At 48.7% G+C, this 72,089-nt stretch overlaps 1 protein-coding gene across 1 annotated transcript; it reads left to right on the top strand.

Moving 5' to 3' along the window:
- The first annotated feature begins 49,221 nt into the window (after nucleotides 1-49,221).
- On the top strand, nucleotides 49,222-49,860 carry LOC135374540 (uncharacterized). The gene has a single exon (XM_064607478.1). The coding sequence runs from the start codon at nucleotides 49,222-49,224 to the stop codon at nucleotides 49,858-49,860; it is 639 nt and encodes a 212-aa protein (XP_064463548.1).
- Nucleotides 49,861-72,089: the final 22,229 nt, after the last annotated feature.

Here is a 72,089-nt window from a genome sequence, read left to right as displayed (position 1 = left end):
TCTATACCTTTAGAGGTATAGATCGCCTGCTCAATAACTTAGCCCTTCTTAGGTATTATTTTATACCTCGGTTACAGGTATAAAAATAGTCCTCAACAAAGGGCCATATGCCATACCTTTAGGGGTATAGCTCTATACCCCTGTGAAGGTCTGCACGAGTACCATTATGGTGTTACATCACACCTAGGCATAGGTATTTTTAGAGGAAGGAACTAGAAAAATCACCTTTGGAGGGAAGAAAAGTTTTTGACATACACACACACACACACACGTACTACAAACACACGCAAACGCATGGATGGCACGCACGCAAACGCATATGGTTGTGAAGTAGGACGAAAACCTCGTGCACATTACTCGGCATCTAAAAAAAAAATTGAAAAATGTGGAGTTGAAATCTAAAGAAATTTTTCAAGGAGCAAGACGTTCTGCGCAGTCATCATGTGTGTATCACGATGTATCGTGAGACAGACATTTACAGAGCAACATATACTGATATATACTGGTGGCGACTTGACAAACTGTGGAGCACCTTTCGTCTGGTACGCAACCCTAAGGGTGAGGACATCTAGATTCAACATTCCAGCAATTAAGATTTTATGCAGCCATAAACTAACCATGTGGATTTAGATAGTACAGTACTGATGTGTATGTTTCTTAGTTAAATATCCGTTTAACTTAGCTGATACCGTCTCAAGAAAAAATGATGATGTGATACAGCACGTTGCGGAAATAAAGGTATAAAAAACCATAAAGGTATAAAGAAACAGAAGGTATAAGCAGCCTCATCGTATCCGTGAAAGGCATAGCCTGGTGATCTATTGCTGGTACTGGATATGAACGCATGGTGATGAGGTATAAATATGGTACGTTAGCTCCCCTTTATACCTCTTTCATACCCTCGAGAAGGGTTGGAGGTATAAATAGGAAATGTGTACCTCTTCTATACCCTCCAAAGGTGTATATGTGAAGCAGAAGGTATAAAAGAGGTATAAGAGCACATTATTATACCTTATTAATACCTTTTTTTCTAACAGTGTGAGAAGCTCGCACTTATGGGGTGTGGTGAGTGAAGTTCAAAAAATATCTTTCATTGCGCTACCTCACGATGATATATCCAGGTCAAATACCCAGACAAACTTGGCTTTTGAGGTATGTACAGAACAGCTACGAAGTCAACGTCGGAAACTTGTCCAGCGAAATCACCGAGAATCACAGACTTACTGTAGTGTCATGCCTTTAGACAGTACGACACGAACGGTTATTTAATCAGAACATGAAAACAATCTTGAGAGAACTAATGTTCTGAGGCTGAAACAACATAGAAAGGACAATTACATACAAAGCCTCAAAATGCCTAAGAAATTAACGATGAAAGATGGGTCCTGAAAGATGAGATGGGTATGAAAGAAGAGTCCTACAGCTGGCTAACCTTTTCAGTGACTTCCATCTTTCATCATTCTTCAGGAAAACGATATTATTTTACGGAAAGAAATATAATCTACCATCATAACTGCAAAGCTACGCGGTCGGTCACTGCGTAGGCCGGGATTTACAGTGACTGTTGAGCGACTTATCTACAAAACACGAAATGAATGCGGTCTTGTAAGGCAACAAGCAATAACAAATGACTTACCTGTCGACAGCCGTTGACCGGGTGTCAGAAGAACGAGGGGTTCGGACACTCGAATCGTTTGTACAGATCAGCAGAGTTTGTACAGTCAAGCAGAGAAGAAATGTTGCGCAGGCATCTTCCCTGGCGGCTGTGACTGTTCGAGGACACTGACATGGTCCGGCCAGCGTTTTTGAACAGGAAAAATCGGAACTCATAGACCAACCCAACCGCTATACACAACATGAGCCATCCGAGATGGACGCCGGCGAGTCCGTGGACGCCGATTGCAGCCGGCACAGCCGACGCGCTCTCGAACCAATTTGAAAACGGCCAATCATCGCTCAGAAAACAAATTCATCCTCACGGGAACCAATCAGTAAGCACTAGCCACCGGATGTCGCCGTGACGTTAAATTTATGACGTTTTCTGACATCAGATGACGTGAAACGCATGAAGCGCCTCACTTCATCCCGCAAAGGAACTCGCGAGTTTCGGGCCCTTGCGAAAGGTGAGCCAACCTGAGAGACTCCTGATTGGCCCAATAGTAGGCATCATAGTTCATTATCATTGGTTGCATGTCCAGTGTTGCTCGAATTATCTCAAACTAGGGGCTCTATGGGGAGCTGTGGGGGGCTTGGCTGGAACTGGCGTCCGTCTTGAATGGCTTATGTTGTGTATAGTGCCTGGGTTGGTCTTACCTTGTGGCGTGCAATTTTCCGCCCACTTCATGCTGATTGGTCCATTCTAAGCCTACTTCATTACAAGACACGACGATGATCAATGCGTAAGCGCTCCGTTACTGAGCCTTTCCCCCGCGGAGATAAGTTATCTCGGGAACACGTTGCAGTGTAACCCGATGGTGGCATGTGACTAGGAGCAGGCTCCCCCCTTTCTTTTGTGTATATAAACATGTTTTGTTTAGTAAAAACTGCAAGTTGAGAGTTAGCAGTCGTCCTGTCTTCGTTCTTTGTCCGCGTCTTTGTGCTGCTTATTCACGATGAATGTACACCAACTACCCCGCCTCCACACACTCCTTAAGCCTACTGATTCAGACGTCTAAGCCAAAGCCTACTGATCACCCTCCCAGACGCTCTGATTGGCCGTCCCCAATGTAAGCCTACCGATTAGCCCTTGCTGGCCCGTCCTAAGCCCACTGACACCCATAGCTGGGCGAACTCACTCATGAGGGCCCTCATGAGTGCCCCTCACCCTCACCTCACTCCTTTGAGGTGAGGGTGAGAGAGGGCAAGCCCGCGATCAGGCCATCCGTGAGTGCACTCATGAGGTTCTTATCCTCATAAGGTCTCCTGTGAGTGCACTCATGAGGTCTTACCCTCACGAAGTCTCCTGTGAGTGCACTCATGAGGTCTGAGGGGCGCCAGGTCTGTGTGAGTGAAGTCACTGGTGACGCCTGAGGGGTGTGAGGTCAGTATGAGTGCATTCAGAAATGAGGTTAAATGACGCTTACGAGACGTGGGCAAATTATGAAGGCACTAGTGATATGGTTCCAGCGATCCAGCTACCGGCAGAGTGTACTTTAAAGGGCTGGTGTTCCCGTTTTTAGCAATTTCGTCTACGTCGCGCTAGGAACACAGCAAAGCGTCCTGAGCTGACGGATTAGTTGGTGGTTCCATCGACCCACCTACACGCAGTGTGCACTTTAAAGGGCTGGTGTGCCCGTTTTTAGCAGTTTCGTATATGTCGCGCTGAGAACAGAGCCAAGCGTCTTGACTGACTGATTACTTGGTGACATATTTCCAGCCACCCAACTACCGGCAGGGTGCACTTTAAAGGGCTGGTGTGCCCGTTTTTAGCAATTTCGTCTCCGTCGCTCTGGGAACACAGCCACGCGTCCTGAGCTGACTAATTACTTGGTGATATAGTTCCAGCGACCCGACTACAGGCAGGGTGCACTTTAAAGGGCTGGTGTGCACGTTTTTACCAATTTCGTCTATGTCGCGCTGGGAACACAGCAAAGCCTCCTGAGCTGATTGATTACTTGGTGATATGGTTCCATCGACCCACCTACACGCAGTGTGCGCTTTAAAGGGCGGGTGTGCCCGTTTTTACCAATTTCGTCTATGTCGCGCTGGGAACACAGCAAAGCCTCCTGAGCTGATTGATTACTTGGTGATATGGTTCCATCGACACACCTACACGCAGTGTGCACTTTAAAGGGCTGGTGTGCCCGTTTTTAGCAGTTTCGTATATGTCGCGCTGGGAACAGAGCAAAGCGTCTTGGCTGACTGATTACTTGGTGACATGGTTCCAGCGATCCAACTACCTGCTGGGTGCACTTTAAAGGGCTGGTGTGCAAGTGTTTACCAATTTCGTCTATGTTGCGCTGGGAACACAGCAAAGCGTCCTGAGCTGACTGATTACTTGGTGATATGGTTCCAGCGACCCAACTACAGGCAGAGTGCACTTTAAAGGACTGGTGTGCCCATTTTTACCAATTTCGTCTATGCCGCGCTGGGAACACAGCAAAGCGTCCTGAGCTGACTGATTACTTGGTGATATGGTTCCAGCGACCCAACTACAGGCAGAGTGCACTTTAAAGGGCTGGTGTGCCCGTTTTTACCAATGTCGTCTATGTCGCGCTGGGAACACAGCAAAACCTCCTGAGCTGATTGATTACTTGGTGATATGGTTCCATCGACACACCTACACGCAGTGTGCACTTTAAAGGGCGGGTGTGCCCGTTTTTAGCAATTTCGTATATGTCGAGCTGAGAACAGAGCAAAGCGTCTTGACTGACTGACTACTTGGTGACATGGTTCCAGCCACCCAACTACCGGCAGGGTGCACTTTAAAGGGCTGGTGTGCCCGTTTTTAGCAATTTCGTCTCCGTCGCTCTGGGAACACAGCCACGCGTCCTGAGCTGACTAATTACTTGGTGATATAGTTCCAGCGACCCGACTACAGGCAGGGTGCACTTTAAAGGGCTGGTGTGCACGTTTTTACCAATTTCGTCTATGTCGCGCTGGGAACACAGCAAAGCCTCCTGAGCTGATTGATTACTTGGTGATATGGTTCCATCGACCCACCTACACGCAGTGTGCACTTTAAAGGGCGGGTGTGCCCATTTTTAGCAATTTCGTATATGTCGCGCTGAGAACAGAGCAAAGCGTCTTGACTGACTGACTACTTGGTGACATGGTTCCAGCCACCCAACTACCGGCAGGGTGCACTTTAAAGGGCTGGTGTGCCCGTTTTTAGCAATTTCGTCTCCGTCGCTCTGGGAACACAGCCACGCGTCCTGAGCTGACTGATTACTTGGTGATATGGTTCCATCGACACACCTACACGCAGTGTGCACTTTAAAGGGCTGGTGTGCCCGTTTTTAGCAGTTTCGTATATGTCGCGCTGGGAACACAGCAAAGCGTCTTGGCTGACTGATTACTTGGTGACATGGTTCCAGCGATCCAACTACCTGCTGGGTGCACTTTAAAGGGCTGGTGTGCAAGTGTTTACCAATTTCGTCTATGTTGCGCTGGGAACACAGCAAAGCGTCCTGAGCTGACTGATTACTTGGTGATATGGTTCCAGCGACCCAATTACAGGCAGAGTGCACTTTAAAGGACTGGTGTGCCCATTTTTACCAATTTCGTCTATGTCGCGCTGGGAACACAGCAAAGCGTCCTGAGCTGACTGATTACTTGGTGATATGGTTCCAGCGACCCAACTACAGGCATAGTGCACTTTAAAGGGCTGGTGTGCCCGTTTTTACCAATTTCGTCTATGTCGCACTGGGAACACAGCAAAACCTCCTGAGCTGATTGATTACTTGGTGATATGGTTCCATCGACACACCTACACGCAGTGTGCACTTTAAAGGGCTGGTGTGCCCGTTTTTAGCAGTTTCGTATATGTCGCGCTGGGAACAGAGCAAAGCGTCTTGGCTGACTGATTACTTGGTGACATGGTTCCAGCGATCCAACTACCTGCTGGATGCACTTTAAATTGCTGGTGTGCAAGTGTTTACCAATTTCGTCTATGTTGCGCTGGGAACACAGCAAAGCGTCCTGAGCTGACTGATTACTTGGTGATATGGTTCCAGCGACCCAACTACAGGCAGAGTGCACTTTAAAGGACTGGTGTGCCCGTTTTTACCAATTTCGTCTATGTCGCGCTGGGAACACAGCAAAGCGTCCTGAGCTGACTGATTACTTGGTGATATGGTTCCAGCTTACCAACTACAGGCAGAGTGCATTTTAAAGGGCTGGTGTGCCCGTTTTTACCAATTTCGTCTATGTCGCGCTGGGAACACAGCAAAGCGTCCTGAGCTGACTGATTACTTGGTGATATGGTTCCAGCGACCCAACTACAGGCAGAGTGCACTTTAAAGGGCTGGTGTGCCCGTTTTTACCAATTTCGTCTATGTCGCGCTGGGAACAATCCAAAGCGTCCTGAGCTGACTGATTACTTGGTGATATGGTTCCATCGACCCACCTACACGCAGTGTGCACTTTAAAGGGCGGGTGTGCCCGTTTTTAGCAATTTCGTATATGTCGCGCTGAGAACAGAGCAAAGCGTCTTGACTGACTGACTACTTGGTGACATGGTTCCAGCCACCCAACTACCGGCAGGGTGCACTTTAAAGGGCTGGTGTACCCGTTTTTAGCAATTTCGTCTCCGTCGCTCTGGGAACACAGCCACGCGTCCTGAGCTGACTAATTACTTGGTGATATAGTTCCAGCGACCCGACTACAGGCAGGGTGCACTTTAAAGGGCTGGTGTGCACGTTTTTACCAATTTCGTCTATGTCGCGCTGGGAACACAGCAAAGCCTCCTGAGCTGATTGATTACTTGGTGATATGGTTCCATCGACCCACCTACACGCAGTGTGCGCTTTAAAGGGCGGGTGTGCCCGTTTTTAGCAATTTCGTATATGTCGCGCTGAGAACAGAGCAAAGCGTCTTGACTGACTGACTACTTGGTGACATAGTTCCAGCCACCCAACTACCGGCAGGGTGCCCTTTAAAGGGCTGGTGTGCCCGTTTTTAGCAATTTCGTCTCCGTCGCTCTGGGAACACAGCCACGCGTCCTGAGCTGACTAATTACTTGGTGATATAGTTCCAGCGACCCGACTACAGGCAGGGTACACTTTAAAGCGCTGGTGTGCACGTTTTTACCAATTTCGTCTATGTCGCGCTGGGAACACAGCAAAGCCTCCTGAGCTGATTGATTACTTGGTGATATGGTTCCATCGACACACCTACACGCAGTGTGCACTTTAAAGGGCTGGTGTGCCCGTTTTTACCAATTTCGTCAATGTCGCGCTGGGAACACAGCAAAGCCTCCTGAGCTGATTGATTACTTGGTGATATGGTTCCATCGACACACCTACACGCAGTGTGCATTTTAAAGGGCTGGTGTGCCCGTTTTTAGCAGTTTCGTATATGTCGCGCTGGGAACAGAGCAAAGCGTCTTGGCTGACTGATTACTTGGTGACATGGTTCCAGCGATCCAACTACCTGCTGGGTGCACTTTAAAGGGCTGGTGTGCAAGTGTTTACCAATTTCGTCTATGTTGCGCTGGGAACACAGCAAAGCGTCCTGAGCTGACTGATTACTTGGTGATATGGTTCCAGCGACCCAACTACAGGCAGAGTGCACTTTAAAGGACTGGTGTGCCCATTTTTACCAATTTCGTCTATGTCGCGCTGGGAACACAGCAAAGCCTCCTGAGCTGATTGATTACTTGGTGATATGGTTCCATCGACCCACCTACACGCAGTGTGCGCTTTAAAGGGCGGGTGTGCCCGTTTTTAGCAATTTCGGATATGTCGCGCTGAGATCAGAGCAAAGCGTCTTGACTGACTGACTACTTGGTGACATGGTTCCAGCCACCCAACTACCGGCAGGGTGCACTTTAAAGGGCTGGTGTGCCCGTTTTTAGCAATTTCGTCTCCGTCGCTCTGGGAACACAGCCACGCGTCCTGAGCTGACTAATTACTTGGTGATATAGTTCCAGCGACCCGACTACAGGCAAAGTACACTTTAAAGCGCTGGTGTGCACGTTTTTACCCATTTCGTCTATGTCGCGCTGGGAACACAGCAAAGCCTCCTGAGCTGATTGATTACTTGGTGATATGGTTCCATCGACACACCTACACGCAGTGTGCACTTTAAAGGGCTGGTGTGCCCGTTTTTACCAATTTCGTCAATGTCGCGCTGGGAACACAGCAAAGCCTCCTGAGCTGATTGATTACTTGGTGATATGGTTCCATCGACACACCTACACGCAGTGTGCACTTTAAAGGGCTGGTGTGCCCGTTTTTAGCAGTTTCGTATATGTCGCGCTGGGAAAGAGCAAAGCGTCTTGGCTGACTGATTACTTGGTGACATGGTTCCAGCGATCCAACTACCTGCTGGGTGCACTTTAAAGGGCTGGTGTGCAAGTGTTTACCAATTTCGTCTATGTTGCGCTGGGAACACAGCAAAGCGTCCTGAGCTGACTGATTACTTGGTGATATGGTTCCAGCGACCCAACTACAGGCAGAGTGCACTTTAAAGGACTGGTGTGCCCATTTTTACCAATTTCGTCTATGTCGCGCTGGGAACACAGCAAAGCGTCCTGAGCTGACTGATTACTTTGTGATATGGTTCCAGCGACCCAACTACAGGCAGAGTGCACTTTAAAGGGCTGGTGTGCCCGTTTTTACCAATTTCGTCTATGTCGCGCTGGGAACACAGCGAAACCTCCTCAGCTGATTGATTACTTGGTGATATGGTTCCATCGACACACCTACACGCAGTGTGCACTTTAAAGCGCGGGTGTGCCCGTTTTTAGCAATTTCGTATATGTCGCGCTGAGAACAGAGCAAAGCGTCTTGACTGACTGACTACTTGGTGACATGGTTCCAGCCACCCAACTACCGGCAGGGTGCACTTTAAAGGGCTGGTGTGCCCGTTTTTAGCAATTTCGTCTCCGTCGCTCTGGGAACACAGCATAGCGTCCTGAGCTGACTGATTACTTGGTGATATAGTTCCAGCGACCCGACTACAGGCAGAGTGCACTTTAAAGGGCTGGTGTGCCCGTTTTTACCAATTTCGTCTATGTCGCGCTGGGAACACAGCATAGCGTCCTGAGCTGACTGATTACTTGGTGATATGGTTCCAGCGACCCAACTACAGGCAGAGTGCACTTTAAAGGGCTGGTGTGCCCGTTTTTACCAATTTCGTCTATGTCGCGCTGGGAACACAGCATAGCGTCCTGAGCTGACTGATTACTTGGTGATATGGTTCCAGCGACCCAACTACAGGCAGAGTGCACTTTAAAGGGCTGGTGTGCCCGTTTTTACCAATTTCGTCTATGTCGCGCTGGGAACACAGCATAGCGTCCTGAGCTGACTGATTACTTGGTGATATGGTTCCAGCGACCCAACTACAGGCAGAGTGCACTTTAAAGGGCTGGTGTGCCCGTTTTTACCAATTTCGTCTATGTCGCGCTGGGAACACAGCATAGCGTCCTGAGCTGACTGGTTACTTGGTGATATGGTTCCAGCGACCCAACTACAGGCAGAGTGCACTTTAAAGGGCTGGTGTGCCCGTTTTTACCAATTTCGTCTATGTCGCGCTGGGAACACAGCATAGCGTCCTGAGCTGACTGATTACTTGGTGATATGGTTCCAGCGACCCAACTACAGGCAGAGTGCACTTTAAAGGGCTGGTGTGCCCGTTTTTACCAATTTCGTCTATGTCGCGCTGGGAACACAGCATAGCGTCCTGAGCTGACTGATTACTTGGTGATATGGTTCCAGCGACCCAACTACAGGCAGAGTGCACTTTAAAGGGCTGGTGTGCCCGTTTTTACCAATTTCGTCTATGTCGCGCTGGGAACACAGCATAGCGTCCTGAGCTGACTGATTACTTGGTGATATGGTTCCAGCGACCCAACTACAGGCAGAGTGCACTTTAAAGGGCTGGTGTGCCCGTTTTTACCAATTTCGTCTATGTCGCGCTGGGAAACACAGCATAGCGTCCTGAGCTGACTGATTACTTGGTGATATGGTTCCAGCGACCCAACTACAGGCAGAGTGCACTTTAAAGGGCTGGTGTGCCCGTTTTTACCAATTTCGTCTATGTCGCGCTGGGAACACAGCATAGCGTCCTGAGCTGACTGATTACTTGGTGATATGGTTCCAGCGACCCAAACTACAGGCAGAGTGCACTTTAAAGGACTGGTGTGCCCGTTCTTACCAATTTCGTCTATGTCGCGCTGGGAACACAGCAAAGCGTCCTGAGCTGACTGATTACTTGGTGATATGGTTCCAGCGACCCAACTACAGGCAGAGTGCACTTTAAAGGACTGGTGTGCCCGTTCTTACCAATTTCGTCTATGTCGCGCTGGGAACACAGCAAAGCGTCCTGAGCTGACTGATTACTTGGTGATATGGTTCCAGCGACCCAACTACAGGCAGAGTGCACTTTAAGGACTGGTGTGCCCGTTCTTACCAATTTCGTCTATGTCGCGCTGGGAACACAGCAAAGCGTCCTGAGCTGACTGATTACTTGGTGATATGGTTCCAGCGACCAACTACAGGCAGAGTGCACTTTAAAGGACTGGTGTGCCCGTTCTTACCAATTTCGTCTATGTCGCGCTGGGAACACAGCAAAGCGTCCTGAGCTGACTGATTACTTGGTGATATGGTTCCAGCGACCCAACTACAGGCAGAGTGCACTTTAAAGGGCTGGTGTGCCCGTTCTTTACCAATTTCGTCTATGTCGCGCTGGGAACACAGCAAAGCGTCCTGAGCTGACTGATTACTTGGTGATATGGTTCCAGCGACCCAACTACAGGCAGAGTGCACTTTAAAGGGCTGGTGTGCCCGTTTTTACCAATTTCGTCTATGTCGCGCTGGGAACACAGCAAAGCGTCCTGAGCTGACTGATTACTTGGTGATATGGTTCCAGCGACCCAACTACAGGCAGAGTGCACTTTAAAGGGCTGGTGTGCCCGTTTTTACCAATTTCGTCTATGTCGCGCTGGGAACACAGCAAAGCGTCCTGAGCTGACTGATTACTTGGTGATATGGTTCCAGCGACCCAACTACAGGCAGAGTGCACTTTAAAGGGCTGGTGTGCCCGTTTTTACCAATTTCGTCTATGTCGCGCTGGGAACACAGCAAAGCGTCCTGAGCTGACTGATTACTTGGTGATATGGTTCCAGCGACCCCAACTACAGGCAGAGTGCACTTTAAAGGACTGGTGTGCCCGTTCTTACCAATTTCGTCTATGTCGCGCTGGGAACACAGCAAAGCGTCCTGAGCTGACTGATTACTTGGTGATATGGTTCCAGCGACCCAACTACAGGCAGAGTGCACTTTAAAGGGCTGGTGTGCCCGTTCTTACCAATTTCGTCTATGTCGCGCTGGAACACAGCAAAGCGTCCTGAGCTGACTGATTACTTGGTGATATGGTTCCAGCGACCCAACTACAGGCAGAGTGCACTTTAAAGGACTGGTGTGCCCGTTCTTACCAATTTCGTCTATGTCGCGCTGGGAACACAGCAAAGCGTCCTGAGCTGACTGATTACTTGGTGATATGGTTCCAGCGACCCAACTACAGGCAGAGTGCACTTTAAAGGGCTGGTGTGCCCGTTTTTACCAATTTCGTCTATGTCGCGCTGGGAACACAGCAAAGCGTCCTGAGCTGACTGATTACTTGGTGATATGGTTCCAGCGACCCAACTACAGGCAGAGTGCACTTTAAAGGGCTGGTGTGCCCGTTCTTACCAATTTCGTCTATGTCGCGCTGGGAACACAGCAAAGCGTCCTGAGCTGACTGATTACTTTGTGATATGGTTCCAGCGACCCAACTACAGGCAGAGTGCACTTTAAAGGGCTGGTGTGCCCGTTTTTACCAATTTCGTCTATGTCGCGCTGGGAACACAGCGAAACCTCCTCAGCTGATTGATTACTTGGTGATATGGTTCCATCGACACACCTACACGCAGTGTGCACTTTAAAGCGCGGGTGTGCCCGTTTTTAGCAATTTCGTATATGTCGCGCTGAGAACAGAGCAAAGCGTCTTGACTGACTGACTACTTGGTGACATGGTTCCAGCACCCAACTACCGGCAGGGTGCACTTTAAAGGGCTGGTGTGCCCGTTTTTAGCAATTTCGTCTCCGTCGCTCTGGGAACACAGCACGCGTCCTGAGCTGACTAATTACTTGGTGATATAGTTCCAGCGACCCGACTACAGGCAGGGTGCACTTTAAAGGGCTGGTGTGCCCGTTTTTACCAATTTCGTCTATGTCGCGCTGGGAACACAGCAAAGCGTCCTGAGCTGACTGATTACTTGGTGATATGGTTCCAGCGACCCAACTACAGGCAGAGTGCACTTTAAAGGGCTGGTGTGCCCGTTTTTACCAATTTCGTCTATGTCGCGCTGGGAACACAGCAAAGCGTCCTGAGCTGACTGATTACTTGGTGATATGGTTCCAGCGACCCAACTACAGGCAGAGTGCACTTTAAAGGGCTGGTGTGCCCGTTTTTACCAATTTCGTCTATGTCGCGCTGGGAACACAGCAAAGCGTCCTGAGCTGACTGATTACTTGGTGATATGGTTCCAGCGACCCAACTACAGGCAGAGTGCACTTTAAAGGACTGGTGTGCCCGTTTTTACCAATTTCGTCTATGTCGCGCTGGGAACACAGCATAGCGTCCTGAGCTGACTGATTACTTGGTGATATGGTTCCAGCGACCCGAACTACAGGCAGAGTGCACTTTAAAGGACTGGTGTGCCCGTTTTTACCAATTTCGTCTATGTCGCGCTGGAACACAGCAAAGCGTCCTGAGCTGACTGATTACTTGGTGATATGGTTCCAGCGACCCAACTACAGGCAGAGTGCACTTTAAAGGACTGGTGTGCCCGTTTTTACCAATTTCGTCTATGTCGCGCTGGGAACACAGCATAGCGTCCTGAGCTGACTGATTACTTGGTGATATGGTTCCAGCGACCCAACTACAGGCAGAGTGCACTTTAAAGGGCTGGTGTGCCCGTTCTTACCAATTTCGTCTATGTCGCGCTGGGAACACAGCATAGCGTCCTGAGCTGACTGATTACTTGGTGATATGGTTCCAGCGACCCAACTACAGGCAGAGTGCACTTTAAAGGACTGGTGTGCCCGTTTTTACCAATTTCGTCTATGTCGCGCTGGGAACACAGCATAGCGTCCTGAGCTGACTGATTACTTGGTGATATGGTTCCAGCGACCCAACTACAGGCAGAGTGCACTTTAAAGGACTGGTGTGCCCGTTCTTACCAATTTCGTCTATGTCGCGCTGGGAACACAGCATAGCGTCCTGAGCTGACTGATTACTTGGTGATATGGTTCCAGCGACCCAACTACAGGCAGAGTGCACTTTAAAGGACTGGTGTGCCCGTTCTTACCAATTTCGTCTATGTCGCGCTGGGAACACAGCAAAGCGTCCTGAGCTGACTGATTACTTGGTGATATGGTTCCAGCGACCCAACTACAGGCAGAGTGCACTTTAAAGGACTGGTGTGCCCGTTCTTACCAATTTCGTCTATGTCGCGCTGGGAACACAGCATAGCGTCCTGAGCTGACTGATTACTTGGTGATATGGTTCCAGCGACCCAACTACAGGCAGAGTGCACTTTAAAGGGCTGGTGTGCCCGTTCTTACCAATTTCGTCTATGTCGCGCTGGGAACACAGCATAGCGTCCTGAGCTGACTGATTACTTGGTGATATGGTTCCAGCGACCCAACTACAGGCAGAGTGCACTTTAAAGGACTGGTGTGCCCGTTCTTACCAATTTCGTCTATGTCGCGCTGGGAACACAGCAAAGCGTCCTGAGCTGACTGATTACTTGGTGATATGGTTCCAGCGACCCAACTACAGGCAGAGTGCACTTTAAAGGACTGGTGTGCCCGTTCTTACCAATTTCGTCTATGTCGCGCTGGGAACACAGCAAAGCGTCCTGAGCTGACTGATTACTTGGTGATATGGTTCCAGCGACCCAACTACAGGCAGAGTGCACTTTAAAGGACTGGTGTGCCCGTTCTTACCAATTTCGTCTATGTCGCGCTGGGAACACAGCAAAGCGTCCTGAGCTGACTGATTACTTGGTGATATGGTTCCAGCGACCCAACTACAGGCAGAGTGCACTTTAAAGGGCTGGTGTGCCCGTTCTTACCAATTTCGTCTATGTCGCGCTGGGAACACAGCAAAGCGTCCTGAGCTGACTGATTACTTGGTGATATGGTTCCAGCGACCCAACCTACAGGCAGAGTGCACTTTAAAGGGCTGGTGTGCCCGTTCTTACCAATTTCGTCTATGTCGCGCTGGGAACACAGCAAAGCGTCCTGAGCTGACTGATTACTTGGTGATATGGTTCCAGCGACCCAACTACAGGCAGAGTGCACTTTAAAGGGCTGGTGTGCCCGTTTCTACCAATTTCGTCTATGTCGCGCTGGGAACACAGCAAAGCGTCCTGAGCTGACTGATTACTTGGTGATATGGTTCCAGCGACCCAACTACAGGCAGAGTGCACTTTAAAGGGCTGGTGTGCCCGTTCTTACCAATTTCGTCTATGTCGCGCTGGGAACACAGCAAAGCGTCCTGAGCTGACTGATTACTTGGTGATATGGTTCCAGCGACCCAACTACAGGCAGAGTGCACTTTAAAGGGCTGGTGTGCCCGTTTTTACCAATTTCGTCTATGTCGCGCTGGGAACACAGCATAGCGTCCTGAGCTGACTGATTACTTGGTGATATGGTTCCAGCGACCCAACTACAGGCAGAGTGCACTTTAAAGGGCTGGTGTGCCCGTTTTTACCAATTTCGTCTATGTCGCGCTGGGAACACAGCATAGCGTCCTGAGCTGACTGATTACTTGGTGATATGGTTCCAGCGACCCAACTACAGGCAGAGTGCACTTTAAAGGGCTGGTGTGCCCGTTTTTACCAATTTCGTCTATGTCGCGCTGGGAACACAGCATAGCGTCCTGAGCTGACTGATTACTTGGTGATATGGTTCCAGCGACCCAACTACAGGCAGAGTGCACTTTAAAGGGCTGGTGTGCCCGTTTTTACCAATTTCGTCTATGTCGCGCTGGGAACACAGCATAGCGTCCTGAGCTGACTGATTACTTGGTGATATGGTTCCAGCGACCCAACTACAGGCAGAGTGCACTTTAAAGGGCTGGTGTGCCCGTTTTTACCAATTTCGTCTATGTCGCGCTGGGAACACAGCATAGCGTCCTGAGCTGACTGATTACTTGGTGATATGGTTCCAGCGACCCAACTACAGGCAGAGTGCACTTTAAAGGGCTGGTGTGCCCGTTTTTTACCAATTTCGTCTATGTCGCGCTGGGAACACAGCATAGCGTCCTGAGCTGACTGATTACTTGGTGATATGGTTCCAGCGACCCAACTACAGGCAGAGTGCACTTTAAAGGGCTGGTGTGCCCGTTTTTACCAATTTCGTCTATGTCGCGCTGGGAACACAGCATAGCGTCCTGAGCTGACTGATTACTTGGTGATATGGTTCCAGCGACCCAACTACAGGCAGAGTGCACTTTAAAGGGCTGGTGTGCCCGTTTTTACCAATTTCGTCTATGTCGCGCTGGGAACACAGCATAGCGTCCTGAGCTGACTGATTACTTGGTGATATGGTTCCAGCGACCCAACTACAGGCAGAGTGCACTTTAAAGGACTGGTGTGCCCGTTCTTACCAATTTCGTCTATGTCGCGCTGGGAACACAGCAAAGCGTCCTGAGCTGACTGATTACTTGGTGATATGGTTCCAGCGACCCAACTACAGGCAGAGTGCACTTTAAAGGACTGGTGTGCCCGTTCTTACCAATTTCGTCTATGTCGCGCTGGGAACACAGCAAAGCGTCCTGAGCTGACTGATTACTTGGTGATATGGTTCCAGCGACCCAACTACAGGCAGAGTGCACTTTAAAGGACTGGTGTGCCCGTTCTTACCAATTTCGTCTATGTCGCGCTGGGAACACAGCAAAGCGTCCTGAGCTGACTGATTACTTGGTGATATGGTTCCAGCGACCCAACTACAGGCAGAGTGCACTTTAAAGGACTGGTGTGCCCGTTCTTACCAATTTCGTCTATGTCGCGCTGGGAACACAGCAAAGCGTCCTGAGCTGACTGATTACTTGGTGATATGGTTCCAGCGACCCAACTACAGGCAGAGTGCACTTTAAAGGGCTGGTGTGCCCGTTTTTACCAATTTCGTCTATGTCGCGCTGGGAACACAGCAAAGCGTCCTGAGCTGACTGATTACTTGGTGATATGGTTCCAGCGACCCAACTACAGGCAGAGTGCACTTTAAAGGACTGGTGTGCCCGTTCTTACCAATTTCGTCTATGTCGCGCTGGGAACACAGCAAAGCGTCCTGAGCTGACTGATTACTTGGTGATATGGTTCCAGCGACCCAACTACAGGCAGAGTGCACTTTAAAGGGCTGGTGTGCCCGTTCTTACCAATTTCGTCTATGTCGCGCTGGGAACACAGCAAAGCGTCCTGAGCTGACTGATTACTTGGTGATATGGTTCCAGCGACCCAACTACAGGCAGAGTGCACTTTAAAGGACTGGTGTGCCCGTTCTTACCAATTTCGTCTATGTCGCGCTGGGAACACAGCAAAGCGTCCTGAGCTGACTGATTACTTGGTGATATGGTTCCAGCGACCCAACTACAGGCAGAGTGCACTTTAAAGGGCTGGTGTGCCCGTTCTTACCAATTTCGTCTATGTCGCGCTGGGAACACAGCAAAGCGTCCTGAGCTGACTGATTACTTGGTGATATGGTTCCAGCGACCCAACTACAGGCAGAGTGCACTTTAAAGGGCTGGTGTGCCCGTTCTTACCAATTTCGTCTATGTCGCGCTGGGAACACAGCAAAGCGTCCTGAGCTGACTGATTACTTGGTGATATGGTTCCAGCGACCCAACTACAGGCAGAGTGCACTTTAAAGGACTGGTGTGCCCGTTCTTACCAATTTCGTCTATGTCGCGCTGGGAACACAGCAAAGCGTCCTGAGCTGACTGATTACTTGGTGATATGGTTCCAGCGACCCAACTACAGGCAGAGTGCACTTTAAAGGGCTGGTGTGCCCGTTCTTACCAATTTCGTCTATGTCGCGCTGGGAACACAGCAAAGCGTCCTGAGCTGACTGATTACTTGGTGATATGGTTCCAGCGACCCAACTACAGGCAGAGTGCACTTTAAAGGGCTGGTGTGCCCGTTCTTACCAATTTCGTCTATGTCGCGCTGGGAACACAGCAAAGCGTCCTGAGCTGACTGATTACTTGGTGATATGGTTCCAGCGACCCAACTACAGGCAGAGTGCACTTTAAAGGGCTGGTGTGCCCGTTCTTACCAATTTCGTCTATGTCGTGCTGGGAACACAGCAAAGCGTCCTGAGCTGACTGATTACTTGGTGATATGGTTCCAGCGACCCAACTACAGGCAGAGTGCACTTTAAAGGACTGGTGTGCCCGTTCTTACCAATTTCGTCTATGTCGCGCTGGGAACACAGCAAAGCGTCCTGAGCTGACTGATTACTTGGTGATATGGTTCCAGCGACCCAACTACAGGCAGAGTGCACTTTAAAGGACTGGTGTGCCCGTTCTTACCAATTTCGTCTATGTCGCGCTGGGAACACAGCAAAGCGTCCTGAGCTGACTGATTACTTGGTGATATGGTTCCAGCGACCCAACTACAGGCAGAGTGCACTTTAAAGGGCTGGTGTGCCCGTTTTTACCAATTTCGTCTATGTCGCGCTGGGAACACAGCAAAGCGTCCTGAGCTGACTGATTACTTGGTGATATGGTTCCAGCGACCCAACTACAGGCAGAGTGCACTTTAAAGGGCTGGTGTGCCCGTTTTTACAAATTTCGTCTATGTCGCGCTGGGAACACAGCAAAGCGTCCTGAGCTGACTGATTTATTGGTGATATGGTTCCAGCGACCCAACTACAGGCAGAGTGCACTTTAAAGGACTGGTGTGCCCGTTTTTATCAATTTCGTCTATGTCGCGCTGGGAACACAGCAAAGCGTCCTGAGCTGACTGATTACTTGGTGATATGGTTCCAGCGACCCAACTACAGGCAGAGTGCACTTTAAAGGACTGGTGTGCCCGTTTTTACCAATTTCGTCTATGTCGCGCTGGGAACACAGCAAAGCGTCCTGAGCTGACTGATTACTTGGTGATATGGTTCTAGCGACCCAACTACAAGCAGAGTGCACTTTAAAGGACTGGTGTGCCCGTTTTTACCAATTTCGTGTATGTCGCGCTGGGAACACAGCAAAGCGTCCTGAGCTGACTGATTACTTGGTGATATAGTTCCAGCGACCCAACTACAGGCAGAGTGCACTTTAAAGGACTGGTGTGCCTGTTTTTACCAATTTCGTCTATGTCGCGCTGGGAACACAGCAAAGCGTCCTGAGCTGACTGATTACTTGGTGATATGGTTCCAGCGACCCAACTACAGGCAGAGTGCACTTTAAAGGACTGGTGTGCCCGTTTTTACCAATTTCGTCTATGTCGCGCTGGGAACACAGCAAAGCGTCCCGAGCTGACTGATTACTTGGTGATATGGTTCCAGCGACCCAACTACAGGCAGAGTGCACTTTAAAGGGCAGGTGTGCCCGTTTTTTACCAATTTCGTCTATGTCGCGCTGGGAACACAGCAAAGCGTCCTGAGCTGATTGATTACTTGGTGATATGGTTCCAGCGACCCAACTACAGGCAGAGTGCACTTTAAAGGACTGGTGTGCCCGTTTTTACCAATTTCGTCAATGTCGCGCTGGGAACACAGCAAAGCGTCCTGAGCTGACTGATTACTTGGTGATATGGATACAGCGACCCAACTACAGGCAGAGTGCACTTTAAAGGACTGGTGTGCCCGTTTTTACCAATTTCGTCTATGTCGCGCTGGGAACACAGCAAAGCGTCCTGAGCTGATGGGCACCCTCGCGAGGGCTTGTGAGGGTGAGGGCTCCCTCACCTCACCCTCACCTCACGGAATTTGAGGTGAGGTGAGGAGCTTCTTTTGGAGCAATGGTTGAGGTGAGGTGAGGTGAGGGACATTTTCCTTGGGAAAGACTGAGGTGAGGTGAGGTGAGGAAAATTTTCTGAAAAACTTTTTGAGGTGAGGTGAGGTGAGGAAATTTTTTCTCCAGAAAGCCTGAGGTGAGGTGGGATGAGATACATTTTCTGAAAAATTTTTGAGGTGAGGTGAGGTGAGGGAAATTTTGTTAAAATTTTCTGAGGTGAGGATTCCTTTTTCATGTGAGGTGAGGACTTTTTTTCGTGTGTCGAGAGAATAAAAGGGAAAATTTGTGCGAAAATTTTTAGGTGATATGAGGCAAGTTGGCAAAAGGTAGTTGTTAGGGCTGTCTTCTTTACTTTATTTGTTTTTTCAGTGACTGTTGTAAACCAAACGACGCGAGCCGTTGCACTTCACTATCAATAATCGCTGCTTATTGGCTGGTCCTGAGTCCTGACGATGGGTCTAGAGACTATGGCTGCACATCTCACAAAAAGTAGGGGGCACGACATTGGGTGCACTGATGACGTGACACTCATACGATTATGATTCACAAAGCTGCGCTTCGATTCGACCACCACTGTAGCGCTCAACCTATCGGATGCCATGCGAAGGCGGTGAACGAGACAATTAGCAATGCACCTGCCATCCCACTTGCTGATGGCGAGCGGCCATGATATAATGCGTAGGACATGATCCGTAAATAATTTTAGCTATCATCGCCATTCATCAGGTACTCACCGCAGTCGTGGCGCTTTCTGGCCTTTGTTGCGCTTGCGCCACAAACACCTACAGTCACAATCTACTGCTGAAGCAGAGAGTCGGGACCTGATGCTTTAGTCTCGATACTTGCTTTACGCTGCGTACTTTCGTCATTTAAAAAAGTGAGAAGCGTCGACCTTGAGCAGGGAGGGGCACCCTCCTAACTGCAAGTGAGGTGAGGGCGCCTTGAACCCCCTCACCTCACGGAATTTGAGGTGAGGTGAGGTGAGGGAAATTTTTTTATGCAAGGCTGAGGTGAGGTGAGGTGAGGGAAATTCTCTGAAAAGGTTTTGAGGTGAGGTGAGGAAAGATTTTTTCAGGAAAGGCTGAGGTGAGGTGAGGTGAGGAAATTTTTCGGATAATGTTTTGAGGTGAGGTGAGGCGAGGAACATTTTCTGAAAAAATATTTGAGGTGAGGGCAGGCGAGGAAAAATCTCTGAATTTTTTTTGAGGTGAGGTGAGGTGAGGGAACTTCTCCGAAAAGTAGTTGAGGTGAGGTGAGGTGAGGACAAAGCTCCGTCCAGGAAATCGAGGTGAGGGCAAAGACCGTGAGGAGTTTTGCCCACCTCTGGAGCTGACTGATTACTTGGTGATATGGTTCCAGCGACCCAACTACAGGCAGAGTGCACTTTAAAGGACTGGTGTGCCCGTTTTTACCAATTTCGTCTATGTCGCGCTGGGAACACAGCAAAGCGTCCTGAGCTGACTGATTACTTGGTGATATGGTTCCAGCAACCCAACTACAGGCAGAGTGCACTTTAAAGGACTGGTGTGCCCGTTTTTACCAATTTCGTCTATGTCGCGCTGGGAACACAGCAAAGCGTCCTGAGCTGAATGATTACTTGGTGATATGGTTCCAGCGACCCAACTACAGGCAGAGTGCACTTTAAAGGGCTGGTGTGCCCGTTTTTACCAATTTCGTCTATGTCGCGCTGGGAACACAGCAAAGCCTCCTGAGCTGATTGATTACTTGGTGATATGGTTCCATCGACACACCTACACGCAGTGTGCACTTTAAAGGGCTGGTGTGCCCGTTTTTAGCAGTTTCGTATATGTCGCGCTGGGAACAGAGCAAAGCGTCTTGGCTGACTGATTACTTGGTGACATGGTTCCAGCGATCCAACTACCTACTGGGTGCACTTTAAAGGGCTGGTGTGCAAGTGTTTACCAATTTCGTCTATGTCGCGCTGGGAACACAGCAAAGCGTCCTGAGCTGACTGATTACTTGGTGATATGGTTCCAGCGACCCAACTACAGGCAGAGTGCACTTTAAAGGACTGGTGTGCCCGTTTTTACCAATTTCGTCTATGTCGCGCTGGGAACACAGCAAAGCGTCCTGAGCTGACTGATTACTTGGTGATATGGTTCCAGCGACCCAACTACAGGCAGAGTGCACTTTAAAGGACTGGTGTGCCCGTTTTTACCAATTTCGTCTATGTCGCGCTGGGAACACAGCAAAGCGTCCTGAGCTGACTGATTACTTGGTGATATGGTTTCAGCGACCCAACTACAGGCAGAGTGCACTTTAAAGGGCTGGTGTGCCCGTTTTTACCAATTTCGTCTATGTCGCGCTGGGAACACAGCAAAGCCTCCTGAGCTGATTGATTACTTGGTAATATGGTTCCATCGACACACCTACACGCAGTGTGAACTTTAAAGGGCTGGTGTGCCCGTTTTTAGCAGTTTCGTATATGTCGCGCTGGGAACAGAGCAAAGCGTCTTGGCTGACTGATTACTTGGTGACATGGTTCCAGCGATCCAACTACCTGCTGGGTGCACTTTAAAGGGCTGGTGTGCAAGTGTTTACCAATTTCGTCTATGTCGCGCTGGGAACACAGCAAAGCCTCCTGAGCTGACTGATTACTTGGTGATATGGTTCCATCGACACACCTACACGCACTGTGCACTTTAAAGGGCTGGTGTGCCCGTTTTTAGCAGTTTGGTATATGTCGCGCTGGGAACAGAGCAAAGCGTCTTGGCTGACTGATTACTTGATGACATGGTTCCAGCGATCCAACTACCTGCTGGGTGCACTTTAAAGGGCTGGTGTGCAAGTGTTTACCAATTTCGTCTATGTTGCGCTGGGAACACAGCAAAGCGTCCTGAGCTGACTGATTACTTGATGATATGGTTCCAGCGACCCAACTACAGGCAGAGTGCACTTTAAAGGACTGGTGTGCCCGTTTTTACCAATTTCGTCTATGTCGCGCTGGGAACACAGCAAAGCGTCGTGAGCTGACTGATTACTTGGTGATATGGTTTCAGCGACCCAACTACAGGCAGAGTGCACTTTAAAGGACTGGTGTGCCCGTTTTTACCAATTTCGTCTATGTCGCGCTGGGAACACAGCAAAGCGTCCTGAGCTGACTGATTACTTGGTGATATGGTTCCAGCGACCCAACTACAGGCAGAGTGCACTTTAAAGGACTGGTGTGCCCGTTTTTACCAATTTCGTCTATGTCGCGCTGGGAACACAGTAAAGCGTCCTGAGCTGACTGATTACTTGGTGATATGGTTCCAGCGACCCAACTACAGGCAGAGTGCACTTTAAAGGACTGGTGTGCCCGTTCTTACCAATTTCGTCTATGTCGCGCTGGGAACACAGCAAAGCGTCCTGAGCTGACTGATTACTTGGTGATATGGTTCCAGCGACCCAACTACAGGCAGAGTGCACTTTAAAGGGCTGGTGTGCCCGTTTTTACCAATTTCGTCTATGTCGCGCTGGGAACACAGCAAAGCGTCCTGAGCTGACTGATTACTTGGTGATATGGTTCCAGCGACCCAACTACAGGCAGAGTGCACTTTAAAGGGCTGGTGTGCCCGTTTTTACAAATTTCGTCTATGTCGCGCTGGGAACACAGCAAAGCGTCCTGAGCTGACTGATTTATTGGTGATATGGTTCCAGCGACCCAACTACAGGCAGAGTGCACTTTAAAGGACTGGTGTGCCCGTTTTTATCAATTTCGTCTATGTCGCGCTGGGAACACAGCAAAGCGTCCTGAGCTGACTGATTACTTGGTGATATGGTTCCAGCGACCCAACTACAGGCAGAGTGCACTTTAAAGGACTGGTGTGCCCGTTTTTACCAATTTCGTCTATGTCGCGCTGGGAACACAGCAAAGCGTCCTGAGCTGACTGATTACTTGGTGATATGGTTCTAGCGACCCAACTACAAGCAGAGTGCACTTTAAAGGACTGGTGTGCCCGTTTTTACCAATTTCGTGTATGTCGCGCTGGGAACACAGCAAAGCGTCCTGAGCTGACTGATTACTTGGTGATATAGTTCCAGCGACCCAACTACAGGCAGAGTGCACTTTAAAGGACTGGTGTGCCCGTTTTTACCAATTTCATCTATGTCGCGCTGGGAACACAGCAAAGCGTCCTGAGCTGACTGATTACTTGGTGATATGGTTCCAGCGACCCAACTACAGGCAGAGTGCACTTTAAAGGACTGGTGTGCCCGTTTTTACCAATTTCGTCTATGTCGCGCTGGGAACACAGCAAAGCGTCCCGAGCTGACTGATTACTTGGTGATATGGTTCCAGCGACCCAACTACAGGCAGAGTGCACTTTAAAGGGCAGGTGTGCCCGTTTTTACCAATTTCGTCTATGTCGCGCTGGGAACACAGCAAAGCGTCCTGAGCTGATTGATTACTTGGTGATATGGTTCCAGCGACCCAACTACAGGCAGAGTGCACTTTAAAGGACTGGTGTGCCCGTTTTTACCAATTTCGTCAATGTCGCGCTGGGAACACAGCAAAGCGTCCTGAGCTGACTGATTACTTGGTGATATGGATACAGCGACCCAACTACAGGCAGAGTGCACTTTAAAGGACTGGTGTGCCCGTTTTTACCAATTTCGTCTATGTCGCGCTGGGAACACAGCAAAGCGTCCTGAGCTGATGGGCACCCTCGCGAGGGCTTGTGAGGGTGAGGGCTCCCTCACCTCACCCTCACCTCACGGAATTTGAGGTGAGGTGAGGAGCTTCTTTTGGAGCAATGGTTGAGGTGAGGTGAGGTGAGGGACATCCTTGGGAAAGACTGAGGTGAGGTGAGGTGAGGAAAATTTTCTGAAAAACTTTTTGAGGTGAGGTGAGGTGAGGAAATTTTTTCTCCAGAAAGCCTGAGGTGAGGTGGGATGAGATACATTTTCTGAAAAATTTTTGAGGTGAGGTGAGGTGAGGGAAATTTTGTTAAAATTTTCTGAGGTGAGGATTCCTTTTTCATGTGAGGTGAGGACTTTTTTTCGTGTGTCGAGAGAATAAAAGGGAAAATTTGTGCGAAAATTTTTAGGTGATATGAGGCAAGTTGGCAAAAGGTAGTTGTTAGGGCTGTCTTCTTTACTTTATTTGTTTTTTCAGTGACTGTTGTAAACCAAACGACGCGAGCCGTTGCACTTCACTATCAATAATCGCTGCTTATTGGCTGGTCCTGAGTCCTGACGATGGGTCTAGAGACTATGGCTGCACATCTCACAAAAAGTAGGGGGCACGACATTGGGTGCACTGATGACGTGACACTCATACGATTATGATTCACAAAGCTGCGCTTCGATTCGACCACCACTGTAGCGCTCAACCTATCGGATGCCATGCGAAGGCGGTGAACGAGACAATTAGCAATGCACCTGCCATCCCACTTGCTGATGGCGAGCGGCCATGATATAATGCGTAGGACATGATCCGTAAATAATTTTAGCTATCATCGCCATTCATCAGGTACTCACCGCAGTCGTGGCGCTTTCTGGCCTTTGTTGCGCTTGCGCCACAAACACCTACAGTCACAATCTACTGCTGAAGCAGAGAGTCGGGACCTGATGCTTTAGTCTCGATACTTGCTTTACGCTGCGTACTTTCGTCATTTAAAAAAGTGAGAAGCGTCGACCTTGAGCAGGGAGGGGCACCCTCCTAACTGCAAGTGAGGTGAGGGCGCCTTGAACCCCCTCACCTCACGGAATTTGAGGTGAGGTGAGGTGAGGGAAAATTTTTTATGCAAGGCTGAGGTGAGGTGAGGGAAATTCTCTGAAAAGGTTTTGAGGTGAGGTGAGGAAAGATTTTTTCAGGAAAGGCTGAGGTGAGGTGAGGTGAGGAAATTTTTCGGATAATGTTTTGAGGTGAGGTGAGGCGAGGAACATTTTCTGAAAAATTATTTGAGGTGAGGGCAGGCGAGGAAAAATCTCTGAATTTTTTTTTAGGTGAGGTGAGGGAACTTCTCCGAAAAGTAGTTGAGGTGAGGTGAGGTGAGGACAAAGCTCCGTCCAGGAAATCGAGGTGAGGGCAAAGACCGTGAGGAGTTTTGCCCACCTCTGGAGCTGACTGATTACTTGGTGATATGGTTCCAGCGACCCAACTACAGGCAGAGTGCACTTTAAAGGACTGGTGTGCCCGTTTTTACCAATTTCGTCTATGTCGCGCTGGGAACACAGCAAAGCGTCCTGAGCTGACTGATTACTTGGTGATATGGTTTCAGCGACCCAACTACAGGCAGAGTGCACTTTAAAGGACTGGTGTGCCCGTTTTTACCAATTTCGTCTATGTCGCGCTGGGAACACAGCAAAGCGTCCTGAGCTGACTGATTACTTGGTGATATGGTTCCAGCAACCCAACTACAGGCAGAGTGCACTTTAAAGGACTGGTGTGCCCGTTTTTACCAATTTCGTCTATGTCGCGCTGGGAACACAGCAAAGCGTCCTGAGCTGAATGATTACTTGGTGATATGGTTCCAGCGACCCAACTACAGGCAGAGTGCACTTTAAAGGGCTGGTGTGCCCGTTTTTACCAATTTCGTCTATGTCGCGCTGGGAACACAGCAAAGCCTCCTGAGCTGATTGATTACTTGGTGATATGGTTCCATCGACACACCTACACGCAGTGTGCACTTTAAAGGGCTGGTGTGCCCGTTTTTAGCAGTTTCGTATATGTCGCGCTGGGAACAGAGCAAAGCGTCTTGGCTGACTGATTACTTGGTGACATGGTTCCAGCGATCCAACTACCTACTGGGTGCACTTTAAAGGGCTGGTGTGCAAGTGTTTACCAATTTCGTCTATGTCGCGCTGGGAACACAGCAAAGCGTCCTGAGCTGACTGATTACTTGGTGATATGGTTCCAGCGACCCAACTACAGGCAGAGTGCACTTTAAAGGACTGGTGTGCCCGTTTTTACCAATTTCGTCTATGTCGCGCTGGGAACACAGCAAAGCGTCGTGAGCTGACTGATTACTTGGTGATATGGTTTCAGCGACCCAACTACAGGCAGAGTGCACTTTAAAGGACTGGTGTGCCCGTTTTTACCAATTTCGTCTATGTCGCGCTGGGAACACAGCAAAGCGTCCTGAGCTGACTGATTACTTGGTGATATGGTTCCAGCGACCCAACTACAGGCAGAGTGCACTTTAAAGGACTGGTGTGCCCGTTTTTACCAATTTCGTCTATGTCGCGCTGGGAACACAGCAAAGCGTCCTGAGCTGACTGATTACTTGGTGATATGGTTCCAGCGACCCAACTACAGGCAGAGTGCACTTTAAAGGGCTTGTGTGCCCGTTTTTACCAATTTCGTCTATGTCGCGCTGGGAACACAGCAAAGCCTCCTGAGCTGATTGATTACTTGGTGATATGGTTCCATCGACACACCTACACGCAGTGTGCACTTTAAAGGGCTGGTGTGCCCGTTTTTAGCAGTTTGGTATATGTCGCGCTGGGAACAGAGCAAAGCGTCTTGGCTGACTGATTACTTGGTGACATGGTTCCAGCGATCCAACTACCTGCTGGGTGCACTTTAAAGGGCTGGTGTGCAAGTGTTTACCAATTTCGTCTATGTTGCGCTGGGAACACAGCAAAGCGTCCTGAGCTGACTGATTACTTGGTGATATGGTTCCAGCGACCCAACTACAGGCAGAGTGCACTTTAAAGGACTGGTGTGCCCGTTTTTACCAATTTCGTCTATGTTGCACTGGGAACACAGCCAAGTGTCCTGGGCTTTGTTGTGTTCCCAGCGCGACATAGACGGAATTGCTAAAAACCGGCGCACCTGCCCTTTAAAGTGCACGCTCTCGGTAGTTGGGTCGCAGGAACCAAGCTCAGGAGGCTTTGCTGTGTTCCCAGCGCGACGTAGACGAAATTGCTCAAAACGTGCACACCAGCCCTTTAAAGTGCACCTTGCCGGTAGTTCGGTCACTGGAACCATATCACCAAGTAATCAGTCAGCTCAGGACGCTTTTGTTCCCAGCGCAACATAGACGAAATTGGTAAAAACGTGCACACCAGTCTTTTAAAGTGCACCCTGCCTGTAGTTGGGTCGCTGGAACCATATCGCCAAGTAATCAGTCAGCTGAGGACGCTTTGCTGTGTTCCCAGTGCGACGTAGACGAAATTGCTAAATACGCGTGCACACACGCCCTTTAAAGTGTACACAGCCAGTGGTTGTGTCGCTGGAACCACATCATGCGTCATTTGAACTCATTTCTGAATGCCTTCATACTGACCTCACATACCTCAGGCCTCACCAGTGACTTCACTCCCAGAGACCTGGCGCCCCTCAGACCTCATGAGTGCACTCACAGGAGGTCTCATGAGGGGCACAACCTCATGAGTGCACTCACAGGAGACGTTATGAGGGTAAGACCCTCAGAGCTTGCGTTTGTGAGTGCCGTGAGGGTGAGGGCGAGTGAGGGCCTGTGCTCGTGAGGGCGGTGAGGGTGAGGGCGATTGAGGGCATGTGTTTGCGAGGGCCGTGAGGGTGAGGGCGAGTGAGGGCCTGTGTTCGTGAGGGCGATTGAAGGCATGTGTCTGTGAGGGCCGTGAGGGCGAGGGCGAGTGAGGGCATGTGCTCGTGAGGGCGGTGAGGGTGAGGGCTAGTGAGGGCATGTGCCCGTGAGGGCCGTGAGGGTGAGGGCGAGTGAGGTTTCACCAAAATGCCCACCTATGCTGACACCAGATGGTGCAATTCTTTACTGGCTCCGCCCACTTCACGCTGATTGGCCCGTCACAACGATTGGTCCATTCTAAGCCTACCGATGGCTGGCCTTGATTGGTCCATGCTAAGCCTACTGAACGGTGATTGGCTAGCCTGTCACTCCTAAGCCAGGCAGCAGCTTCAAACAAAACACATGACAATTGTTGATTTCAAGCTTTATTTGGTACAACAGCCTCCTAGTCCAGCTTTGGGTTGGTTCAGCTGCATCAGAGAGATCATTGGTCCCGGTCATCTCTCGCGCTCATTGCTCACTCAGCTCCCTCGGTCGATTCTAACTGTTATTGGTTCATCTAACTGCAAGTGGTCTGCTGGTTAGTCCATCTGACTGCACTTGGCTGCTCACCCAGATCCTTATTGGTTCTAGTTGGTCACTGCTCCCTCATAGGATCCAACTCCGATTCGTCCATCTAACAGCAAGTGGTCACTCACCCACTGCTATTGATCCATTGAACTGCAAGCCACTCATTGGTCACTCACACTCATCTCTAGATGAGATAAATTTAACTGTGGGAGATTGTAACTTTTACCATAAGATAAGTTTAGCGGGGGCTGGTAGGCTCCAACTGCTATTCGCCCGTGCTAACAATTTGATTCGAACACTTTATATTGCAATCGTCTACATTAATGGGGAATGTTTCACGAACAATACACAGCTTGCGATTATGACAGTCAATTAAAACTTGTGCGTCCTTGCAAAAAGGAAGTCCCCCGTGAATGTCATATTGAAAGTCTTTCACAATTAACATTGACGCTTCAAAAGATAAACTGTCCGAAAAATTAATGCATAGTGTAAGTCCGTCGAACTCAAACGTCGGGGGCGCCCGAGCTTCGCAGAGACCAGAAAACACACGACCACTTCGTATCTTTGAAAAGAGGCGACTATTTTATTTACAAAGAGAAGGGAGAGACATGGGCACCAGAAACAGTGATCAGACGTACCTCTGGGAAGACGTTGCTTTGGGTATCAGGTTACACTGACCCATCCGGGGACGTCCCAACGAGGGGTGCAAGTGCAGCTCCCCATAAATAAAAGGAACTGGTTGACAAGCCCACGTGGCTCACATGAACAGTCGAAAAAACACAGTTCGACCGGCTTAGTCAACAATATTCTTCTTTACGTTGTTATTCGTTGTGACATTCGCCAGAGTAGTGTAAGTTCTCCTGACGGATGCACCAAATCCCCGCTCACAGTTTTGATAAACACATGTGTGGCGCTGGCTTCACAGTCATACCACGTACAGAAGACGCAAAAGTTGACGATATTATGTTCACTGCCGAACCAGTGTCTATAACAAAGTCCGTTGTTACCCCTTGAGATGTCACAGCGAGACTTAAAAGTTCATTCTTGGAAAGCGTTGCGGAAGGGCGGCCAGACGGGCCCCTTACATCTGGCCGTTTCCGCTTCCCGTCTGGGGGAAGCTTTCTTGAGGGTGACCACGGTGGGGATGACTACGCTGGCCTCCGGACCCTGTCTGCTCGTCGTTCATGCGCCTGCGGCACTGCCTTTATATGTGCCCCTGCGGTGGCAATAGTCGCACAATGGCCTCCCGTCATCGTTTCGTCTCTTTGCCGGTGGCCATCGAGGAGGAGGGGGGGGGCGAAGAAAACTACTTCGAGAGCTGCGAGCCTTTCCTCTACGGAGCGAAGGGGTAGGCCAAGTGCCTCAAGGTCGCCTTGCGGTTTTCGTTGGTCCTGCAGCTGTGTGGCTGGTACGCTCGTCACTGCCAGTGCCGCCAAGCTTGACATCGAGGTTGTTGACAGAGGTCCTCCGAAGGAGTTCGGGTGCTGTGGTGGATGTAGACCCGATGTATGCTGTGAAAAAGTCGTACCCGTGACCTGCGTTGCTTGTGATTGATTTAGTGGCGGAAATGGCGATGACATTATTGCACTTTGGGCCATGATGGTGGCTTGGCTAATGCGCTGCAGTGTCTGGATAAATTCCGCGCACGTCTGGGAATTTACGAGCAGCACCTTCTGTATGTCGTCGGGACGTAACCCTTTCATGAGATGCCGTAGCTTCGTCGTCTCGGTCATCTGTGGATCCACGCGAGCGCAAAGCTTGAGGACGTCGTAGTAATATTGCTCGGGTGCTTCCAGTGGCGTGTGGCTGCGGTTGCAAAGGCGGAGGTGGAACACCTCTCTGGTTTGGTGGCCGCCGAAGCTTTGGATCATCTCCCGTTTCCAATCGTCCCAGGTTGTACCATTTGCGTCTTGGTCCCAGCTGTTTATTCCGGCGATGTGATCATACCAGGTGATTCACTCGTGGATACTCTCATCGGGTCCTCCCCTAAAGGTGGGTGCTGCCACAGCTGGTCTCGTGGTTGATGTTGCCATGACAGTGGGCGATAGCTTACTCATGTTTCGCGACTTTTTCATGAGACCTGATGTACTCCTCCGCCAATGCGAATAGTCGATTGAAGTGATGATCAATGCGGATTTTGCGTAGTTTTTCAGATTCTTGGGCGCCGTTGTCGTCACTCACTTGAATTAATAATGCGCTGGTTCTGGGTCCAGAATTTGCACGCCTTGCCAAAAAGACACGTCGACGACGATTACGTTTTTGGCTTTTAGATAGCGGGATTTCCGAATGTTGGGGTGCAGACTTCATAGCGTGTTACTTAGGATGGGTGTACTATATTAGGGATTGCACCGCACTCCCCACCACTTTGTCGCGTCTGAATTTGATCGCGTTGGAGTTTGTTGTTTCTGGAAAGGCTGCCCTGATAGCTGCGCTCCACACAACACGGGCGGGCAAGCTTAGTTAGCTAAGAGGAGCTTGTCCCTTGTCCACGTCTCCCTCAGCCGAGGGAAGAACAAAGTCCTCACACAAGGCGAGAAGAGTGATGATGGAACGGAGTAACTAACAACCAAGACAGTTTCCAGAAGACGGACTGCCTACAGTGGCCCAGGCTGCTGCTTAAATAGGCCCAGAGGATGGACCCGAGCGCTGGTACCACTGTGACTCAACTTTATTTTAACACAAACACATACAAAACAACGAGGGGCGAGGGTGTCGCCCCTGCAGATGTGCAACAGTTACACGAAGCCATTAACGAAGGGAAGAAGGAGGAGCACAGAAAAGAACAACAAAGGGAGCGTGAAGGATTACATTCTAATATATGCTTACTGTTGATAAATTAGTTAATACTATACGAATATTCAGGCTGTAGAAGACGAAAACGGTTGAAAAAGAGCAAACAAGCATATAAACATACAAAATATCGCGACAGCACTCACGTCGTATTTATTTTAACTGCACGATTGAGGCGGATTGCCTCGGCGATTACAACGCTTCCACGGTAAACGAAGAACAATTCTCCATGGTGTTGAAGGCGTCGTCGAACGTCTATTCTTGAATACACACTTTCATTTCGTTGTTCACTGTGCGATGACCTTCCTTCCTTAACGTCCAGGGAAATCCAGAATCTCGGGCAATTTTTCTATGGAACCATCATGGATTTAAGTTAGCATGTAAAAAAAAAAAAAAAACAATGCTCCAAAATACAGAGGCAATGTACTGCTTGCGATATACTTGTCTGAAATCTCCAGCCAGTGGGCCCAGCCAGCTGTCCCCTATCGGCCGTGTCGCGCGGAGGAGCTGTACCATTATCGTCTCCGAGGGGTGGCCGTGTAGGGTGCCTGTTTAGGGTGCTCGTTCAGGCGCCTGTAGGGTGCCTCAATACTAGCTCCCTCTGCATAGGATGAAGACAACCGCGTCGTCTGCTACGAATTTCCGCCATATTGACTCCCACGCACAGCTCGCGGTACGCTCACAAAGATGTAGCGATACGCTTAGTGACGCAGTGCATTTTAGAGCTGAGTAAATTTGTAGCAAAGGAGGTTTGAAAAAATCAGTGCATAGCATTCATGCATGGTAAGCGTGGTAGTCGATACGCGGCTTGGCGGCATTCACTTCTACAAAGGGTGACTCCACCCTACACCGTGGGAAGGAGATAGTAGTCATGCATCCTAGGCGTCTGTTTCACACAACGCCACCAATCGGGAGAGATCATCTGTGATCAGAGGTGGGCGTTTGTCCTCACTAGCCTCGCCCTCACCTCAATTTTCCGGGAGAAAAATTTTCCTCACCTCACCTCATCTCAAAATGTTTGAAAATTTTTCCTCACCTCACCTAAAAAAATTTTTGAAAAATTTTCCTCACCTCACCTAAAAAAATTTGAAAATGTTTCCTCACCTCACCTCTCCTCAATTTTTATTAAAAAATGTTCCTCACCTCACGTCACCTCAAAGGAATTTTTGAGACTTTTCCTCACCTCACCTCACCTCAAATTTTTTAAAGCTATTTGTGTATTCGATGTGAAGATTGTGTATTCGACGCGCGTTGGCTTTGAGTGACTACCAATGTAAACGTAGAGTCACTAAATAAGCTACGCTTCAGGGTATCGCCACTGAGTTCCAAGAGCACGGAGGAGAAGTAAGGAGACCGAACTCGGCTGGAGAATGACGTCCCAATTCCTCGAGTCTATTGTTGGCCGCGGCGCGGCGCTCGCGTTCCCTCCGGTACTAGCTCCGCGAAATCTCCTGCAAGGCAATGCGCTGTTTGCCCTCGAATACCCTACTAAGAAGCGTTAAAAACGAGTGTTTGTGTAATAGAATTAACAACGATTTCTCCAATAATGAGTTAATGTTTTCTGGTCATCTCCAATCTTGTTTTGCAATTTCTGTTGCTTCGTTTTCGTGTCATAGGTGGGACCTACTCCAAAGGAAGCAAAGGTTGTGCTGAAAAGCCACATTTAAATGGCGTGGATGGAAGGATGTGTTTGATGATCTGTAAAGTTTGCGGACGTGATCTTTTCGGAATATGTGGGAATTTCTATGTGGTGTCGCCGCATAAGCTGGGACTGGGAAAGTTTTATCTGCGTACGTGTGAATCAATTAAGAGAACTTCGTGTATGGCGACGTTTTAGTGACACGCTATGCTACGGTTTTGGGAACAGAAAAGAAAATCGGTATGTAGTCTGTAATGTGTGTTCTCCAACACTGACATCTTGAATAACACTGACTTTTGATGTTCAGTTCCATGAGTTTCAATTTACTTCAGCACAAGCATGCTGCTCAAAACGCTACACCAGGTAGTCTACCCAAGCTAAAAAAGACCCAAATCCAGTAGATATGGGCTTCACACCCCAACCGGACACCAAGATGAAAATCGTCTTCGGGATCTCTTCCTTAAACTGAAGTACGTACGTGGTCCTCTACCGCGTTTTCAAAACTGTGACAGAAAGTGGGCATTAAATTCATGTGTGGTGTCATGTGAAATGTAACTCTATCCTCTGTACCCTAGCGGATGCTTCACAATTACGACAAAAAGTTCCCGTTTCCCAAAACGTTGTGCACGCGAAGCGGGTGGTAGAAACGCGCGCTCGACGCTGTCGTGCAACAGCTGCAATCCAAATGTGCTCAATTACATAATTTCCTCAGAGATGTTCCCTGCGAGGTGTTCGTGGAAAGTAATAATAATCAGTGCACACCATTAACAATGTAGATCTCGCAGTGGTGCCTTGCCAGTCATGCAACTTATACTACCATCCTGTACGATGTCAAACAACAACCTATGTGCTCCTTCGGGTGTCTTTTTATCTCAAATAAAACAAAAGGTACTTCCGCGATTCTTAACAGCTTCTTAACTGCGAGAGCACTACGCTTATTTACACATACAAACCTTCGAGCAAACGCGGATCCCCCTTGACGGCGGCTTCCCCACATTGTAAAATGAAAACCTCCCGCTTTGCACCAACAAGGACTCCAGGCGAAAAATGCAAAGAGAGATCATTCCTTGATACACGACAATCGTGTTTCTTTATCAAAATATTTTTTTCCTGCTTGCACTGGACACACTAGTAAGTCTGACACAGCGCATTACAAGCACGTCATTTCAGAGGAGCAAGTACCTGACGGAGCGCGAGCGCCGCGCCGCGGCCACAATAAGACTCGAGGAATCGGGACCACACTTTTTCAACGGCGGCGCGGCAGAGTTCGGTCTCCTTACTTCTCCTCCGTGTCCAAGAGCGAGCATGCGCCATCTTATTTCCGCGCCACGTTGCGCACGCGCACAGCTCACGTTAGCGCACGATGCCATCTATCGTGCGCGGGTGAAATGTTCCTTTCCTGTACGAGCATCAGTTGACGGCCTTGAGCTCACCTTGACATCTTCTGGACGCTCTGGTTGACAATACATGGATTACCGCGCAACAATCATACACGCTTCTTAATCCCACAGCGAGCATTACGTTAGCCGTCTTCGATCCTCAAATGGGGATGATACCGGTGTGGTGCGGAAACAAGATGGCGATCCTGCTCTCCCTTAGACCTCAGTGTCGATACTCTGAAGCGGAGCTTATTTAGTGACTCTATGTAAATGCATATACCTCAAGCGTGAATGCATACAGGGTGCGGCACGAAACGTGTCATTTGACCATTATAAGAAAACGGTTTAACGGAAAAATATGGGGTAAAGAACTTTTTTCTGGACATTTACTTTGTCACCAAATACAAATAGTTTCATCAATTTGCCATTGAAATACATTTTCGAAATTGAACTCATGAAATTGCTTAGTCAATGTAACGTTCTTTTTTTTTTTTTTTTTTTTTTTTTTTTGCTGGACGATTTGGCCTAGTCAATCACAGAAAACGCTTCGTGGAACGATTGTTATACCCGTAGAAGCTGCGCGGAAATTGAGGTTCAGTTGAGGGTATGCGAATGACGCGCAAAGTCGGACGTCAGATTAGCGGCGAGAGAGGAGGGCAGTCCCCGCCCAGATGAGAGACAGAAGCTGCGGAAAGAAGGAAAGATATCCCGTGTACGCTCGGGAAAGGTTTTCATAAATTGTGTGTTCGTAAATTTTTCCTCGCCTCACCTCAAAAAATTTTCCCAGTTTTCCTCACCTCACCTAAAAAAATTGAAAATTTCCTCGCCTCACCTCACCTAAAAAAATTTTAAAAAGATTTTCCTCACCTCACCTCAAAAACTTTTTGAAAATTTTCCTCACCTCACCTCAAATATCGTGAGGTGAGGGTGAGGAAACCCTCACCCTCGCACGCTCGTGAGGGTGCCCACCTCTGTCTGTGATACTTGGGCGTCGTCTGCTAGCATTCTTTCCTCCATCCACAGGGGTGACATAATCCGCCATTTTTGTAACTACCCTCAAGCGTGCTTGGGCAGCTTGTTCTAAAACCGCCACATTGTCCTGGTCACACGTCATAGAAAACGTCATTTTGAGGTCATGTGACTTTGTTTACATGTCGTTTTACCGTTTGCCGACATATTCCCGTCGATATAAAGCCAAGAGATGAACGTATTTTGCCAGCGTAAACTAGCTGAAGCTTAACGGCCAGCTGAACTGGCATCCCGAAACCCGGGATCGAACCCGCGAAGGATGACTCCTAATTGAGAGAACAAGTGTTTAATGCAACACGAACGAGCAGCTATCCACGAGCTCGAGATCTGCTGATTCACGAAGATGAGCGCAGGTGGGGTCAGGTGAACCTCATCCTCTTCGCAATTTCTTATAATAATAATAAAGTGCGTAGGGAGTTGAGAACTACCCGGAGGACGCACACGTACTGGGACATCAATTTCGAGAGTGCTCATTCAGCAGCACATTAAGCTAGACAGTGATTGCTTCGCTACCCTCGAGCGACCTGACCCTAACCGACATCATCATCCAGCGCTGACCCGTCGAAGTTGTGTGTGTGTGCGTGTGGTGTTTTCCTATGCTAAGACACTTTCAACGCGGCGTGATATTGAAAAAGAACTTAAGACATGCTCCTGGGTTTCTGTTTCGTTTTTCCCCTGAGGCGCATACCCCACTCCCTCAGATGGTGGTAGTGCTGAATGAGCTCGCCGTCGTCGGTCTCACAGAGGTCACTCTCAGAAAAGAATAGGGAGAGGGGGGGGGGGTAATGCCAGGATCGGCTCGCCGTTGTTGGCCACACAGAAGTGGGCGTCGTCACGACTATAGCAAAAACAAAAAAGAAAAGAAGAAAAGAAAGACGAATGGAGGATAGAGGATGAAGGGTGGAGATGCATAGAGGGTGCATGAGTTAGTCTTGGAGAGCAAAGTGTTAGATGGGTCGTCGAGCAAGACCCGCCTCCTACAGAAAGAGACCAAGAGACCAACCATTGTCATGAATGATAGAGTTACCGCTTCTGATTCCAAGAGCGTGGGGGGGTACTCCTATTTGTGACAATTTGGATATATAATTGCTACAACTGTGCGTACGCCCCTCTCTCTCTTCAAATCAGAAGCGATAACCCTATCACTCGTGGCAGTGGACTTCACCGCATAGCAGGCTCATAGCCAACCATCATCTCGAATGATATCGTTATCTGACTCGATTTCTTAAAAACAGGAGGCGTCCGCCTCTTTTGCTACAATTATGGACAGCATAAGTGTCACAAAAAGACGTACGCCTCCCGTTTTCACGATATCATTAGAGATGGTGGTTGGCTAGGAGCGTGCTATGCGGTGAAGTTCATTTCTAACAGTGTAAATATGTACGGCTCTCGTCAAAGCTAACTGTAACAACGCCTTCATAACGAGGGCCGCCCCTCTAACTGTAAATACAAACAAACACTCTCCGCCATTATTTCTACTAGGCTTCACCAGGGTCCGGAATGGTTAACTTTCATGCGAGCTGTACATGTAGGCTACACATTTTCATTGGCGGTATTCAAGGAATACCAACTGAAATTGCCTTCTTGGTTTAGGGTTTTTAGGCCTATCCCTTTATTGCGTAAGGAGGTCTCAAAGCACAAACGTTACGAAATTAAAAGCAAAAAAAAAAGCACTAGTTACCTTTCTCCTGTTCCTTTAACAGTCTATCAAGTTCCGCTGAAAGGAGGAATACTTCTGTTTTACTGTCGCCACTTGAAAGTGCATGTGAGAAACTCGTTGTGGATATAACTGTTACTCTTGATGATACTATATGTTTCTACAATCCTATATCGTGCACTGTTAAAACAGAACTTCCCCGCATAGCAAGCTCTTAGCCAACCATCATCTCGAATGATATCGTTATTTGACTCGATTTGTTAAAAACAGGAGGCGCCCGCATAAAAGTCACAAAAAGACGCACGCCTCCCGTTTGCACGATATCATTAGAGATGGTGGTTGGCTAGGAGCGTGCTATGGCGTTGAAGTTCATTTCTAAGAGTGTAAATATGTACGTCTCTCGTCAAAGCTAACTGTAACAAGACTTCATAACGAGGGCCGCCCCTCTAACTGTAAATACAAACAAACACTCTCCGTCATTATTTCTACTAAGCGTCACCAGGGTCCGGAATGGTTAACTCTCATGCGAGCTGTACATGTAGGCTACACATTTTTCATTGGCGGTATTCAAGGAATACCAACTGAAATTGCCTTACCAAACTTCAACCGCCTTCTTGGTTTAGGGTTTTTATGCCTATCCCTTTATTGCGTAAGGAGGTTTCAAAGCACAAAAATTACAAAATTAAAAGCAAGAAAAGCAGTAGTTACCTTGTGTGCTTTTGTCTAATGGACCGTCAAATCCCCCTGAAACGAGGAATACTTCTGTTTTACTGTCGACACATGACAGTGCATGTAAGAAACTCGTTGTGCATATAACTGTTACTCTTGACGATACTATATGTTTCTACAATCCTACACCGTGCACTGTTAAAACAGAGGGGGGGGGGGGGGTGATGGCAGGATAGGCTCGCCGTTGTTGGCCACACAGAAGTGGGCGTCGTCACGACTATAGCCAAAAAAAAAGAAAACGCATAGCAAAACAAAACACAAAGGAAGGAAGGACGGATGGAGGATAGAGGAGGTTGAAGGATGGGGATGCGGTGAGGTGCACGCGTTCATCGGGGAGAGTAGAGTATTAGATGGGTCGATCAGCAAGGCCTGTCTTCAGCAGGAAGAGAATGAGGTTTCTTGCTTTGGCGGAACGTTCGGCAGAAGAACCAGCGGGGTAGAGGATGTCTGCTAGCGAGCCCGAGGTGGAGCGAGGGAGATATCTTTCGCGCGCAGAATGGTATGCTCGGCAGTCTCGCAGGATGTGTTCGATTGTTTCGGGTTGTTGACAGTGGCCACAGCAGGCGTCACCCATAGAGCCTATCTTGAACAGCTGAGAATTGGTGAACGCGCACCCAGTGCGGAGCCTATGGAGCATGGTCTGGACGCTTCGAGGAAGATTTTTCATGGGAAGACGAGGGCGATTATGATGCATGATGTCCCGTATTCCAGGGTGGCGCAGTTCAAGAAGGAGCTGGACAGACATCTGCCTGTCCGCGTCGTCCGGAGTTGGTAAAACATTGCTGCAGCCCAGGTGTGCAGAGGACGCCAGCTGGTCCGCCCTTTCGTTGCCGCCGACACCGACGTGGGACGGTATCCATTGGAAGGCGATATCGCCTCCAGCTTGTTTATGTTGGGCGCACGATCTTCTGATGCTTCACGCTAAGATGTTGTCACACATGGGGTTCATCACGTCCCATAGAGCGCTTCTCGAGTCTGTGAGTAGGACTGCTCTGGCAAACCCTCGTACCTGGACCGCAGCAGCTGCATGCAGGAGAGCCAGTAGCTCAGCAGTCGTGGAGGATATCGGGTAACGCGATGATCTCCCTTGCCAGGACACGTTCACTGACGGGATGTGGAAGGCACACGTGGCACTTTTGGTACGATTGTCAATAGAGCCATCAGTGAATACCAGAGTATGTGAGTGGTAGACGTCAGTTATGAGGTTCTCAGCCGCCGTTCTAGCGACCACGGGGCTACATTCCCTCTTTTTATGAATGCCCGGAACGTCGACCGTTACACCCGGTACAAACTCTCGCCATGGCACTGAAGGTAACCCAGCAGGAGGCGCATATCTGGGAAACATTATGCATGCTCCAGATAGGCCCCTCCTCCTGTTTTCGACATATGGGGAGATAGAATATCATTCAGAATGGTGGTTGTCTTCAAGCTATGGAGTGAATGCCTGTTTGTACTTTACTACACACCTTTCTGCTGTTCAGCTATCGCGAGACACCACTATACACTCTTAGAAATGAACTTCACCGCATAGCACGCTCCTAGCCAACCATCATCTCGAATGATATCGTTATCTGCCCTGATTTGTTGAAAACGGTGGGCGTACGCGTTTTTTGTGACAATTATGAACAGCATAAGTGTCATAAAAAGGCGTACGCCTCCAGTTTTCAACAAATCAGTGCAGATAACGACATCATTCGAGATTATGGTTGGCTAGGAGCGCGCTATGCGGTGAAGTTCATTTTTAAGAGTGTACACTGTTACACACCACTATAACAGAACTTCACCACATGGCACGCTCCTAGCCAACCATCATTCCTAATTATATCATTCTATGCATTGATTTGTTGAAAATTGGAGGAGGCGCCTATCTGGGACAGATTATCTTGTCCCAGATAGGCGACTCCCCCCTGTTTTGAGCAAATCATGACACAGAATGATATGATTCGGTATGATAATTCGGTATGATGGTTGGCTAGGAGCATGCTATGTGGTGAAGTTCTGTTTTAACAGTGTACGCACTATCACGGCACGGGGAAACATATGTCTTAGCAAATAGTTAGTACAAGCAGAACGACTTGCTCCGACAGAATAACCAGGAGCACGCACCACAGATACTGGGTTCCTAGCTTCATACACTGAGTAGAAGAAAAAAAAGCAAGATGGTCAATCTTCTGCATCTCCTGTCCAGAGGTACGTGCACATAAGGTCATCTGCTAGCCTCGGCCGCCTTCCCATATTTTCCCTCTCCTCTAACTGGCACACTAGCAATGCTAAGCACACACACGAGTGATTCTACTGCACTAGCACGATGGCTATCAAATGGGTTTTCTCGCTCGCACATGGGAATGTTGCACCCTAAATGCAGGCTATACCCCTTTGCAGACTAAGCACGGGCTGACTTTGCACCGTGTTTTCTTTTTTTTTTTTTTTCACGACGCACCCAAGTGGTGACGTGACTCCGTTTTGTTCTTGCTGGCCCCGGCCTAAGCTAAAGGTAAACACAAAGCTGTCCCAACTTTGCGTAGAGCTTTCGCTGCCGTGAGGTCACTATACAAATAACGTCCAGTTCCTCTATACAACACCTCTGAGATAGCCGAAGGCCTGCGCCCTACGTCACGCACAGGGAGGCCTCAGTGAGCCTTTCACTTGTAGAATATGCACCCGTTGAGACAGACCAAGGTTAGGTGCGGAGAGCCTTCTACGTATTCCACACGTTGGGGAGTGGGTCAGGTCATGTAGAATATGCAGCCGTCAAGACTGACCAAGGTGGGCAGGCAGACAGCTCGTCTACCCAACGTTACCCCCCTGATCAAGGTTAGGTGAGGAGACCCTTCTACGTATTTCACACGTTGGGGAGTGGGTCAGGTCATGTAGAATATGCAGCCGTCAAGACTGACCAAGGTGGGCAGGCAGACAGCTCGTCTACCCAACGTTACCCCCCTGATCAAGGTTAGGTGAGGAGACCCTTCTACGTATTTCACACGTTGGGGAGTGGGTCAGGTCATGTAGAATATGCAGCCGTCAAGACTGACCAAGGTGGGCAGGCAGACAGCTCGTCTACCCAACGTTACCCCCCTGATCAAGGTTAGGTGAGGAGACCCTTCTACGTATTTCACACGTTGGGGAGTGGGTCAGGTCATGTAGATTATGCGGCCGTCAAGACTGACCAAGGTGGGCAGGCAGACAGCTCGTCTACCCAACGTTACCCCCCTGATCAAGGTTAGGTGAGGAGACCCTTCTACGTATTTCACACGTTGGGGAGTGGGTCAGGTCATGTAGAATATGCAGCCGTCAAGACTGACCAAGGTGGGCAGGCAGACAGCTCGTCTACCCAACGTTACCCCCCTGATCAAGGTTAGGTGAGGAGACCCTTCTACGTATTCCACACGTTGGGGAGTGGGTCAGGTCATGTAGAATATGCAGCCGTCAAGACTGACCAAGGTGGGCAGGCAGACAGCTCGTCTACCCAACGTTACCCCCCTGATCAAGGTTAGGTGAGGAGACCCTTCTACGTATTTCACACGTTGGGGAGTGGGTCAGGTCATGTAGAATATGCAGCCGTCAAGACTGACCAAGGTGGGCAGGCAGACAGCTCGTCTACCCAACGTTACCCCCCTGATCAAGGTTAGGTGAGGAGACCCTTCTACGTATTTCACACGTTGGGGAGGGGGTCAGTTCATGTAGAATACGCACCCGTCGAGACTGACCAAGGTAAGGTGAGGAGACCCTTCTACGTATTTCACACGTTGGGGAGTGGGTCAGTTCATGTAGAATACGCACCCGTCGAGACTGACCAAGGTAACGTGAGGAGACCCTTCTACGTATTTCACACGTTGGGGAGTGGGTCAGTTCATGTAGAATACGCACCCGTCGAGACTGACCAAGGTAACGTGAGGAGACCCTTCTACGTATTTCACACGTTGGGGAGGGGGTCAGTTGTAGAATACGCACCCGTCGAGACTGACCAAGGTAAGGTGAGGAGACCCTTCTACGTATTTCACACGTTGGGGAGTGGGTCAGTTCATGTAGAATACGCACCCGTCGAGACTGACCAAGGTAACGTGAGGAGACCCTTCTACGTATTTCACACGTTGGGGAGTGGGTCAGTTCATGTAGAATACGCACCCGTCGAGACTGACCAAGGTAAGATGAGGAGACCCTTCTACGTATTTCACACGTTGGGGAGTGGGTCAGTTCATGTAGAATACGCACCCGTCGAGACTGACCAAGGTAAGATGAGGAGACCCTTCTACGTATTTCACACGTTGGGGAGTGGGTCAGTTCTTGTAGAATACGCACCCGTCGAGACTGACCAAGGTAAGATGAGGAGACCCTTCTACGTATTTCACACGTTGGGGAGTGGGTCAGTTCATGTAGAATACGCACCCGTCGAGACTGACCAAGGTAAGGTGAGGAGACCCTTCTACGTATTTCACACGTTGGGGAGTGGGTCAGTTCATGTAGAATACGCACCCGTCGAGACTGACCAAGGTAAGGTGAGGAGACCCTTCTACGTATTTCACACGTTGGGGAGTGGGTCAGTTCATGTAGAATACGCACCCGTCGAGACTGACCAAGGTAAGATGAGGAGACCCTTCTACGTATTTCACACGTTGGGGAGTGGGTCAGTTCATGTAGAATACGCACCCGTCGAGACTGACCAAGGTAAGATGAGGAGACCCTTCTACGTATTTCACACGTTGGGGAGTGGGTCAGTTCATGTAGAATACGCACCCGTCGAGACTGACCAAGGTAAGATGAGGAGACCCTTCTACGTATTTCACACGTTGGGGAGTGGGTCAGTTCATGTAGAATACGCACCCGTCGAGACTGACCAAGGTAAGATGAGGAGACCCTTCTACGTATTTCACACGTTGGGGAGTGGGTCAGTTCATGTAGAATACGCACCCGTCGAGACTGACCAAGGTAAGATGAGGAGACCCTTCTACGTATTTCACACGTTGGGGAGTGGGTCAGTTCATGTAGAATACGCACCCGTCGAGACTGACCAAGGTAAGATGAGGAGACCCTTCTACGTATTTCACACGTTGGGGAGTGGGTCAGTTCATGTAGAATACGCACCCGTCGAGACTGACCAAGGTTAGGTGAGGAGACCCTTCTACGTATTTCACACGTTGGGGAGTGGGTCAGTTCATGTAGAATACGCACCCGTCGAGACTGACCAAGGTAAGATGAGGAGACCCTTCTACGTATTTCACACGTTGGGGAGTGGGTCAGTTCATGTAGAATACGCACCCGTCGAGACTGACCAAGGTAAGGTGAGGAGACCCTTCTACGTATTTCACACGTTGGGGAGTGGGTCAGTTCATGTAGAATACGCACCCGTCGAGACTGACCAAGGTAAGGTGAGGAGACCCTTCTACGTATTTCACACGTTGGGGAGTGGGTCAGTTCATGTAGAATACGCACCCGTCGAGACTGACCAAGGTAAGATGAGGAGACCCTTCTACGTATTTCACACGTTGGGGAGTGGGTCAGTTCATGTAGAATACGCACCCGTCGAGACTGACCAAGGTAAGATGAGGAGACCCTTCTACGTATTTCACACGTTGGGGAGTGGGTCAGTTCATGTAGAATACGCACCCGTCGAGACTGACCAAGGTAAGGTGAGGAGACCCTTCTACGTATTTCACACGTTGGGGAGTGGGTCAGTTCATGTAGAATACGCACCCGTCGAGACTGACCAAGGTAAGATGAGGAGACCCTTCTACGTATTTCACACGTTGGGGAGTGGGTCAGTTCATGTAGAATACGCACCCGTCGAGACTGACCAAGGTAAGATGAGGAGACCCTTCTACGTATTTCACACGTTGGGGAGTGGGTCAGTTCATGTAGAATACGCACCCGTCGAGACTGACCAAGGTAAGGTGAGGAGACCCTTCTACGTATTTCACACGTTGGGGAGTGGGTCAGTTCATGTAGAATACGCACCCGTCGAGACTGACCAAGGTAAGATGAGGAGACCCTTCTACGTATTTCACACGTTGGGGAGTGGGTCAGTTCATGTAGAATACGCACCCGTCGAGACTGACCAAGGTAAGGTGAGGAGACCCTTCTACGTATTTCACACGTTGGGGAGTGGGTCAGTTCATGTAGAATACGCACCCGTCGAGACTGACCAAGGTAAGATGAGGAGACCCTTCTACGTATTTCACACGTTGGGGAGTGGGTCAGTTCATGTAGAATACGCACCCGTCGAGACTGACCAAGGTAAGATGAGGAGACCCTTCTACGTATTTCACACGTTGGGGAGTGGGTCAGTTCATGTAGAATACGCACCCGTCGAGACTGACCAAGGTAAGGTGAGGAGACCCTTCTACGTATTTCACACGTTGGGGAGTGGGTCAGTTCATGTAGAATACGCACCCGTCGAGACTGACCAAGGTAAGATGAGGAGACCCTTCTACGTATTTCACACGTTGGGGAGTGGGTCAGTTCATGTAGAATACGCACCCGTCGAGACTGACCAAGGTAAGATGAGGAGACCCTTCTACGTATTTCACACGTTGGGGAGTGGGTCAGTTCATGTAGAATACGCACCCGTCGAGACTGACCAAGGTAAGATGAGGAGACCCTTCTACGTATTTCACACGTTGGGGAGTGGGTCAGTTCATGTAGAATACGCACCCGTCGAGACTGACCAAGGTAAGGTGAGGAGACCCTTCTACGTATTTCACACGTTGGGGAGTGGGTCAGTTCATGTAGAATGCGCACCCGTCGAGACTGACCAAGGTAAGATGAGGAGACCCTTCTACGTATTTCACACGTTGGGGAGTGGGTCAGTTCATGTAGAATACGCACCCGTCGAGACTGACCAAGGTAAGATGAGGAGACCCTTCTACGTATTTCACACGTTGGGGAGTGGGTCAGTTCATGTAGAATACGCACCCGTCGAGACTGACCAAGGTAAGGTGAGGAGACCCTTCTACGTATTTCACACGTTGGGGAGTGGGTCAGTTCATGTAGAATACGCACCCGTCGAGACTGACCAAGGTAAGGTGAGGAGACCCTTCTACGTATTTCACACGTTGGGGAGTGGGTCAGTTCATGTAGAATACGCACCCGTCGAGACTGACCAAGGTAAGATGAGGAGACCCTTCTACGTATTTCACACGTTGGGGAGTGGGTCAGTTCATGTAGAATACGCACCCGTCGAGACTGACCAAGGTAAGATGAGGAGACCCTTCTACGTATTTCACACGTTGGGGAGTGGGTCAGTTCATGTAGAATACGCACCCGTCGAGACTGACCAAGGTAAGGTGAGGAGACCCTTCTACGTATTTCACACGTTGGGGAGTGGGTCAGTTCATGTAGAATACGCACCCGTCGAGACTGACCAAGGTAAGATGAGGAGACCCTTCTACGTATTTCACACGTTGGGGAGTGGGTCAGTTCATGTAGAATACGCACCCGTCGAGACTGACCAAGGTAAGATGAGGAGACCCTTCTACGTATTTCACACGTTGGGGAGTGGGTCAGTTCATGTAGAATACGCACCCGTCGAGACTGACCAAGGTAAGGTGAGGAGACCCTTCTACGTATTTCACACGTTGGGGAGTGGGTCAGTTCATGTAGAATACGCACCCGTCGAGACTGACCAAGGTAAGATGAGGAGACCCTTCTACGTATTTCACACGTTGGGGAGTGGGTCAGTTCATGTAGAATACGCACCCGTCGAGACTGACCAAGGTAAGGTGAGGAGACCCTTCTACGTATTTCACACGTTGGGGAGTGGGTCAGTTCATGTAGAATACGCACCCGTCGAGACTGACCAAGGTAAGATGAGGAGACCCTTCTACGTATTTCACACGTTGGGGAGTGGGTCAGTTCATGTAGAATACGCACCCGTCGAGACTGACCAAGGTAAGATGAGGAGACCCTTCTACGTATTTCACACGTTGGGGAGTGGGTCAGTTCATGTAGAATACGCACCCGTCGAGACTGACCAAGGTAAGGTGAGGAGACCCTTCTACGTATTTCACACGTTGGGGAGTGGGTCAGTTCATGTAGAATACGCACCCGTCGAGACTGACCAAGGTAAGATGAGGAGACCCTTCTACGTATTTCACACGTTGGGGAGTGGGTCAGTTCATGTAGAATACGCACCCGTCGAGACTGACCAAGGTAAGATGAGGAGACCCTTCTACGTATTTCACACGTTGGGGAGTGGGTCAGTTCATGTAGAATACGCACCCGTCGAGACTGACCAAGGTAAGATGAGGAGACCCTTCTACGTATTTCACACGTTGGGGAGTGGGTCAGTTCATGTAGAATACGCACCCGTCGAGACTGACCAAGGTAAGGTGAGGAGACCCTTCTACGTATTTCACACGTTGGGGAGTGGGTCAGTTCATGTAGAATACGCACCCGTCGAGACTGACCAAGGTAAGATGAGGAGACCCTTCTACGTATTTCACACGTTGGGGAGTGGGTCAGTTCATGTAGAATACGCACCCGTCGAGACTGACCAAGGTAAGATGAGGAGACCCTTCTACGTATTTCACACGTTGGGGAGTGGGTCAGTTCATGTAGAATACGCACCCGTCGAGACTGACCAAGGTAAGGTGAGGAGACCCTTCTACGTATTTCACACGTTGGGGAGTGGGTCAGTTCATGTAGAATACGCACCCGTCGAGACTGACCAAGGTAAGGTGAGGAGACCCTTCTACGTATTTCACACGTTGGGGAGTGGGTCAGTTCATGTAGAATACGCACCCGTCGAGACTGACCAAGGTAAGATGAGGAGACCCTTCTACGTATTTCACACGTTGGGGAGTGGGTCAGTTCATGTAGAATACGCACCCGTCGAGACTGACCAAGGTAAGATGAGGAGACCCTTCTACGTATTTCACACGTTGGGGAGTGGGTCAGTTCATGTAGAATACGCACCCGTCGAGACTGACCAAGGTAAGATGAGGAGACCCTTCTACGTATTTCACACGTTGGGGAGTGGGTCAGTTCATGTAGAATACGCACCCGTCGAGACTGACCAAGGTAAGATGAGGAGACCCTTCTACGTATTTCACACGTTGGGGAGTGGGTCAGTTCATGTAGAATACGCACCCGTCGAGACTGACCAAGGTAAGATGAGGAGACCCTTCTACGTATTTCACACGTTGGGGAGTGGGTCAGTTCATGTAGAATACGCACCCGTCGAGACTGACCAAGGTAAGGTGAGGAGACCCTTCTACGTATTTCACACGTTGGGGAGTGGGTCAGTTCATGTAGAATACGCACCCGTCGAGACTGACCAAGGTAAGATGAGGAGACCCTTCTACGTATTTCACACGTTGGGGAGTGGGTCAGTTCATGTAGAATACGCACCCGTCGAGACTGACCAAGGTAAGATGAGGAGACCCTTCTACGTATTTCACACGTTGGGGAGTGGGTCAGTTCATGTAGAATACGCACCCGTCGAGACTGACCAAGGTAAGGTGAGGAGACCCTTCTACGTATTTCACACGTTGGGGAGTGGGTCAGTTCATGTAGAATACGCACCCGTCGAGACTGACCAAGGTAAGGTGAGGAGACCCTTCTACGTATTTCACACGTTGGGGAGTGGGTCAGTTCATGTAGAATACGCACCCGTCGAGACTGACCAAGGTAAGATGAGGAGACCCTTCTACGTATTTCACACGTTGGGGAGTGGGTCAGTTCATGTAGAATACGCACCCGTCGAGACTGACCAAGGTAAGATGAGGAGACCCTTCTACGTATTTCACACGTTGGGGAGTGGGTCAGTTCATGTAGAATACGCACCCGTCGAGACTGACCAAGGTAAGATGAGGAGACCCTTCTACGTATTTCACACGTTGGGGAGTGGGTCAGTTCATGTAGAATACGCACCCGTCGAGACTGACCAAGGTAAGATGAGGAGACCCTTCTACGTATTTCACACGTTGGGGAGTGGGTCAGTTCATGTAGAATACGCACCCGTCGAGACTGACCAAGGTAAGGTGAGGAGACCCTTCTACGTATTTCACACGTTGGGGAGTGGGTCAGTTCATGTAGAATACGCACCCGTCGAGACTGACCAAGGTAAGATGAGGAGACCCTTCTACGTATTTCACACGTTGGGGAGTGGGTCAGTTCATGTAGAATACGCACCCGTCGAGACTGACCAAGGTAAGATGAGGAGACCCTTCTACGTATTTCACACGTTGGGGAGTGGGTCAGTTCATGTAGAATACGCACCCGTCGAGACTGACCAAGGTAAGATGAGGAGACCCTTCTACGTATTTCACACGTTGGGGAGTGGGTCAGTTCATGTAGAATACGCACCCGTCGAGACTGACCAAGGTAAGGTGAGGAGACCCTTCTACGTATTTCACACGTTGGGGAGTGGGTCAGTTCATGTAGAATACGCACCCGTCGAGACTGACCAAGGTAAGATGAGGAGACCCTTCTACGTATTTCACACGTTGGGGAGTGGGTCAGTTCATGTAGAATACGCACCCGTCGAGACTGACCAAGGTAAGATGAGGAGACCCTTCTACGTATTTCACACGTTGGGGAGTGGGTCAGTTCATGTAGAATACGCACCCGTCGAGACTGACCAAGGTAAGGTGAGGAGACCCTTCTACGTATTTCACACGTTGGGGAGTGGGTCAGTTCATGTAGAATACGCACCCGTCGAGACTGACCAAGGTAAGGTGAGGAGACCCTTCTACGTATTTCACACGTTGGGGAGTGGGTCAGTTCATGTAGAATACGCACCCGTCGAGACTGACCAAGGTAAGATGAGGAGACCCTTCTACGTATTTCACACGTTGGGGAGTGGGTCAGTTCATGTAGAATACGCACCCGTCGAGACTGACCAAGGTAAGATGAGGAGACCCTTCTACGTATTTCACACGTTGGGGAGTGGGTCAGTTCATGTAGAATACGCACCCGTCGAGACTGACCAAGGTAAGGTGAGGAGACCCTTCTACGTATTTCACACGTTGGGGAGTGGGTCAGTTCATGTAGAATACGCACCCGTCGAGACTGACCAAGGTAAGATGAGGAGACCCTTCTACGTATTTCACACGTTGGGGAGTGGGTCAGTTCATGTAGAATACGCACCCGTCGAGACTGACCAAGGTAAGATGAGGAGACCCTTCTACGTATTTCACACGTTGGGGAGTGGGTCAGTTCATGTAGAATACGCACCCGTCGAGACTGACCAAGGTTAGGTGAGGAGACCCTTTTACGATCCCATAGAACCTTATGTATCCTTGCTTAGCTATTAGGGACACCTTCCCATGACGGCAACCTTTGGAGAGAACAGGGGGCAGGGGCGGATCCAGGATTGTTCTGAGAGCGGGGTCCAGCCTTGCCCAGCACTGTAGGTACGCAATCGAGGTCAATTAAACACTATGTGAAGACAGTAATTGAAGAGGGGGTCAGGACATCCTGACCCCCCCCCCCCCACTAGATCCGCCCCTGATAGGGGGTGACACGCCTTTCTTCTACACTCTTAAAAATGAACTTCACCGCATAGCACGCTCGTTTTCAACAAATGAGGGCAGATAACGATATCATTCGAGATTATGGTTGACTACGAGTGTGCTATGCGGCGAAGTTCGTTTTTAAGAGGGTAGAATCCTCCTTTTATAAGTTTGAGTGCACCCTAAAAACTCAACTTCACTGCTTAGCACGCTCTGCGCCAACCATTGCCACGAATGATAGGGTTATCGCTTCTGATTCGAGGAGAGAGAGAGGGGGTAGGCGCACGTCTTTTTGTGTCAGTTATCATGTATTCAAATAGACGATTTCAGAAATTGCATGAATGGCCCACCAGAGAGCGCCGTGTTGCGAAATAGCCCGCTGCACCTTGGGATTTAGTTTTCATGAGTCAGAGAGAAGAAGAAGAGCGCAAACCGTTTCGGTTTTCTCTCTCCTTCACCTCCCGCACCTTCGAGCAACAGGCAGACGAGCATGAATGTAAACCATTTCCCACGATGCATTGCGCGATGCGCGTGACTTGTGTTTAGAGATGTATAAGCCAGATGGCATCACTCCTCACGGGCGCATCATATAACACCCCTGCTCAGACGCCCTCTGTACGCTCCACAAATATATATATAGTGTGCACGCAACCGTACCTCGCTCTCTGTACGCAGCAATGTAGTCAACCAGTTATACAGTTCAATAAACGTCCTATAAGGACACGAAACATATGGCATTCCGCTAAAAGTGTTCACGGATAATGGACCCCAATTTGCCAGCCAGCAGTTCGCCCAGTTCGCGAATGAATGGGACTTTAGGCATCACACGAGCAGCCCACACTACCCGCAATCAAACGGCATGGTGGAGTCTGCACTGAAAACGGCGAAGAAACTAATAACGAAAGCACTCGAGAGTGGGCGAGAACCACAGCTAGCTTTCCTTGACTGCAGGAACACACCCCAGCAAGGAACACAAATGTCGCCCGCACAAGCATTTCTAGGGCGCAGAACGCGAACCACACTACCTACAACGGAGGTCCTCTTGCAGCCGAGATATGGGACACCACAAATAGCAAAGCAAGCACAACAAAGACGAAGTGCCACTTACTACAACAAAAGTGCGAAGCAGCTCAGTGAGCTACAACCAGGACAGACTGTAAGAGTACAACCAGTGGCAAGCACGAGCAAATGGAAGCTCGGGACAATAACGAGAAAATGTGGACCACGTTCATACGAAGTTCGCAGCGAGGGCCAACTTCTCAGACGCAATCGCGTACATCTACGTGAAGTCCCTCACCACGAGAAGAAGCACAATGAACCAATATCCACCTCTCAAAGATGCAGTCGACCGAACCAACCCCTGTTGGACCACAATGACCTGCTGGACACAGAAGACAACGCTTGCAACACCCCTCCAACAATACAAGAGGAGGATCAGCAACGGCCTACAAGAGATCGAAGACCGCCCCGCCGTTTCAAGGACTTTCTGTTTCACTAAGCTTGCAGTTATGTTGCATTTATTTAAAGAAGACAAGCGATTTCTTGCAAAGGGGAGGATGTTTAGAGATGTATAAGCCAGATGGCATCACTCCTCACGGGCGCATCATATAACACCCCTGCTCAGACGCCCTCTGTACGCTCCACAAATATATATATAGTGTGCACGCAACCGTACCTCGCTCTCTGTACGCAGCAATGTAGTCAACCAGTTATACAGTTCAATAAACGTCCTATAAGGACACGAAACAACTTGGGCGACGGAGGGCCCCCGTGCGGAGCACAAGGGATCTGAAATCGCCTATTGACAGAAAAAGTCGTACGCTTCCCTTTCTCTTGGAATCAGAAGCGATAATCCTATCATTCGTGGCAACGGTTTTCGCAGAGAGTGCTATGCCTGGGATGTCATGCGGGGGATGATTCTGGAACGGGCATGATGACTTAATAGCTATGACGTAATAGTGGACCCGGACGCTGAAGCCGAGCACCTGAGCATTTTCGACGAAACGGACACCGAAAAGGAGCTGACTGACGACGCAATTCCGGAGACGATGGAGCAACCGGCATCCGACGAGAGTTCCTAAAACTAGTTGGACGTTTTCTGTGACAATGCGGGCAGTGCTAAGCCTCTTGTCACAGCAGCAATGGCTCGGGAAGGGCTGCAAACAGCGCTGCAATTCTTCCAAGACAACGAGGATGAGCCTCAAGCAATTAAATTTGCGGATATTCCAGCAATTACGACTTCCACGATGTACATGCACAAGCATACGCTGATAACCGGATTTTTTTTTTCACAATTAATGCTGTCTGGTTGGATATTATGAACGACTCACTTCATGGACAATTTTTTTGCTAAGGACGAAAGTGTAGATATTAACGAGGGACGAATCTCTCACTCTGTGTATTGATTTGTTGAAAATGGGAGGAGGGGCCTATCTGGGATACATTATGCTTGTCACAGATAGGCGCCTCCCCCCTGTTTTGAACAAATCAGGACACAGAGTGATATCGCTCGGAAATGATGGTTGGCCAGGAGCGTTCTATGTGGTGAAGTTCTGTTTCAACAGTGTAGTTCCGCGGCCCATGTTACCCCTGCTGCGTTTAAAAGTGTTGTGCCGATATTGTATTTGAAGGTGGACCACGTGCTGCAAGTGTTTATCACTCGAAAGAAATAGTCTCGCAACACCTGGAGATTTGAGATGAGATAAACCACGAAGTGCTGATTTTAAACAGCCGTGTCCCCTACAGCACATGCATTTTCAGCATGTGTAACAGGGGTTCAGTTTTTAAAAGCAGCATAGCTTATATCATACTTAGTGCGTGGGCGGACATCATGGCGTTTAATATCATTAGCAAATGTCGTGGGGCGCAAGCTTCGTAAATAATGTCATTCGAGACCCGAATGACGTTAACACGAAAAGGCTGTAGCGGTATCTGTTTTGCAACAGGGTGAAGTTATGAGGATTGCAACGAACGCGCAGCGTACCTACGATCTGTGCGAGTCCTCCTTCCTGTGCGCCAACCAGGACTTCCAGAACTAGAAAAAAAAAAAGGTTAATGGGGAGTGTGCAGAATGTTCACACGAGCGAATAGATGTGCTAGTGAGTACAAAAAATATACTGAAAGCAGGCACTTGTAGTGCGTTTCAGGGCAGGCTGGTACGCTACTGGCCTGGGTAAATCGTTTAGTTTTATTAGGGATGAAGTAGAGACTTAGCTACTTGTCTCAAATATGTACCTCGTAATGTATTTCCTTACAAAAATGATGAATAGGATACTTTTCTACCCCCCCCCCCCCTCCGTTCCTTTCAGCTTCAGTGTGGATGCCTTCTGAAATGGTTCCACCGTCCCTACGCTTCGCACGTAGTGTTCGGAGCCAGTTGAAAAGAGCTAGTAGGGTTCCGGATAATCACGTCACTGACCTCATAAAACCACCTTGTGGTCTTCCTTACTGTGCTAAAGCTGTTCTAAGGACATTCCATGCATTTGTGAAAGCCATGAACCCGGAGCGGACGACGCGAGGCTTTACCCGGATCGCTTGGAAAATAACCGGACATTTGGGCCACCAAATGCATCTCGAAGTAAATCCAATGTGAAACATCACTTAAAATGAAAAGAAGTTGATTTAATAATTTGGCAGACTGAAACACACAAAGCCTTCTCGAGGCGAGCTCCCGCCTGTGAAGGATAAACGAAAAGAAGTGCTCCCCCGCCACCGGGAGCTCTGGAAATTAAAAAAAAAAGGAATGGAGAAAAAAAAATTCATGCGCACTTGTGAGCTCAAAAAACATTCTCTTGGCCCTCGCTCCATTATAGAGCTTAGCTCTCGGGACCTTCTCTTCGGAGCCCAGCCCTTCCCTTAGGGAAAGCGCTCTCCCTCTCACTAGAGTCACTAAATAAGCTCCGCTTCAGAGTATCGACACTGAAGTCTAAGGGAGAGCAGGACCGCCATCTTGTTTCCGCACCACACCGGTATCATCCCCATTTGAGGATCGTAAAAGGGCTAACGTAATGCTCGCTGTGGGATTAAGAAGCGTGTATGATTGTTGCGCGATAATCCATGTATTGTCAACCAGAGCGTCCAGAAGATGTCAAGGTGAGCTCAAGGCCGTCAACTTATCCATGACGAAAACCCGGGACTGGGAAAAAGACGAAAAACAGACGACACAACACAAAGTCTCAAGAGAGACTTTGTGTTGTGTCGTCTGTTTTTCGTCTTTTTCCCAGTCTCGGGTTTTCGTCGTGGATCTTAGCCACCAGCTCGCTTGCTTTTTAACCATTTTATCTGCGTCAACTGATGCTCGTACAGGAAAGGAACATTTCACCCGCGCACGATAGATGGCATCGTGCGCTAACGTGAGCTGTGCGCGTGCGCAGCGTGGCGCGGAAACAAGATGGCGCATGCTCGCTCTTGCAACTCAGTGTCGATACTCTGAAGCGTAGCTTATTTAGTGACTCTGGCTCTCACCTCCCTGTCGGAACGGCTGCGCAGACACCCTTAGTATCGGAGAAGTAATCCGTCAAAGGTGGTGTCCGAACGGAAAAACGTCGTTGAACTGTAGGTGTAATGGTAATAGTGGGTGCCTGATATACATGTAGCCGGGATATTTCGTTTTGAAGCAGTCGGAAATATTAGAAATTTAATTTAATTTGATTTTGCATCCCCGGCTGCGCGCTCCCGGCTGAATTCAGGCAACAGTGCGCGTACCAACTTCACTGAAGCCGGTTACGAAGGCAGGCTGTCCGTCACAAAATACGGTCTGGCTTCCGATAGCAATCTAATGCCGCACTGTCGCTATAGAAACATCTCCGTTCACGCTTTCGGTGGTATCCGATTGCAACCAGCCTGGCGACGCCGTCAGCTGAGTGATTGGGAATCTCGCCGGCAATGTCAATCCGCCTTTTCAAAACATGTGTAGAGCGCATGCGCAAGACCGCTGCGCACCGCGCGGCAGAATGCCGAAACGACCTGGTAGGCACGGGACAGCTCGCGGCTCTGTTTTGCAATGTCAATTACGTCATCGGAATGGGCGAAGCAGGGAAAGGCTGTTTCAATCGGAAGCTGACAGTTGGTTTCGAATTCCATGTTTTTGCTGTTTTATGAAGAAAAAGAAAAAAGAAACAGATGAAAAACACGAACTGACTTCGGGAAACTTTTTTTGTGTTTTCTTCTTGGAAGTTATCTTCAAGTGGATATCACGTTAACTTTAGAATTCCGGATTCCTCACGGACGCAAACTTTAACGAGGAACGAGAACTCGTTTGTTTTCGCTGTTGAGTAACGTAATTCGTTCCTTTTTTTTTTCTTTCTTTTCGTTAATGGTTGCGAGTCCAGGTCTCTTTAAAAAAACCCATACCGGTATTGCAACACGAAACTAACGTGGCCGACACACACACACACACAAGAAAAAAAAACTTCAAATCACATCAGATCACATTTACCTGGGGGGGGGGGGGGGTAACTTTGGTTCTCGAGGTACAAAAATGTGCCAAGATTTCGACGCAAAAGGAACTGTCGCTGCACGTACGTTTCGAATTTACAAATATTGCAAAATGAAGCTATCGAAAGAAAGAAAAAAAGTCAAATATGAAGTGGGGTGATGTATCGAAAACTCGTTGTATATGTACCTTACTTCTGTAAGAATAAAATGGCAGTGATCATTCGTGGGTTTACGTCGCGAGACAACTTGTGAGAATAAGGGCGTGTAACCAACGCTTACCAATTAGGCACACGAACAGACAGAAGAAGGTGTACTTGAACATCGTAGAAGGCTTCACTGCAAAGGAAGGCCAACACCTCAGTTATCTTTTTGTCACACCACTCACTTTCTCTCGCAAGCTAAACTACACTCTAAGGGAAAAAAATACTCCTTGTGGACACTAAACGCATTGCCACAAAAAACAGTCCCTTTCGGGAGTAAATGAATGTCACTGAATATTTCACGTTCTGTTCCAAGAGTCCCAGGTAAGTAATTCGTGTGCATGCATGAAAATAGTTTGAATCAAACCGTCAACCGTGATATATCGAGTGGTATAAAATCTTGCGACATACATACATCGAACACAATTTGCTAAGAAAGGAGCGCCAACTGTTTCTTACTCTGTGTGGGTGCAAAATTGCAAAGTTGGCTAAGTTATACAGCCGTAGGCCATCAGAGCACATATTTACGGAGACTATTGTATTCAGAAGGCCATCTGCGACGTTCAGTGACAATTTGCAGTGTAAATGTCAGTATCGGGGGACTAAAATGGGGAGTAAATGCAATCTAGGGGACTAGAAGTTGCAATCAGTGGCGTAGCCACGGGCGGGCTAGGGGGGGCGGAGCCCCCCTACCTGCCACTGACCGACCCACACAAATCGTGTAAACCCGAGGGGAAAATAATATACTGGTGGGGGGGGGGGGGGGGAGACCAGCGTGACGATCGCGAAAGTTCTTACAGTTCATGGCGTCTATCTAAGCGGCACACTTGAATGGTTTCCAAAGTATGAGCTTTTCAAAATCCTTCCAATCTCGTGGCACCACCTCATTGGACATCACAGTATAATCGTATTGTGGATGTCGAAAGCAATTATTTTCGTTTTTTTTTTCAACCGCATGATGCGGTGTGCACAAGTATTGTGTGTTGTCGCACCCAGGATCAGCGGGGGGAGGGAGTGGGGCGGGTTTTCGTATAGAGCCCCCCCTACCTTGGAGGTCTGGCTACGCCACTGGTTGCAATTACTCCCCATTTTACTCCTTTCTTCTTAGAGTATATTCATGTACTCGTCAGACACTGAACGGTTGGCCAGAGGGGCTATAGTTACCACAACATCAATACGAATGTAGGCAAGTTTTCCTGTGGTAACAAATTACTACTAATACCGCCGGTAAATTTGCCTAAACTGGAACCCCTAATGGAAAACGAGATTTACGCCTAAACTATTAAGCCCGAACCAGAACAAAATCGGCCACGGATATCTCGGTAACGGCATTGCATTCTCGATAAAATTTATCTCTTTTTATTTTATTTTTTTAATTTCCTTAGTGGTCTTATAAAGAAGCTGCTCCCGGAATTCAACATCGACGTTGCTGGACCTTCTACGGGAAGGCTTTGTTTCCTCTTCTTCTTTCTTTAAGCATTACAACTCAAGGGCCCGCCGACAATCACGCATGAAGCCACTCATTGAAACTCCTGTCGTATAGCGTACACCAAATATGCACAGATAAAAAAATCATACGAGGCGAGGTCACGTGTACAGTACGCAAAGCTAGTCGTGTCATAGCCCAACTACAGTCACTGCAGATGTCGTGGTCCAAATTAGGCCACTTTCTCTGAGATCCAATAACTTTAACACAGCTGACGTGCCGCACAATATGTCTAGACGGCATCTGGAAGGCAATAATGACAGTAAATCCACACTCTAGTCCCAATGCAAAATAGAGCAAAAGTGCCATTGTCCAATGAAAGACACGCGTAGTGAACCAATAGGGGTAAGAATGCGGCGCAATTTGCCGGCCTCCACGTCCGACGTTGCGGTAGGTGTGAACTAGCCCATGTCTTACCATCCAACGAAAACTGTGCTTGAGTACCTGAAAAACTGCTCCTCAGAAAACTCTTAGTGCATGTACTTCCCAGCAGTACACAAGAGTGTAAACAGCAGCATCACAGAACGCAGAATGCCTCAGAGGATACAAACACACACAAATTACATGGAGTGATTCAAAAGCCGGAGTACACAAGTCATAATATCATTCCTACGACGTTCTCACAGCGTACAAGCAATCCAACAACAACAACAACAGATAAATTAATGATGATGAATGGTAAGATTCACCACATGAGGTGCGGCTCACTACCCCAAGGCACAATGGACAGGATGAGATCCGTCCAAGCAAGCCATGGATGCATAGTAAAATGTATTACTGGCACATCAGCGCGACGCAACCAATACTACCTTTATTATTGTTCCTGACATTCGTCTACATGGTGACTGTCACTGCTCAGTCGCGCTTACAGTCGCACAGTTCGGCGAAAACGTCATCGGTCCATTTTATGCGGTGATCCAAATTATAGAAGCTTCCCCTACATCGCCTAACCTTGCATTCAGAGGTAACCGACCCTCGTCGACAACATGGCTTGCGCAGTCATGTATTCTCGATTGTCTTAAGTGCCATTTTTGCAAGGCGCAGCCGTATCGCATAACCAGAAGTGTATTAAGACGAACATGCGAGCGAAAAGCTCCATGCTCCTGCTGGCCTCCTTGCGGGTTGCCTGGGGAGGATGTGAAAGTTTATTAAATGATGGGTGATGCCTGGGGGGATATAGGTTTATTGCAAAGAAAAACAAAGAAAGAGGCGAAAGGATAGCCTGACTCCAGAAGCCGACTTGGTGATGCCCGGGTGATAATGCATGTTCCTTGTTTGTTGCTGCTATGCGTAGACAGATTAGAGCACTGCACGAGCCGCGTTCCTAGGCCCATTCCCGGCGCGAGCCCCGCCTTCCTTTGATTTACCCGCCCGGTCCTCGCCCGTCTGCTCCATACCTGTCCCGGGTCCGGCCCAAGCCCGAAGAATTTCTAGGTTTCTGGCCGAGGCCCGGCACGAGCTCGAGAAAGTTATAGGCTGCCCGGCCCGGCCAAGAGTTGCGGACTCTTAAATTGATACTGGCTAAACGGTGGTGTAACAGAGGCTCGATCCCGACCTATAGCCCAGGCAATGTACCTGCAAGGGCCCATAATGGTCAAACCCGTGCCCGGCCGAGGCCAGCAAAAAAGTGGCTTTACCCGGCTCGGCCCACGGACCCGTGCAGTGCTCTAAGACATGTATGGTTAGTTGTATGGACAGCTCTGGAGTGTACCGTACCATCCTCCAATTGCACCTTTCCTCAGCTCCCAAAAGGCTATTTGCCTGCAGCTATGCTCTAATTGGCTTTTGTTTCTTTTAGAGGCAAACGTCATGCTGGAGAGTTCTGGACTTCCTTTTCTGACTTTAAAAAAATGTACGTGCCCATGACAACATATGCACGCTACAGAAGCCACATGCAAGAATATCACGAATAAGCGTCCAATATCTGCAACAATCGCGTAAGAATCCCTAAAATAGTTCACACATGGGCAAAGAACAGTGAGCAAAAATGAAACGCCGTTTACGCTCCTTAATAAAGAAGTAGAGCCAACAACAGAATTCAGAATGCACAAATATTTATGAAAGCACATACATGTTGCAGAGTCAACCTTGAAGAATAGCGTGAAGAATATGTGCAGGATGATCTCTCACACGGACCCTGCGGAATGACGAACAGAAACTGGGACATTCGAGTTACAAAACGCACAACGCAAAACGTACATACGCCACTTGCGCATGTGGATGCACATGTAGGAAAATACCGAGTACAACAAGTGGAGCATGCGGTAGCAGTTCAAAAAAACAGTCAGAAAAAAAAAGGGGGGAGGGCTGGCAGCTGAGCTCGCGCGTGTATCGCGCTTCCTGGTACGTAGCACCACGGGGCTCCACCACCTGGAAACGAGGCCGCGGAACACGTACACACACGCAGTGATATTTGTGTTTTGTTCCTTTGATCCAACCCGGGTCTCCACGTGCCCTGTGACCATACCTGGGTAAATTACTTCAAAAATGTCATTAAATTACATTACTCATTACTCTAGTTAGAATTTAATTAAATTACATTACCCATTACTGCAATTGAAATGTAATGAAATTACATTACAGTTACTACGAAAAAGTAATGACATTACAAAGTCATTACTGCGGGTTTAATCGTAACGATGTGGAAATTCACTGACAGACAACACTACGTTGCAAAAGCAAGACATATTTTACTCTGTGCCGATTGAATGCGTCACCGTTCATATGAGCGTTTTCACTGGTCAGTCGGCAACTCTCTTTCTGCCAAGTGCCACCACAGAACACACACTCGATTCTTTTTTCAAAAGTAATGAGTAATGTCATAAAATTACTGCTCAAATGTAATTAAATCACATAACAAAGTACATAATGTCAAAAGTAATGCATTACGTTACAAATTACCAGAAAAAGTAATTTATTACTGTAATTTCATTACAGTAATGACATTACTACCCAGGCATGCTTCTGACCGTTCTTTGTGGTTGCCATGATGACGGTGTGGCCACAAGGTGTCCAGCGCATCAGTGTTGGCTACTGACGCTAATCTGGAATGACGGCGGTAAGGTAGAGTTTCCGTCGCAAGAGGTAGAGTTTCTATGCCATTACATCCAACGTGCCGTTACATTCATCGTGCTGGTACATCCAAAAGCGAGATAGTACATCCATCATTCCTTTACATCGAACGAGCAGTTACATCCAACGTGTGCTTTCATCCATTTTTGGCTGATACGTCCACAGGCCGCTACGTCCAACGGCGTTCTTACATGCCCCGGCTGTGCTGTCTGAGGTTTTTCCTGGGCTTTCCAACTATATGAATGAGATGAGATGTTTCACCGCAACAATTGCGCTACAATACCTCAGTGCGTGTGGGTTAACATATGAGCGGGATGGCGATGGAAAAGATGAGGCAAACACGGTCCCGCACACACATGACACACGCAAATGAGATATCACACACGCGGGGGCGTCGTAACTGATAAGGATGGAGTTCATCCTGCCGGTCAGCGGAGATGTAGTGCTGTGAAGATCACATCTCTCCATTCGTGGCAAAATCTCTGAGGTCAGAGGAGTCCATGCAAGCTGGTAGACGTCAGAAACAGATAGAATGAGCGCAGGCATTGACGGTACTGCACAACGTTAGAACAAGGACCCAAGGTTGCTGCAAGGCTGAGAAGCTTGTTGTTTATACGGGTCAGTTGGAACTGGAGTATTGCCGAACTGTATAGAGGGCAGTCGATGAGGACGTGTTGGATGCTCTTCAACGTATACTGGATACCGAGCTCAGTGTCGTTTGAAACAAGGCGTAACGCCATCACGATACCTGTCTACACCGGGAAAAGAACATCCACCTAAACGGCGCAAAAGTGTGAGTACTTTTGGTGTGAGTCCGTGCGGCCCAAATGCTTATCACAGATTTCACGATTCTGTAAGCGGGTTAATTCTCATCTGCGCGACTTGGAACCTTACGGCACGCAAGAGAGAGAGAGAGAGAGAAAAAGAGATACAGAGAAAAAAAAGGACAAAATGGAAATTACCGAATCACTAAACCTAGGCGGTGCACTGCTGATAAAAATAGACTTTGCTTAGCAGTGTCTTAGAGACCGTATTTTACAGAACAGTTACGTAATATGTTTAACATATGTATCTGCCTTCATGTTTTCAGGTAACTTCCTCAACGGAGCCTGAAACCACTGAGGTGAGACAGGCTCTGTATATTGTTCACAAGTTTGTCTGTTTTTTGTCTGTTTGTTGGTTTTCAGTTTATTTTATCGCAAATATGATATTCAGGAGGATATTTTCATGACAAATGAATAAGCTAGGTTGCTTTTAAGGGGTGCAGACTTTTGCTCCTTATCTTGTAATCCTTATCTCAGGTGGACTAAGTAGTACGAGGGGGTGTCGAGGGAGACCGGTGTCCAGTTAGCTCCATGGGTGTCTGGTTCGAACCCCACAGCGTCCGGGACACCGTCGTTGTCCGCGCGCTTATCGGCGAGGGGAGGGCTGCGTGCGCGTTTGCCCTCTCACATTTTTCAGCCTGGGCCAACTTCTTTCATCATTTTTCAATCTGCGCCGAATTTTTTTGCGACTTTTTCCAGTGCGCGACAGGCGGCGCTCGGGTGGAGGGCTGCTGCGGTGGGCGGAGCGTGGCCAGAGGGTTGCGTGAGCGCTTACTCGCTCACATTTTTCAGCCTGGGCCGACTTCTTTCATCATTTTTCAATCTGTGTCGACTTCAATCGCAATTTTTTTCCCGCTACAGCAGTTGTGCAGTAGGCGATTTACATGCAAAGGATAGCCATACACAAAAGTACAAGTGAAAATATGTTTATTAAAGTCATTAGTGTCAGGAATTGTGTTATGACTCCGTGTGAAAGAGAAAAACTCAGCCAAAAAATCTGATGCAATAGCATTGAAGGGGTATTTTATTAGTGATAATCACGCAAGTTTTCAATTAAGCAGAAGGAGTAGCACATTTTTAATAAAAGAAGATATTTTTAATCAATACGATTACTATCAAATTGAAAGTATTATTATAAAAAGTCTAACATGACCACCATAGTGGAGTTTTAATTACATAGTTCTAATATGTAACTTCATGCGCAGCAGCTAATATTCCATTATGATACATTTAATCAAATAATATATTTTTAATCAATATAATTACAATCAAAATTAAAAGCTTTATTATAAAAAGTCTAACATTATTATACGTGACCACCATAGTGGAGCTTTAATTACAAGTACCGATAGATGTATTTAATTGCGGACAGCAGAGAACCTGGAAGACCATGGGACACGAACACAAGAGGAAATAAAATCTATAACACTATAAAGAAGATATTCTTAATCAAAACAACAGAGGAGGAGAATAATCTATCATTTTAACTATCATAAAATCATCCTCGTGACTTATCTAGTCGAACCACATACAATTTTCATTCTAAGAAACACTACAAACCTTACTTTGTTTGATGAATTCAACACAGAAAATATATTAAAAAATGAACTTCAACACATAGCACGCTCCTAGCCAACAATCAGCTCTAATAATATCTGCCCTGATTTGTTGAAGACGGGAGGCGTATACCTGACAGTTATGAACATTTTCGAGCGCAATAGGGAAGATTATTCCAACATTACACAATTAATCAACTTCTTATTAAGTAAACAGCATAGACATACGGAAATAATAAGAAAAACGATCAACAGGTAATAGAGAACCAAAACACATCACATAAACAACAGACACATGCAGGAAAACAAATGAAAAATAATCTATCAGAACGATCAACATGCACGGATGATTGACAGAGAAACACTTTGAACAGCACATGATGAATAATTTAATACAGCACAGAGCTCACGCTGAATAGCAGAGAAACAATCTAAACGGCGCATCTGCCAACATGTAAACAACAGACAGGAAAATATTACTGAAACAAGATCAACAGCTAATAGAGAGCCAAAATCCAACACGTAAACAAGAGGTACACAAAGGATAAATAGTTGAAGAACAATCTAACAAAACAAGAAACATGCACGGATGAATAGCAGAGAAACACTCTAAACGGTGCATCTAAACAACAGACACATGCAGGAAAATAATTGAAAAAGAATCAATCAAAACGATAAACATGCACGGATGAATAGCAGAGAAACGCTTTGAACGATGCATCTGCCAACATGTAAACAACACACCGGAAAATAATAGCGAAACAAACTATCAAACATTACAATTTGAAATAATATATCTTTTGAACTATCATAAAATCAACCTTGCGAGCTAACAATATAGAATTTTCATCCTACTCAGGCACTATAAACATTACCTTGACAGAGCTATCCAAACACGCACCACAGCTATGCTTTACACAGTACAACCAGGCTCGAGACCCGGCGGGGTCACTCTCTCCCTCTATGCAGCTCGGTGGGGTCACTTTCTCCATCTATACAGCCCAAAGCATGGAACCTGTTGTCAATCTGTGGGGGTGGGGAAATCCTCTCTTTTTTTCATTCTTTTCTCCAAAAGAAAATATTCTTAGGATCGGTGTACAGAGACGAATTTTTTATTGATCGCAAATAGACATTGGAATTCTTCGACTCTCAAGAACACAATAAGAATTCTATCAAAAAACAATAGAACGCAAAAAATCTAAGAATAGACTTTCTAAGCAAACGAGAAAATATTATCGGTGCAAACAATACTCAAAGATTTCAGATCAGACACAACTATTAGGCAATCATTATTCTCAACTCACAAAATATCAATCGAGTGAAAGTCAAGTTTATTCAGTGATAGAAACAATACTGTTACAAGCTCGCAGGGAGGGTTCGAAGTCCGTTCTGGCCAGACCCGTCAGACACAATTCTCCTTGCACCAGCGCACGTGTCCATGCCCGGCCGCAACACTATTTCCCCTCCTCCACCGGTTGCGGTTGACGGTGGCATCCCGCGTCGCGCACAGCTGGCGCGGCGGAAGCTCCTCGGTATGGTGCCAAACGGTCTGCGTGGACAACTAGAGGTCTGGATCGTCCCCGCAGCTTGATGCGGTACACCACGTCGTTGAGCCGCTTCATTATAACGTAGGGTCCGTGCCAGGGACGCTGCAATTTCGGCGAGAGCCCACGTTTCCGTGTAGGGTTATATAAGCAAACGGACTGCCCTTCCGAGAATCCACCGCCAGACGCTTTCAAGTCATAGTGTGTCTTCATACGGGTGAAGGCTTGTTGCATGTGGTGCCTGGCAAACCTGTGGACAATCTCCAGTCGTGAGCGCAGTGTATGAAGGTAGGCCGAGGCGCTGGTTGCGGTATGCTCAGTATCTGGAGTCGACGCAAGGGCTAAGTCGCTTGGAAGACGCAATTCGCGGCCAGTAAGCATCATTGCCGGCGTTTCCCGGGTGGCTTCGTGGGGTGCTGTCCGGTAGGACAACAGGAAGAGAGGAATGAGATCGTCCCAGTTCTTCTGGTTCTCGGCCACGAATAGGCTAATGTGCTGCAGTATCGTACGGTTGAACCTCTCAACCATACCGTCAGACTGTGGATGCAACGGCGTAGTGCGAGTTTTCGCGATGCCAAGGTACCCGCACATGTCGTGGAAGACCTGTGACTCGAAGTTACGACCCTGGTCCGAGTGTAGTTGCATGGGAGCCCCGAAACGGGCTACCCATTCGGTCACTAACGCTTCCGTCACTGTAACCGCCTCTTGGTTCGGGAGTGCGTACGCCTCGGGCCACTTAGTGAAGTAGTCCATGACAACAAGGACGTACCTGTTGCCACGTGTTGTCGTTGGTAAGGGTCCTAAAATGTCCACGCATCTTGTCGCGGGTGACTTCGCTGTCGATACGAACAGCGCAGGTGGCATGCGCCTGTGAGATTGAAACAGGTGTTTGGGGGGCATGCTGAGCGCAGTGGTGGCCGCCGGTGCTGGCACAAGGCAACCTCGACAATGCGTCCGCGTTGCTATGGTCCCGCCCGCGACGGTGTTGGGGCGTAAAGTCGTACTCTTGTAGCGTCTGAATCCAGCGCGCGACTTGTCCTTCAGGGTTGCGGAAGGTGAGCAGCCACTGGAGTGCAGTGTGATCAGTCCTGAGTGTAAAGTGGCGCCCATAAAGGTAATGATGGAAATGCTGTACCGATTTGACTACGGCCAACAATTCTTTCCGTGTCACACAGTAGTTCCTCTCCGGTTTTCGAAGTGCTCTGCTGAAGCATGCCACCATCTTCTCCTCGCCTTCCTGCACCTGCGACAGGACGGCCCCTATGCCGGTCTGGCTAGCGTCAGTGTCCAAGATAAATGGAGCGTCCGGCAGGGGGAACGCTAGTGCTGGTGGCTCCGTTAGGCAGGATTTCAGAGCAATGAACGCTTGGTTGCAAGCGGGTGGCCAATCAAAGGTGCGTGTCTTGTTGAGCAACTGGTAGAGGGGATCAGCTAATTCCGCGAAGTGCGGAACAAAACGACGATAATAGGAGCAGAAACCCAGAAACGTTCTGAGGGCAGGCTTGTCTGTTGGCACAGGCCAGGACTGGATGCACTCAACTTTTGCTGCGTCAGCTTGCACTCCAGCTGGTGAAACACGGTGTCCCAGGTAGACGACGGAAGGCTTGAGAAACTTGCACTTTTTAGGATTGAGCTTCAGATGAGCCGTACGTAGTCTGTGAAAGACCCGCCGCAAGCGATCTATGTGCTCAGTCAATGTCCTGCTGTGTACGATGATGTCGTCAATATATACCAAGCAGACCTCAGGAGGTAGCCCAGACAAGACAGTTTCCATAAGTCGTTGGAACGTCGCAGGCGCATTGCATAAGCCGAATGGCATAACTTTAAATTGCCACAGTCCTCGGCCTGTGGTGAACGCCGTCTTCTCCTTGTCCTCCGGGGCTACTTCAACCTGCCAATAACCGCTGCGTAAGTCCAGGGTGGAGAAGCACGTCGCACCTGCCAACGTATGTAAAGTGTCGTCAATGCGGGGCAATGGATAAGAGTCCTTCTTCGTAACTTCACTTAGGCGCCGGTAGTCCACACAAAATCGTGTGGAACCGTCCTTCTTTTTGACGAGCACTATGGGCGATGCCCAGGGACTACAAGAGGGCTCGATCACGTCTTGACTCCTCATGTCTTGGATGAGCTGGGCGACTTCCCCGAGGCTACTCAGTGGTAGTCGTCGGGGCACCTGCTTGATGGGACGTGCGGTACCAGTGTCGATACGGTGCGAAGCGGCGGTGGTCTTGCCAAGGTCAGCGGCAGCAAACGAGAAAACATCGTGAAACTCTAGAAAGAGGGAGCGTATCTTCTGTTTGTGGCTCTGTGAAAGCACCGGCTCCGTACTGTTGACAAGCTCGTCGATATAGCTAGCTAGACATGAATCACCACAGGCGGAGGGATCTGCGGCACTGTCTTCTCCGGTAGCGGGGTGTATCTCCACGACCTGACTACACCTCGCTAGGCGTTGTCCTCGCTGAAGCACAATGGGTGAGGGAGTGACGTTGAGGATACGGATTGGTACCAATGGATGCGCGTGACGAACCAGGCTGCGAGCAACGATGATGCCAGCGGTTGGAGGCCCTTCCAAGCACTGCTCGAAAATGGAGACCTTGCATTGTTGCTTGGACGGCGCCGTTCCAGGAACAATCACTTCGGCATACGGTGGCACCATGACAGTCCGACGACACAGGACATAGGGGTTGGGGTCAGGTGCAGTAGTGGTGCACGAAGAAAGGACTAGCTGCCGGGTCCCCAAGTGTAGAGTACCTTCTCGGAGGTCAAGAATACATTGGTGGTCTTTCATAAAGTCAAATCCTAGTATGCACTGATCCACGATATCGGCGACGTAGAGGGCATGTCGAAACTCTTGTCCCGCTATAGTCAAAGTGACTGCGGCGACGCCTTCCACCGGTATAACGTCGCCGGCTACAGTTCGCAGTTCTGGCACACTGGCTGTGTAGAGCATGAGGTCGGCGTTCGGCAACGTCTCAACAAACGACGAGCTAATGAGGCTTATTGAAGCTCCCGTGTCCAGCAACATTCGGCATGACTTGCCGTTGACCCCCCCGTCGATGTAAAATCCAGAAGTTGAGGGCGCTTGACGAGAGACCCCTACAGCTGGACGACGCCCCCTGCGCCCAGCTAATACGCGTTTCCCGACCGCGGGCCACGTCTCCTGCGAAATCCCGAGTTTCCCGTAGTGTTAGGTGACCGGAAAGGTGGACTTGGGCAAGAGCGTCGTAGGTGGCCCCGACCGCCGCAGTTCCAGCACGTGAGTGGCTGCACAGCATTTACCTCGCATGTCGGCGAGTCATCGTCCGAAACTGGAGCGAGAGCTCTTGCTTCACCTAGGACAGGACGGGAGAGGCCCTGCGTTGTTCTGGCCGCACGCTTGGCCGTATCCACTTCTAGTGCTCGTGTTAGGGCGGCCCGCAGACCAGTGGGCCCCGATAACCGAACGGCTTGCTGCACATCCACATCGGCTATGGCGTCGATGAAGTAGCCTACGGCCACCGTGTCTACGACATCCTGGGCACAGTCGGCGAAAACGACTCGAACTTTCCTGTCAATGTCGAAAGCGAGCTCACTCAATGACTCCTTTGGGAGCTGGACTCGGCTTCTCAGTTGCGCATGGAAGAGGCCTCGCTGGTGACGATCTCCGAAACGTTGCTCGAGGGCCGCCGTCAAGTGCGTGAAGCTCCGCCTCTCGGGGTCGGGCAGAGCCTGGAGCACCGAGAGTGCAGATCCTCGCAGAGATGAGACAAGGTGGCATGCCTTCTGGTCGTCTGACCACTCATTAGCACCTGCCACTACCTCGAACTGCGCCAAATAGCTGCTCCACGGGATATCACCATTGAATTTATCCGGCTTTGCGGTGACAGCAGACCTCGTTGGAAGACGACCCAGGCCCAGGGTTCCAGGAGTTTCTCCAACGCGTGTACTCGCACTGCCCAACGGAAACGACGGCGGTAGATGAATCTCATCACGGGCAGGCTCTTCAGGCTGACGTGCCGCGTCAGAGAACTCCGTCCGCATTCGCTCTATCAGGCTGCGCGTGTTCTCCTGAAGTAGAGTCCGTAATTGATCCAGCGTGACGAATCCCGAGTCACCGGACGAACACTCCGCTGGAGCAACGTCAGGAGGAGGCTGCCTACGTCGACGTGGAGGCATTGCGGAATTAAATCGCTGGGCGCTTCTGACTTCTAATCCCACTTCTGACACCAATTGTTACAAGCTCGCAGGGAGGGTTCGAAGTCCGTTCTGGCCAAACCCGTCAGACACAATTCTCCTTGCACCAGCGCACGTGTCCATGCCCGGCCCAATAGCCTCCTCTTTATCCACCGCAACAATACTTTGTTTTAGCTATGTGCATGTTAGCAGATTACAGGTGACCGATGACACAATCAGCAGGTGAGCCTCATGCTCACAAACAGGTGAGCACAACTGCTAGATTATATGATGTAGAATGCAGTACAGTATTTATGTCCCGTGTCATGTGACCAAAAACAACATGTTCCGTTGCTCATGATGCACAGCACAGGTGAAATGAGCTGCATGTGAGGATAACAACATGAAACCTGAGACACGGAGGAAAAGCCATGACTTTATGATCTCTGTGTCAATTGTTTCAAGTTGTAATTGCGTACCAGCTCGCCTGTACCTGAGAATAAGTTTGATGCATTGTACATACACCTTAGACATGCGGTGTGTGGTGCGTTGTGATAGTAATGCACTGCCAAATGAAAAATAATGCTCCAGGTGGATAGTTTCGGTAAATCTTGAACTAAGCGTACCAAGGGGCAGGGCATCTGTGTGACAGGTTTACCTTAAAGTAAGAATGTAAATGTTAGGTGAAGTCACTGAATAATCAATATACTACTGCTAGAGGTCATACCAACAGTAGCACACAAGATGCTACGATATGTTCTGCAAGAATGTCTCTGTACTCACAATATTAGTACAGCAGCTACAGAAAGGCATAAAACAAGTTTGTGTATACACGATACCACTTGAATGCAATACAAGCTTCTGTTGCATTGCCAGAACACAACAGTGGACGGATTTACATTACTTGAACCTGAGTAAAAGAATGTACTGTTGCACACATGATGCTGTTTCAATGTAATCCTGAAACGTCTCGAAAAACATAATTTATGACCGAGACACATCAACATGAAGATTTCGATTTACCTTACTCAAAACTGAGAAAAGGATGTGCTTTTGTACGTGCTGTTGACACATGAAACTGCATGAATGTAACCCTTGAGGGCTCTGGAGGAACACCTGATTTGTGACCAAAATACAACATCTTAGCCAACATTTAAATTTATACGTTACTCAAAATACACAAGATGTGCTGCCGTGGATATGATACGATGATACTTCTTAACTGTACGCTGAAAGCACTGGAGTAAGAACACAAACACCTCAGGCATGGTTGCTCTAAGCTAGCGAGCAACAGCAAGAGTATACGAATCAACGAAGTCGAGCACAAGTGACGCAATGCACTTTATTAATCAGAAAATATAATGTCTCAGTACCAGGTGTCACTCCACCAGGTGTTCCGTCAACAAAAACAGATGAACTTTGAAGGGGCGTCTGGTTGGGCACTGGTGACAGCCTTCAGCTTGAAATCCAGAAGGTGATAGTTGAGACGTGGAGTGCAAGCTCTTCGGTGGTGCCAGAATGCCTGCGAAATAATTTAACAAATAAGGCAATTCCAAGTCTGTTCTGATAATACACCTGCTGGGGCCTAATCTCTAAAAGATGAAGCAGTAACTAAGACATAGCGTATTTTTCTTTTCTATGATGGCATTTGCACCGCATGACTGACTTGTCTAACATTACGCGACTTACCTTTATCTGCTGCCTAGTCCTGCCTCTGCAATCTCCTGCTGCAGATAAGGTTGGCACAGCATCCCGTACGAGATATCTTCGGCTTCGTGTGAAACAAGTTGCGAATTGCTTCCGTAACTTTCGTATGAGCGAAATGAACATATCAAATCGCTACTTTCGAAGGTGGCACCCAGTCGGAGTTGTAATCGATTGTTGCAGTCAATAGCTTTTTTTCTTTAGCCTTTCTGAAAGTTGTAGTTTGAATCATTGGAACTGCACGATGCTGAAGTGTTCTTGCAGACGGGAGCAAAACGCTCACGCATTCTCGGCACGCAGCACAGATTACGAAACACACCGGGAAGTCTGTACTGGCCTAGCAAATGCTTTGGAGTCGAAGGAAGCAAAACTCACGTTCCTCGTGGGATCAGTGAAGTCCAGAAATATGCTGGCTCCCTAATAAAGAACTGTTTATCACTTCCCCTGTGTCAATTCTGCGCAGCAGAAGGCGCGGCAGAAGAAACCGGCCGGCTTGGAGGAAGAAACCAAGCCAAATGTCATGCCAAGCCGGAGCACGGGCAGACCACGGGGATGGACTCGAGCGCTGGTACCACTGTGGCTCAACTTTATTTTAACGCAAACACATACAAAACAACGAGGGGCGAGTGTGTCGCCCCCGCAGATGTGCAACAGTTACACGAAGCCATTAAAGGGACTATGAAATTTCCCGACCCCCCCCTTTTTTTTTGCTGGAAACTATTATTCCCGCCGAGAAACTAATCTGCCAGAATTTTTTCTGGGCGAAATCGCTCCATTCTGTGAGAAGTGCGCGCTTGAAGTGTATCTTCCGCGTTCCTCCTCTCCCGCGCGCATTCTCCTGCAGGTCGGGTAATTGTACGGGCTCTCTTTTTGGCCTTCTTTACGTCACCGGCATTGCGTAATGCCAAATAAGCGACGTTGGGCGTTGGCGCCTGCTCGTCGTACCTACAAGGTCACAACGTCTCTGGTCGCGTCTGAGCGCTGAAGTTTCTCTTCGTTCGTTGAAGGCGTTCGGATACAACGCGATAATGAAAAGTTTTTTGTGTGCGAATCGTTTCCCAAGCAGCACAATGTACTGAAAGTCGAGTGCAATAGGGGTGGACGGATAGGTGGAAGGCCTTGAACAAACTCGTGAAACTAAATAACATTGATAAGACAGATACCGTCCACCCCTATTGCACTCGGCTTTCAGTACATTGTGCTGCTTGGGTTTGCTACACTTGCGCTGGCAGGTATGACATGTGAGCTGTGCTTTTTCAATGAATGAAATCGTCTGCTGCTCGGCGGCTGTTCACAACAAGAAACCCAAGCACCCATCTCCGTGGCAATGGGGTTTTTGCTGACGCGTTACGTGGTCCTCTAGCGATTCACCGGAAAGTTTGTATTGGTTGTATTGCCGTGACCAGTGAAAAGTGTCTGGTGGTTGTTTGGCGTTGCAGTGATCTTTACATGTTGGCAATGTGCCAACAAGTGCGTTGTGAAGTGAGACTGTGATATTTGGAACATGTCCCCTTTTGTTGTTCGATTTGTTTGCACGAATTGTCGTAGAAGCCTGGGTGGTCTAATGTTTCGTTTTACTTTGTTTCAACCAGTGTTCTTCGTCATCATTACTATTATTAGTCAAAGCAGATTCACGCCTTCAAGCGATTCTGATTTACTCTCCATTGCTTCGTCTACAGACGGGACGGGCTGGCTGTATTTCCTTCCTATCCTAGGGAGTTGTTTGCCTAAGAATATGTTTCACGCAAGAATTTGTTTTATGAGGTACTCAATGTCGAGTTCGTCGTAAATCTGAACATTTAGCATTGACGCCCACCATGCCTACAGAAACTCAACTGCAGCGTATTCTGCACATCGTATATATTTCTGATAACTGTTTGTTGTTTAACACATTTATTGTTCAAGCATGTTTCCAATACCGTGCAATACATCCATAATCCCGAGACTGAGGGACACATTCCAACGACACCAGTTCGCCTGCGTCATTTTCACCTTATATTATTTTGTTACATAAGTCTGAAGTCACGAGTTGAGGTAACTGAAAAGAACCAAGAAGCCCCAGTAGCCACGTAGCATGCCCTATATTTTGAAATTACAAAAACGACAAGTAATTTATACTATTTCAAATAAAGTGCTTTTTGGTCTTCTGGCGGAAATCAGCTATCTTCGTGAAAGAACTATTCCTTTTGCCACCTGGACAGAGCGTCATCAGCTGTGCAGGCTCCATCAAGGGTGCGCACTATGCTCAAACAGCTGAAATGTCGACAATGTAAACGCTCGCTCAAACAGTACAATATAACTAAAATATATAAGACCTACCATCTACATATACACATTATATACTACATGCATAATTTTTATGCATATCCAAACACAGAATATATTATATTATACACTGTCACACAGCTCAACTAACAAGTGTATTGGCACCAGTGTTACCAGCAAATAAGGGCCAAAGTAGCTGCACGAGGTTTACAGGATTCCCAGAATAAGTTGAACTAGTTGAACACAGCAGCACACCACTGATATGGTAATGGTTGGTAAGGTTGTTTCTTGGTAACGTGAAACAGAGTGCAGAGTTGTAGCAGGAACAAAATCATGAGGACATAGTGCATCAAACGTAGTTTCTTTAATTTAGAGGTGACCTGCAGAGTACTGGCTGGAGTTGTTCTGGCTTTGTTACCCTGGTGCAAGATTTCAGCTGCCACACACATGGGCTTCCCTGGTTTGAGAAAAGAAAATGAATAAAACACACTCTTAAAAATGAACTTCGCCGCATAGCATGCTCCTAACCAATCATCATCTCAAATGATTTCGTTATGTGCCCTGATTTGTTGAAAACGGGAGGTGTAAGCCTTTTTGTGACAATTATGAACAGCAGAAGTGTCACAAGAAAGGCGTACGCTTCCCGTTTTCAACAAATCTAGGGCGAGAACATTGTCATTCGGGATGATGGTAGTAGTAGTTACTGGACACAGACTGTCCGCAACGCTACAAGGCTTCTGGACACGTTTAATTAGCAATTAGAGCTAATTGGGACCCCCCACATTAATCAGGACCCTCCAGGGAGTCATTACACTAATTGGGGAGCACCTAACTCATGTCCAGACCACCCTGTGCATTACCGACAACCTGTGTCCATAAAAAATAAAAAAATAGGTAGAAAATAAAATAAAATGAAAAGATAGAATTAGAGTGGAGAGAAACAATTTATTCGAAAATCAACGATGCCGCGGCGAAGAAGCCGCTCCGCAACACCCGAGTGACCAGCGCCCGCCATGTTGGTAGTTGGCGACGGGCAGGTGCAGAGATCGACGACAGGTGGCCAAGTAGTTACAAGGCATCACACCAGATGGCGCCACCATCATAGCTCTATGCGAGAAAGAGAACAGCAAGATACTAGCGGCAGGTAAAAATGGCAGCACTGCTAAACATGTCTAAAAGTCTAATGTATAAAAGTCTAGACATGTGAGAGAAAAGTTTTAACACACAGTACACAAAGAAAACAGTACACATCGGGGAAAAGGCAATCGACTAGGCCTAACCACAGCGTCACAACACTATGCAGCTAACACAAGGCGGGAACAGCTAAACGTGCGTCAACACGGAGAAAAGGCTTGCTCTCCGCTAAACAAGTCTAAACATGTGAGAAAAGGCTTAACACGAGCGCGGTCAAACATCGACAAATCACTCGTTGGTCACCGCTAAACACGAGGGGGCACGGCGAACATGCGAGAAAAGGAGCGCGGCAAA

The sequence above is a fragment of the Ornithodoros turicata genome, unplaced genomic scaffold (assembly GCF_037126465.1).
Source record: "Ornithodoros turicata isolate Travis unplaced genomic scaffold, ASM3712646v1 Chromosome69, whole genome shotgun sequence".
Taxonomy (NCBI): Eukaryota; Metazoa; Arthropoda; class Arachnida; order Ixodida; family Argasidae; genus Ornithodoros; species Ornithodoros turicata.
The sequence above is the reverse complement of the archived record's forward strand: the minus strand, read 5'-3'. Positions and strand labels throughout refer to the sequence as shown.

Bases quoted from the DNA above. Each gene is read 5' to 3' on its own strand.
- LOC135374540 (XM_064607478.1), top strand. From the start codon at position 49,222: ATGGTGGAGTCTGCACTGAAAACGGCGAAGAAACTAATAACGAAAGCA.